Below are 72,089 nucleotides of genomic sequence, written 5' to 3'. Positions count from 1 at the left end.
ATCTTGAAAAAGTTCTACAGCTGCACCATCGAGAGTATCCTGACCGGTTGCATCACCATCTGGGGTAGCAACTGCTTGGCATCCGACCATAAGGTGCTACAGAGGGTAGTGCGTACAGACTAGTACATCACTGCGGCCAAGTGTCCGGTCACTCAGGACCTATATACTAGGCAATGTCAGAGGAAGTTCCAAAAAATTATCACAGACTCCAGTCACCCAAGTCATAGACTGTTTCTCTCTGCTACCGCACAACTTTTATTTTATTTAGCAAATATTTTCTTAACTCTATTTCTTGAACTGGATTGTTGGTTAAGGGCTTGTAAGTAAGCATTACACTGTATTATCTACACTTGTTGTATTCGGCGCATGTGACAAATACAATTGTATTTCTATTTGATTTGATTACCAGATTTTTCCCAGCAGACCTGGCATTCGTTCACGCAACCCTCCAGTGCTGGCCCAACTCTCTGACCTCAAGGATACCTGCTGCCCCGAATCTTTGTTGTCAATCAACAAGTTCAAAATGTTAGTGAGTTGTCACCGTGCCATTGTATTGGTTTAAAACCCTCATATTGTATGTGAGTTGTCGCCCTGCCATGTGTATGGATTTCAAAGTATTATGCTTTGCAGCTATCTCATTTGCATGTGGCACACTACACTGTATACGGCAGAGACAACTTACCCCGAGTGCAACCAGCTGTACCAGGCATATGGTTGCTTTCTCCTCCACAACATGCATTTGAATAACGGCACCATCTTCTGCTACATAAACTCATATCTGAATGATGTATATCCCCCGACGTGTAAATCACTTAAATCTCTCAGGAGATTTGTCAACATTACATTTACATTTTATGCATTTAGCATAACATAACGTAATCCAGGGAATCTTGTAGCTGCATGTAGCAAAGGCTTTGTTTTAAAATAGTTTTGTATCCATGGTTTCAACTGAGTATGACACAGAACTATTGGTGCTGATGAAACATCTAGTGATAGTCCCAAGACTCCAAATAGGATATGCATGTACTATGAATAAAAATGACCAAAATAAATCATAGGTTTTTAACTGAAACCCAGAACTCAATTACATTATTGTTACACTTGCTCCATTGACCACAGACTTAACCATCTAAACCATCATATATATACAATTAATTTAAAGTAGTAGGTGTGATAGGTAGAATTATTGTAAGACGGAACAGATCACTCCTTCAGATTGCAGTTGGGGTTGGTACATACAGTCATTAGTTAGATAATTGTTGTTTTTGTTGTGTTAAACAACATCCTTCAGACTGTCTCCGGACAATTTGCACAGTCAGATTGCTATTTCATTAGGCACTGTTGATTTTCTCTCCAGAAAATAACAATGTGAGCAACACATCTCCATTGGATCTGAGTGAATTCAACAGCATCTGGGAGTGTTCAACAGGCCTGGCTGGTGGTCTTGAGGAACATGGTTGCATCATTAGGCTGAAGTGGTTTGGAATCACACTGTTAAAAAAAACCTGATCTGAGATGTCTGGGTATAAAACTAATGAGGCCGTTAGGGCGAGGGCCCTGGAACGATCCTCTCACACCAGCTGGAGGATACAATTAATATGTAAAGAAACCTGTTCATGGCACAACATGATCTGCAGTCTGTCTGAGAAGCATAAACACGGGCCAACTCTAAGCTGCCAGCGCTGTCTCCCGAGTCACAGGATTGAATTGGGAATCAGATCAGGGGCCTAAAACTTTGTGAAAAGTGTTGTTTTTACTGCTTTGTGAGGTCAGCAAAATAGTTTTGTGTATGTATTTACATTTTTTGCATGTTTTATAATGATTTGTTTATGCGTATGCTTCTCAACAACAGGAATGGAAAATTAATCTGTTCCTTCCCTCAGCAATTGTTTATATACTGTAGCTGTTTCTGTTTCCAACAGAATTAATGGGTTTAGAATTAGTTGATAGCATTAAAATCCCCACCAAATAAGAATGATAATACATTTAGATACATTCAACGGCTGCCTGAAAGGAAATATTAACGATTGGCATCACATTTACTTTCATGCTAGACTAGCAACACATTTGTTTAGTTTGCTGGAGAATGCTTGGGCCAGTCGATGAGAAACTAAACTTGGCAATGGTTTTAGTAGAAACCTCACCCTGTATACGAACTGGAACTGATGAAATCTAAACTCTCGCAGCAAGGGATGCCATTGATTAGAAAGAAGATACTGGCAAAATAAGTGAAATCAACCTCTAATTCAAAAGTTGCTTTCCCTTGATCGGTTTGTGCTCCTGTTACTATGCTGAATTTTGTGTGATGGTCATTTGGTCATCTATGCCTCTAATATCATTTCTAATAATCACAAAGACATACTTTGATCACATAGAGAGCAAATGGAAAACATTTAATTTGTTCAGTTGTACTGTATGAATATCATACCAATTAATGTTTTCCTTTTTGGCTCCAAAACATAGCAATATCGTGACAACATTGCCACTTTGAAATCGACATTACTGAAGGGGGGAATCATAATTATCATAACAATTGACCTGAAGCATCAGGATTACTTAAAATACAGCACAAAAGACAACTAATAAACACAATCCATCCCAAACCCTAATTAAATTAACAAGAAAAGAGTCTTGCTCAGTTTACACCAGTTATCTGTCTTCGTGTGAGGGATGCCGGATAGCTATTATGTACGTAATTATCACTGCACCTGCTTTCTTATGTTCAGACAGGGTCTGAAATATCGATTAATCATTGCCAGAACCCAAACCTGATGAGAACATCAATACATTTGCTGGGATTTTGAACATAAATCCTAGAGAGCTTTGCCTGATCCATAAAGTATGGCAAGGGGGAACAGCTTTACAAGCATTTACATAGAGACAACATATTGATTACAGGGCTGTGGGGCTACAGAGGGCCCTGATAGGGCAGTGTTGGGAGGGAAAAAGTACTAAAAAGCCCACATCACCAAACCCACTAGCCAATAAATCTGCTTCATCTGAATTGGAGCCTGGTAAAAATAATTGTACAAACGGCTGTGCTGATCTTTTTTTCTTTCTCTTGATCGCCCATGTTCTCTCTCTCTCTCTCTCTGTTCTTTTCCATAATGGGCATGGAGACAATAAAAGTTTCATCAGACTCCGTCATAGTAAATTCAATTTCTGTTATGATGCTATTAAGTTTGAAAGAGTAGAAAATAGAGTTTAGGCCAGACGAGCCGGGTAGAATTCTGAGAGACTTGGCAATGTTGGGTCCTCCTGACTCATTGTAAGCCTCTCTGTTGTCAGTGCAAGGATTCCAAAGTCTGACACAGTGTGAAAAGTAATATGAATAATATCCACCAAAAACATTGGACTCCAAAGCCTATTGTATTTATCCAAAATGAAAGGCCACTTATTTGGTGACTTTAGTGGTTTGTTTAAGTGAACACTCAACTAGGCCTACTTGTGAGAAGAAACATCAGGAGTTAAATTCAGGCTAATTCCAGAGCTTATACCATCCAGGGCAGCTAGAGAAGAGATTGGTTCTGTAATGTCATCTTCTATTCAATTCAAAGAGGCTTTATTTGGCATGGGAAACGTGTTTACATTGCCAAAGAAAGTGAAGTTAACAATAAATAAAACAATAACAAAAACCAACAAAGCAAATTCAACAAAACAAGCACAATTAACAGCACACAGTACACACACTAAAAGTCTCAAGAGAATAACAACTTCTTAAATATTATATTACTAGTTGCAATTTTGCAATTTATTTTGATTTGACTATTGCACGGAAATTGTCTAAGAGGTTTCTACACTACCAAAGAATCCCTATCTTCCTTCCATCTATAGCATTTCTTAATAGCATGCAGTTTGTTGAGCTTTGATGCCGCATGGTTGAGTATTGCTCTGTTCAAGTAGGCTGTGATTTGTCTGTGGTCTGGTGTCAGTGGGCTGTCAGTGAACGTTCTGAGAGACTAGGTAGAGGTCTGTGATAAAGTAGTCTATAGTACTGCTGCCAAGGGATAAGCTGTAGGTGTACCTACCTTATGAGTCCCCTCGAAGTCTACCATTGACGATGTACAGAGCTGCAGGAGTTGTGACCCGTTTTCGTTGTTTATGTTGTCGTAGTTATGTCTAGGGGGCATATGGGGAGGGAATGCTGTCCAGGTAGGTGTTTGTGCTCCTGTGTTGCTGAGGGTTTCATGTTTTTGTTCAGTTCTGGCATGTAGGTCACCACAGATATGTCCCTGGCCCTGGAAATGGTTGAGCTCCTCCTTCTAGGATGGAGAAACTGTCTTCATGGCAGTATGGGACTTCTCTAGGGGGATATACAGTTGAAGTCGGACGATTACATACACCTTAGCCAACTACATTTAAACACAGTTTTTAACAATTCCTGACATTTAATCATAGTAAAATGTCCCTGTTTTAGGTCAGTTAGGATCACTACTTTATTTGAACAATGTGAAATGTCAGAATAAAAGTAGAGAATAACTTATTTCAGCTTTTATTTCTATCATCACACTCCCGGTGAGACAGAAGTTTACATACACTCAATTAGTATTTGGTAGCATTGCCTTTTAAATTGTTTAACTTGGGGCAAATGTTCTGGGAAGCCTTCCACAAGCTTCCCACAATAAGTTGGGTGAATTTTGGCCCATTCCTCCTGACAGAACTGGTGTAATTGAGTCAGGTTTGTAGGCCTCATTGCTTGCACATGCTTTTTAAGTTCTGCCCACGAATGTTCTATGGGATTGAGGTCAGGGCTTTGTGACAGACATTCCAATACCTTGACTTTGTTGTTCTTAAGCAATTTTGCCACAACTTTAGAAGTATGCTTGGGGTCATTGTTCATTTGGAAGACCCATTTGCGACCAAGCTTTAAGTTCCTGAATTATGTCTTGAGATGTTGCTTCAATATATCCACATCATTTTCCGACCTCATGAGGCCATCTATTTTGTGAAGTGCACCAGTCCCTCCTGCAGCAAAGTACCCCCACAACATGATGCTGCAACCCCCATGCATCACGGTTGGGATGGTGTTCTTCGGCTTGCAAGCCTCCCCCTTTTTCCTCCAAACATAACAATGGTCATTATGGCCAAACAGTTCTGTTTTTGTTTCATCAGACCAGAGGACATTTCTCCAAAAAGTATGATATTTGTCCCCATGTGCAGTTGCAAACCATAGTCTGGCTTTTTCATGGCGGTTTTGGAGCAGTGGCTTCTTCCTTGCTGAGCTGCCTTTCACGATATGTCGATATAGGACTCATTTAGCTGTGTTTCCTCCAGCATCTTCACAAGGTCGTTTGCAGTTGTTCTGGGATTGATATGCACTTTTCACACCAAAGTACATTAATCTCTAGAAGACAGAACGCATCTCCTTCGTGAGCGGTGTGACAGCTATGTGGTCCGATGATGTTTATACTTGCATAGTATTGTTTTTACAGATGAACGTGGTACCTTCAGGCGTTTGGAAATTGCTCCCAAGGATGAACCTGACTTGTGGAGGGCTACCATTTTTTTTTAGATCTTGGCTGATTTCTTTTGATTTTCCCATGATGTCAAGCAAAGAGGCACTGAGTTTGAAGGTAGGCCTTGAAATACATCCACAGGTATACCTTCAATAGGCTAATTGACATCACTTGAGTCAATCAGAAGCTTTTAAATCCATTACATCATTTTACTGAATTTTCAAAGCAGTTTAAAGGCACAGTCAAATAGTGTATGTTAACTTCTCATCCACTGGAATTGTGGTACAGTGAGTTGTAAGTTAAATAATCTGTCTATAAACAATAGTTGGAAAAATGACTTGTGTCATACGCAAAGTAGATGTCCTAACCGACTTGCCAAAACTATAGTTTGTTAACAAGAAATTTGTGGAAAAACAAGTTTTAAACCTAAGTGTACGTGAACTTCCGACTTCAACGTACCAAACAGGAGGACATTTTCCTCTGTTGAGATCATTTCCTTATTTATTTCTAACCTGATGTAAAATGCTCCTGATTTTGATCAATTTAATAGGTGGGTTAGGTCTAATATATAACAGATTAGAATGAGTCCCTTCCCTGTTGCACTGCTGGTAGTTTGGTGGATGGGACTACCAGCGCTCTCTTATTTTCCACCATAATTTGCAAATAAATTCATTAAAAATCCTACAAATGGATTTTCTGGATTTTTTAAAATTCTCATTTTGTCTGTCATAGTGAAGTGTACCTATGATGAAAATTACAGGCCTCTCTCATATTTTTATGTGGGAGAACATGCACAATTGGTGGCTGACTAAATAAGTTTTTGCCCCACTCTTCCTGTCATATATTTTTTTATATATTTTTTTATTTCACCTTTATTTAACCAGGTAGGCTAGTTGAGAACAAGTTCTCATTTACAACTGCGACCTGGCCAAGATAAAGCATAGCAGTGTGAACAGACAACAACACAAAGTTACACATGGAGTAAACGATAAACAAGTCAATAACACAGTAGAAAAAAGAAAGAGTCTATACATTGTGTGCAAAAGGCATGAGGAGGTAGGTGAATAATTACAATTTAGCAGATTAACACTGGAGTGATACATGATCAAATGGTCATGTGCAGGTAGAGATATTGGTGTGCAAAAGAGCAGAGCAGAGAAGTAAATAAATAAAAACAGTATGGGGATGAGGTAGGTAAAAATGGGTGGGCTATTTACCGATAGACTTTGTACAGCTGCAGCGATCAGTTAGCTGCTCAGATAGCAGATGTTTAAAGTTGGTGAGGGAGATAAGTCTCCAACTTCAGCAATTTTTGCAATTCTTTCCAGTTACAGGCAGCAGAGAACTGGAAGGAAAGGTGGCCAAATGGGGTGTTGGCTTTAGGGATGGTCGGTGAGATACACCTACTGGAGCGTGTGCTACGGGTGGGTGTTGCCATTGTGACCAGTGAACTGAGATAAGGCGGAGCTTTACCTAGCATGGACTTGTAGATGACCTGGAGCCAGTGGGTCTGGCGACAAATATGTAGCGAGGACCAGTCGACTAGAGCATACCGGTCAGTGGTGGGTGGTATAAGGAGGTTTAGTAACAAAATGGATGGCACTGTGATAAAATGCATCCAGTTTGCTGAGTAGAGTATTGGGGAAGCTATTTTGTAGATGATCGGTAGGATAGTCAGTTTTACTAGGGTAAGTTTGGCGGCGTGAGTGAAGGAGGCTTTGTTGTGGAATAGAAAGCCGACTCTAGGTTTGATTTTAGATTGGAAATGTTTGATAGGAGTCTGGAAGGAGAGTTTACAGTCTAGCCAGACACCTAGGTACTTAAAGATGTTCACATATGCTACGTCGGAACCATCCAGGGTGGTAATGCTAGTCGGGCGTGCGGGTGCAGGCAGCCACCGGTTGAAAAGCATGCATTTGGTTTTACTAGCGTTTAAGAGCAGTTGGAGGCCACGGAAGGAGTGTTGTATGGCATTGAAGCTTGTTTGGAGGATAGCTAGCACAGCATCCAAGGAAGGGCCAGAAGTATACAGAATGGTTTTGTCTGCGTAGAGGTGGATCAGGGAATCGCCCGCAGCAAGAGCAACATCATTGATATATACAGAGAAAAAAGTCGGCCCGAGAATTGAACCCTTTGGCACCCCCATAGAGACTGCCAGAGGACCGGGCAACATGCCCTCCGATTTGACACACTGAACTCTGTCTGCAAAGTAGTCGGCCGATAAGAATATGGTTATTGACAGAGTCGAAAGCCTTGGCCAGGTCGATGAAGACAGCTGCACAGTACTGTATTTTATCGATGGCGGTTATGATATCGCTTAGTACCTTGAGCGTGTCTGAGGTGCACCCGTGACCGGCTCGGAAACCAGATTGCACAGCGGAGAAGGTACGGTGGGATTCGAGATGGTCAGTTATCTGTTTGTTGACTAGGCTTTCGAAGACCTTAGATAGGCAGGGCAGGACGGATATAGGTCTGTAGCAGTTTGGGTCCAGGGTGTCTCCCCCATTGAAGAGGGGGATGACTGCGGCAGCTTTCCAATCCTTGGTGATCTCAGACGATATGAAAGAGAGGTTGAACAGGGGTTGCAACAATGGCGGCGGATAGTTTCAGAAATAGAATAGAATAGAATAAATACTGTTGACATCTAGTGGAAGCCTTGGGAAGTCAACCTGTTGCGACGAGCAATCCCGTATCCGGGATCCTATTTATAGCCTCAAGCTCATTACCATAACGCAACGTTAACTATTCATGAAAATCGCAAATGAAATAAATATATTTGCTCTCAAGCTTAGCCTTTTGTTAACAACACTGTCATCTCAGATTTTCAAAATATGCTTTTGAACCATAGCTAAACAAGCATTTGTGTAAGAGTATTGATAGCCTAGCATAGCATTAAGCCTAGCATTCAGCATGCAACATTTTCACAAAAACAAGAAAAGCATTCAAATAAAATAATTTACCTTTGAAGAACTTCAGATGTTTTCAATGAGGAGACTCTCAGTTAGATAGCAAATGTTCAGTTTTTCGCTCCGTTTTGTTCATCACGTTTGGGTAAGAAAAAACCCGAAAATTAAGTCATTACAACGCAAACTTTTTTTCCAATTTAACTCCATATTATCGACAGAAACATGGCAAACGTTGTTTAGAATCAATCCTCAAGGTGTTTTTCACATATCTATCGATGATAAATCATTCGTGGCAGTTTGGTTTCTCTTCTGAAGAAAATGGAACGCGCATGGACCTGGAGATTACGCAATAATTTCGACGGAGGACACCGGGCGGACACCTGGTAATGTAGTCTCTTATGGTCAATCTTCCAATTATATGCCTACAAATACGTCACAATGCTGCAGACACCTTGGGGAAACGACAGAAAGTGCAGGCTCATTCCTGGCGCATTCACAGCCATATAAGGAGACATTGGAACACATCGCCTTCAGAATCTGGGGCATTTCCTGAATGAAATTACATCTTGGTTTCGCCTGTAGCATTAGTTCTGGGGCACTCACAGATAATATCTTTGTAGTTTTGGAAACGTTAAAAAATATATTTTTTAAAACGGGAACGTTTTTATCAAAAAATTAAAAGAGCGCCCCCTATCTCGAAGAAGTTAAACATAACTAATATCACCCTGTATCGTCAATGGGGGCTGAGTTGAGAAACTACAAACTTCAGATTTCCGACTTCCTGGTTGGATTTTTCCCATGTTTCCGCCTGCCATATGTGTTCTGTTAAACTCACAGACATCATTCAAACATTCAAAGTTTTTGAAACTTCAGAGTGTTTCTATCCAATACTAATAATATGCATATATTAGCATCTGGGACAGAGTAGGAGGCAGTTAACTCTGGGAACGCTATTCATCCAAAATTGAAAATGCTGCCCCCTATTCCAAAAAGGTTGAATGACTTAGGCATGACATGCCAGCAAAAAATGCTGACATGACCCATCCAAGTATATCTGACCAAATTCTGTAAAGTAAGTGTAGAAGAGGTTTAAAAAATATATATGGTGGGACTCTCAATCATGGCCGGCTGTGATACAGCCTGGAATCGAACCAGGGTCTGTAGTGCCGCCGCTATCACTGAGATGCAGTGCCTTAGACCTCTGCACTACTCGGGATCCCTATATAGGGAAGGACATTCAACAAGTGCAGCACAAGTGCAACACAAATGACTGTTGATTGGCTGAGAGAAAGCGACGATAAAAAGACTTGGGGCGGGGGGGCTTTTTTGTTAGGCTTGAGTGCAGCTTTTGACATTATCGATCATAATCTGCTGCTGGAAAAATGTATGGCTTTACACCCCCTGTTATATTGTGAATAAAGATTTAACTGTCTAACAGAACACAGAGGGTGTTCTTTAATGGAAGCTTTTCCAACATAATCCAGGTAGAATCAGGAATTCCCCAGGGCAGCTGTCTAGGCCCCTTGGCAGCAGCTAATGGGGATCCATAATAAATACAAATACACATGTGGAGATCATCTGTTCACCTACTCTGTATCTAACAGGCTGCACCGCTCGCGTGAGCGTTGCAAAATAAATGTAGAAATCTATATTATTCAATTATTGCGCACACACTGCTCACGCGCACCAATGAGCTTCTGCGTTGCCAAGGGCTAAAGTAGAACTTTGGGTCTTCCTTTCCTTTGGCTGTCCTATACAAATGTTGAGGGCAATGTCCTTTAGAGTCCTGTCGAAGGTAGGCACTGCTGCCTTGTAGAGGTGGACCTGATCACAAAGGTTGTCCAATTCCAGGGTTGAGTAGTTGGCTAGGTAGATGTTGGGTTTTGAGGCAAAGTCAAGGAAAATGCTTGCGTTTACCCACTGTATGGTAGCAGGGTGGAAGTATTTTCATGGTTGCAGGGTGGAGAAAACCACTTGTAAGTTGAGGAAAGTGGAAGAAGCTTGAGTGTTATGGCCACCCTTTCCTGCTGGTCTCCTTGGGTCGGCAGAGTTTAGCCACTGTGTGTTTGGGAAAAATGTATTTTCTTCTAGTATTTCCTGTTTGAGTTCATAAGGAGTACAATCTGTGGCTTTTGTCTTCAGTTGGTGTGTATGAGGTTTTACAGTGGGGTGCTAGGAGGGGGCCTCCTGGGTTGGTGGTTATTCATTTATGTCCTGGGGTGAGCTGTTCTGCGATGCTGTCGAGGCTATGGTCAGGATCTGACGCGGGCTCTTCTGCTTGCTTCTCTGCGGGTGCCAATTGTCTCATGGATTGTTGTCGCACCTCAGCTTTCTTGCCTTCTCCTTCAGCAATCTCACCTCCTCCTCTAGTGCTTTCAACTTCCCCTGCCAGTGGGTCTCCTCCTTCCAATCCTCCTCTTTTTCCTGTTGAAGTTGTCTGACCACAGTAACAGAGTGCAGACATGTCTCTCTCCCCCTCCAGCTTTACAGATCTGATTGAGGACGTGTTGATGTGCTGGACTGTTGTCTGGGTCTGTGCTGACTGGAGTGTGTTGACCTGCTTTTTTAGCTCCACCTGCCTTACCTCCAGTTGGGTGAATGTATCTCTCATTTCAATGAGAAGGTCTTGCTTTGTGCTGGAGGGGGGGGGGGGTTAACTCTACTTGGGGTTGTTTGTCTGCGGGGTCTGTTCTGACTCACTTGGGGTTGGGGAATCGTCACCAACAGAACTTCTCCAGCTGTGAACCCTGATTCTCTGTCCTGCGGAAGCTGTTTGCGGTTTCCCTGTACTAATACTGTTCCAGACATGTACAGGTTGACATTGGCTGTCTCAGAGTCCTCACGAATTGCAAAAATCGCTGAAGTTGGAGACTTTTATCTCCCTCACCAACTTCAAACATCAGCTATCTGAGCAGCTAACCGATCGCTGCAGCTGTACACAATCTATTGGTAAATAGCCCACCCATTTTCACCTACCTCATCCCCACAGTTTTTATTTATTTACTTTTCTGCTCTTTTGCACACCAATATCTCTTTTGCACACCAATATCTCTACCTGTACATGATCATCTGATCATTTATCACTCCAGTGTTAATCTGCAATATTGTAATTATTTGCCTACCTCCTCATGCCTTTTGCACACATTGTATATAGACTCCCTTTTTTTCTCTACTGTGTTATTGACTTGTTAATTGTTTACTCCATGTGTAACTCTGTGTTGTCTGTTCACACTGCTATGCTTTATCTTGGCCATGTCGCAGTTGCAAATGAGAACCTGTTCTCAACTAGCCTACCTGGTTAAATAAAGGTGAAATAAAAAAATAAAAATAAAAATTGTCTAGTATCCTGAGTTTCCACCCATCGCTAATACCCCCTCTCTTGACAGAGGGGAAGTGTGTCAATATAGCACTGCACCATGATAGGGGTTGGTCTGTGTGGGAGATTAAGTTGCTTACGTTCCAATTGTTGAAGCAGTCAGCAACAAGTTTCTCTGAATTGTTCATGAGGAGCTTATTTTTGTACGCTTTCCGTGCCTTCTCATTTTTTACATCCAAGTGCTACTGTACTGTGATGACCTCTGCACAGAGGGAAGCCATGGAGCAGGGGCCAAAGTGGCCTATGCATTTGGGTGGGGGTGGCTGTGAAACTCTGCTGCCATTGTTGGGCCCCAAGGCTTTCACACCTTTTACTTCACATATCGGTACAAATTGAAGTTTCAGCCGGGTCTGTTCTGTCCTAACAAGCTTGGTAGCCAGAACTTAGCATTCTGTCTTCATAACTTATATCTAAAGATTATTACAATGTATTTTCCTTCTTGGATTTAGTAGCTTCAGACTGAACATTAATCACTCAGTTCCAAGTTGGAAAATATTTTCAGGTTTCTGTTGTGCTTCATATGTTGGGTGTTGATTTGCCAGAACATTTGCTGGATAGTCCTTACCAAGGACTGGATGGTCCTTGGTAGTTGGAATCTTTCTAAGTTATTTTGTCCAAAATCGGGTTGTAGGTTTGGAGTAAAGTTTGTTGTGTAGTATCCTATAAACAGTATGTCCCTGTAATTTTTTTTTTTATCCAACTATAAATCCATATTTTTGTAAAGAATTGCTGGAAAAATCAGGAGCTCATCTGCTCATGATCGCTGTCTCTCTAGCTTTGTCTCTGTATGTCTGTCTCTCTGTCTTGGTCTGAATTAAATTTTAAAGGGCTTTATTGTAAACATATGTTTACATTGCCAAAGCAAGTGAAATGGATAATAAACAAAAGTGAAATAAACAATCAAAAATTAACAGTAAACATTACTCACAAAAGTTTCAAAGGAATATAGACATTTCAAATGCCATTATGGCTAGGTACAGTGTTATAACAATGTGCAAATATTTAAAGTACAAGAGGGAAATGGTATTTGTTCTTCACTGGTTAACCTTTTCTTGTGGCAACAGGTCACACATCTTGCTGCTGTGATAGCACACTGTGGTATTTCACCCAAAACATATGGGAGTTTATATGGGATTTGTTTTCAAATTCTTTGTGGGTCTGTGTAATCCGAGGGAAATATGTGTCTCTAATATGGTTATACATTTGGCGGGATTCATACAGACTAATACTGTTGCTTCAACCTAATTATCTATATGAAATGTGTAAGAAATATAATTTACAGTAGTCCTACTTAAATTCTAGATGTTAACCAAATATTTAATTTTTCTAACAAAATTAAATTACAGAGCCCTCTGACATATTGCATCATCGGTTGAGCATGAATGATCCCCCATTTAACTGGGTATAGAGTGGCTGCAGATGAGATGGAATTCTGGAGCTCTTTCCTGCACACACAGATGGGTGTTGATTACAAAATATGCATCAATACAATCAGTTTAAGTGAAAAAAGGTCAGCTAATCTCATTCAAAAGGAAATACATTGTATGCCAAGACAAGGAGCGAGTATCACCATCTATATCAATTGGCCCTAGTTAATTCTGTAATGCTTCTAAATGATTGCCAGTATCGCCCATGGGCTGTGGACATTGAATTAAGCTTACAGTAACAGTTAACAAAGTGAATAACAAATTGTCCTGTATGACTGAAGCTGCCGGAGATCAAACAGGTCAATGCTGGATAGATCCTGCCAAGCCTTGGGATCTTTGAAATGGAGAAAAAGTGTCAACAAATATGGATAAGAAAGGAACATCAAAAACACTGTCACGGGATGCCAAGGCAATATGAATCAATACCTGACCCCAGAGCAGTGTTGTCATGTAGCTGAAATACTAAACAACATTCATCAACAGACACAGAGCTCTCTGAGACCCGTTTGGTCATTAGTTGACCAATCACAGCTTACAGCTTTACACCCCCACTTTTCAGTTATTGTTCTCTTGCTAGATGGTCAATTTTCAGAAGAACAAATTAGGTTTGCACTTCAATACCGAAACAGGATCGTCATCATCTAGTGTTTGTCCTGTTTCCTGTTGTGTTGTGGTGGCGGCTTAGAAGCGCTTTTAAATAAAGAGAACCACAGGACATCCTCAGCGTTCATCTGGAGGCTGTAGTGTAGATCTTGTGTATCCCTCTGTAAGTCATGTATCTCTGAGATGCGATGGGGGCCGACTATCATTGAAAAACAGTGATTATCTCCAGCTGGTTTTGAATCAGTGCCCAGTGTTTTCAACATATTGAGTTGAGACTTACAGGCCTAACCCTGTCAGCTCCTTCTCTCTGAGAACGGCTCAGTGTTGTATTGAGGATGTAAACAAAGGTAGCACGCCCACCGTTTCACGTCATTTAGCTGTATGATTACTGCCATCATTCCACCACACACTTACTGTACCGCACCGATAAGTCTCTGGCATCTGGAAATTTAAAATTGGGAACCATACATAGAAATTGAGAATAACCTATGAGTCTTTAAATGCTGATTATTGGCACAGGATACATTAGCTGGCGTTTGCTTTATTGGAACTTACTGGAAGATGTGTGTTGACGTTACAGGGAAAGAACCAACAGGAGAGCAGACATTGATGTGACTGAGATATACAGCATAGGTTGTCAAGAAAATCATATAGACCATCTCAGCTTTTCTCATTCATTGACCTTCAGTATGTGCAGACTCACAATGGACTTTTCAAAGACATGTATTGGAGAGAATATGAGAAGAATGGTCAATACAAGCACACAGAGAGACAAACACGTATGCAGCCACGCATGCATGCATGCACATACACATCAACCCAAACACACACAATCAGAAGAAAAACACATTGTGAAAATAAATCAGTACCTGGTTGGTGGGGTTCCAGCTCACCACTCTCAGAGCTGTCCATCAGACCTCCAGGGAGACAGAGAGTAGGGTAGAGAGGTATGATGAAGGTAGAACAGGTCCTGACCCCTGTCAACACTTGGTTGACTCACACAAAACACATTTTAACACAGAGACGAGCCCAAAGAGAGCGCATAGGGTGTAGTCAGTGGAGTGCTGTTTAACGATAAGGATACTTCTACTAAGAAATCTAAAGTGGCTCACTTCGACATTGCATTCACCTATCCAGCACCTGTCCACAGGAAAGGAGATGAGGAAAGGAAACAGTTTTAGGCTACTGAGATGCAGCCCAGACATTCACTATCCCCCAGAGACCTGCCAAGCATCATATCTCAGCAATCTGATTGAAATTAGAGGTGATGACACAGGACTATTGATTTGGAACTTAGAGTATCTGCATTTTCTAAAAGGACAGATCCAGTATTGATTAACTGTCTTTACCACAGGGATCATGTTAAGTGTTGTACAGCAGTCATCAGACTGGACACATCTAGCAAAATAAAATTGTGGCAATACATAGCTGGAAATTACTAATTTGGCAGTGTTCAAATCTGGCTGTTTAGCCACGGTTCTACTCAGACATTATTCCATTCTGTTTTACTAGTGTGAAGACACTGACAGTACAGCAAGAGAGATCTGTGTGTTTAGATCGGGGTCCACCTGTGCCCGAGCATCTGCTCTTTTGCCCTCATGAAAATTTACCCTTACAGCTCGTCTGCTGCATGCAGTGTAGCTACGGGTGCCGGGCAGAGAGTTTGAATACTGCTAGGTAGCCAGTTGGCAATTTTTGTTGTTGTATGTATCGGCCATGTTTCTCTTGAACCATTGACAGAGAAGGGGGCAATTTGACTGTTCGTAAGAGGCAGGTCTCCGTAGCAGAACAAACTAAAATCAAGTAAAAACATGTTTGTTTAGCTGATAGCCACTCTTTTCCCAAAGTCAATCATCTCTAGTCATTTCAAGTTAAAAGGCCAAGGAAAAACTTGCAATTGCTTGTTTACATCGTGTCATGAGTGAGTGTGTTACCTTTCAGTCAGTCAACTTCGGTAAAACATACTATGGGGTAGAGGCCTTTATGGGTCAAAAAAGTTGGACCTGTTCCAAAATGGACCTGGGCCTTTCAATTCCAGGCCCGATATGCATATTTCTTTTAATATAGAGACCCGTTCTGTATAGACCTGGTCCAAGTGAGGAAAGCAGCAAAAACTTTATTAACTGGAGCTGATAAAGCACAAAGAAGAGGTAGAAGGTGGTGATGCTTTAGCAGGGGCCGTGGTGTGTATGTAGGCTCTGTGAGTGTGTGACACGGGGTGCAAGGAGGAGGGCAAGACAGCAAGCTGACTCTCACAATATAGTAGACCAATAACTGCCATAGCTAGGTTATTTATCATCCAATATATTTAAGTTATACCTGTATTGACTGCATCGGACTGTGAGAAGCAAGTTGGCAAGGATAATTGAGGCTACATGCGCTTTCTCATCCTACACAGTTACAAACAACAAACTCAGTTCAGAGTATTAAGTAACAGCCTACCTGTTAGCTCTTGGTTGTTGTAGCCTATTCTACTCCTTTAACTTTGAATTCCATAAATTTAATTCCAAAGATAGTTTGGGTTGCTGGTCGCGTCTATGGTCTTCCAGCTCCTGTGCACTCTGTTGCAGGTTACGGGAGGGTACCCCCCCCACCACATGCGTCTGCCTTGGTTAAGCACCACTTGCCTCTCTTCCCAGGTCTGGGTCCCACCTCAGTGATCCATTCCTATGTAGACTTTTGAGACCCGGCTAGCTAACAAGCACTGCAGAACATGCTAGACAGGTTAGCCGAGGCGAGCTAGCTACTACCAGCTATTCCTGCCTCCCCACGATGGAGTTGCTTGGGTAACTCTTGTTTAGTATGCATAGAGTTAAGTTGCTTGGTTATTCTAAATAGTCTATGCTGCGGTCAAAGAGGCTAGCTAGCCTTGCTTAGACTAAAAAAAACTCCTGGCTAAAATCAGCTAGCATTCATAACTTCCGGTTCATGAAGCTTACTAGTGTTCCCCTGGCACTATGGCAACCCCATTTTTATCTTCAAATCCTTTAGTTGGAGAGAGTAGAGAAAGTGGGGCTTGTGTTCCTCCGATGAGGAGCACACAATACTGTTGTTTTGGCAAACAGGGTACTTGGAAGTTTACATACACTTAGGTTGGCGTCACTAAAACTTGTTTTTCAACCACTCCAATAATTTCTTGTTAGTTTTTGCAAGTTGATTAGGACATCTACCTTGTGCATGAAACAAGTAGTTTTTTAGACAGATTATTTCACTTATAATTCACTGTATCACATTTCCAGTGGGTCAGAAGTTTACATGCACTAAGTTTACTGTGCCTTTAAAATGCTTGGAAAATTCCAGAGAAGGATGTCATGGCTTTAGAAGCTTCTGATAGGCTAATTGACATCATTTAAGTCAATTGGAGGTGTAACTGTGGATGTATTTCAAGGCCTACCTTCAAACTCAGTGCCTCTTTGCTTGACATCATGGGAAAATCAAAAGAAATCAACCAAGACCCCAAAAAAAGAAATTGTAGACCTCCACAAGTCAGGTTCATCCTTGGGAGCAATTTCCAAATGCCTGACGGTACCACATACATCTGTACAAACAATAGTACGCAAGTACAAAACACCATGGGACCACACAGCCGTCATATTGCTCAAGGAGGTGATGTGTTCTGTCTCCTAGAGATGATTGTACTTTGGTGCGAAAAGTGCAAATCAACAAGAGCAAAGGACCTTGTGAAGATGCTGGAGGAAACGAGTATGTAAAAAAGAGTCCTATATCGACAACCTGAAAAGCTGCTCAGCTAGGAAGAAGCCAATGCTCCAAAACCTCTATAAAAAAAGCCAGACTACGCTTTGCAACTGCACATGGGGACAAAGATTGTACTTTTTGGTGAAATGTCCTCTGGTCTGATGAAAGAAAAATAGAACTGTTTGGCCATAATGACCATTGTCATGTTTAGAGGGAAAAGGAGGAGGCTTGCAAGCTGAAGAAAACCATCCCAACCGTGAAGCACGGGGGTGGCAGCATCATGTTGTGGGGTGCTTTGCTGCAGGAGGGATCATGAGGAGGGAAATTATGTGGATATATTCAAGCAATATCTCAAGACATCAGTCAGGATGTTAAAGCTTGGTCTCAAATGGGTCTTCCAAATGGACAATGACCCCAAGCATACTTCCAAAGTTGTGGCAAAATGGCTTAAGGACAACAAAGCCATTCTAAATTTTCAACTTCATATCTGTCATCTCCAGCACCACCACAACATTAACCTCTTCGAGATAGGGGGCGCTCTTTTAATTTTTGGATAAAAAACGTTCCCGTTTTAAACAAGATATTTTGTCACGAAAAGATGCTCGACTGTGCATGGAATTGACAGCCTTGGAAAGACAAAACTCTGACGTTTCCAAAACTGCAAAGGTATTATCTGTGAGTGCCCCAGAACTAATGCTACAGGCGAAACCAAGATGAAGTTTCATACAGGAAATGCCCCAGATCCTGAAGGCGCTGTGTTCCAATGTCTCCTTATATGGCTGTGAATGCGCCAGGAATGAGCCTGCGCTTTCTGTCGATTCCCACCATTGTCTGCAGCATTGTGACGTGCTTGTAGGCATATCATTGGAAGATTGACCATAAGAGACTACATTTACCTGTTGTCCTGTGTCGAAATTATTGCGTAATCTGTAGGTCGATGCGCGTTCCATTTCTTCAGAAGAGAAAGTAAACTGCCACGATGGATTTTTATCGTCGATAGATATGTGAAAAACACCTTGAGGATTGATTCGGTTTGCCATGTTTCTGTCGATATTATGGAGTTAATTTGGAATGTGATGAACAAAATGGAGCGATTAGTCGACACAAATAATATTTTTTGTACAAACGGAACATTTGCTATCTAACAGAGTCTCATTAAAAACATCTGAAGTTCTTCAAAGGTAAATGATTTTATTTGAATTATTTTCTGGTTTTTGTGGAAAATGTTGCATGCTGAAATAGAGGCATAATCCTATGCTAGGCTAATACTAATATTATTACACAAATGCTTGTTTAGCTATTTATTTTGAAAATCTGAGATGACAGTGTTGTTAACAAAAGGCTAAGCTTGAGAGAAAAAAGATTAATTTCATTTCATTTGTGATTTTCATGAATAGTTAACGTTGTGTTATGCTAATGAGCTTGCAGATAGATTTACACAATCCTGGATACGTTTAGCTACGAAAAAAAACCTGTATCCAGGATTGTGTAAATCTATCCGCAAGCTCATTAGCATAACACAACGTTAACTATTCATGAAAATCACAAATGAAATGAAATTAATATTTTTGCTCTCAAGCTTAGCCTTTTGTTAACAACACTGTCATCTCAGATTTTCAAAATATGCTTTTGAACCATAGCTAAACAAGCATTTGTGTAACAATATTAGTATTAGCCTAGCATAGGATTATGCCTCTATTTCAGCATGCAACATTTTCCACAAAAAAAACAGAAAAGCATTCAAATAAAATAATTTACCTTTGAAGAACTTCAGATGTTTTCAGTGAGGATACTCTCAGATAGCAAATGTTCAGTTTTTCCTGAAAGATTATTTGTTTAGGACAAATCGCTCCGTTTTCTGCGTCACGTTTAGCTACGAAAAAAAACCTGTGACTCACTTACACTACTGATTACACACACCATTGTATATTTTCCTTAGTTGCTTTAGTTAATAAATATATCTTTTGTTACGCCTTATCTCCACGTTGTCTCCGTTTTGTTATGGGCTTTGAGCCGGTTCGTGTAATGAGCTTTGCGATTTGCTCTCTGTCCACAAGGGGGCATCCCTCCCCATAGGTGGTGCATTACTGGGATTCATTGCTGAGTCCTGCCTGTAGCTCACTCACCCATATGAGGTGTCTAGTGATACAGGTTATGGTCACTGTAAATGATTGGTGGTTGGTAGCGGAGTCGAGGGAACAAGCACAGTTAGACATGACCATGCTATCATCCCACACACTCTGTGGTTCATTTGAACCCGGAAATGAGCTGTCATTTGATCTTTATTCCTGGGAATTAAATCCGATTACGAATCGCCCCTGTCTTTTACCACATAAAGGGTCTGTTTTTCAGAGCTATCTGTCCCATTCCCAGTTAGGTTACAATGTAGTCTACCTATGACTGGTCGGGCAGGGTAAACTCCATGATCATTTCCCCCCCCCCCAAGGTCTTTTTTAAAAATTGCCTTCCAATGGTGGGTGCCAGCCGGTTACCGGAATGCATATTACTCTCTAAACGGAGTGAGGCTCATTGTGACAACTGTACCCTTAGGTGGCTCTGCCAATTGGGGTACGTCACTGATCGTCGGAGCCCTTGCACACAGAGTGGGCCAGGCTTCAGACAAACCTTGGCACATAAACAACATTTCTTCAACCGTGTCTCCACAGTGTTCATAAGTTGTCAAAAGTGTTGTCTCCAGCATGAAAAGTTTGAAGTGTCCCTTCTCGAGCTTCAGACACACGGTTGTCTAGAATGGTGGAAACGGAGAGAAACAAAATGGTGTAGTTTGAGTCCATGTGGCAGAGAGTGATGCGGGCGCTGGAAATGGGGGTGTGAGTAGGTGCGCCTGGTCAGGTGTGATGTTGATGTTTGTGTGCATCTGTATGTTGTTGTTTGTATGTGTATGTTTTGTACTGTTAAAAAATAATGGTGTCCCACCCCTTCAGATTGCACTTCACGGGGGGGCTCGCTGTCTGCTCCGACCAACGGTGTGTTTGCCCAGTGTCACGCTGGATCATGTGAACAGTGACGTCAGGGTACAAGCTACAATTTGTTGTGCATCCCCCACGCTTCTGCAGCGTCATCACGTCGACTGTTCCGAAGGCCTCGGCACCCGTTTTGAGGGAGGAAATAGCCTCCATTCTCCAGAGAATAGGCAATCCATAGATTCCGTTTGAACTTGAAGGCAAAAAAGAGAAGCATGATGTAAAGACATAAACTTGGTATTCCAAATTATTATAGGCTACTAAAGCCAACAATTTACCGCTGCACCACAGTTTTGATGAAAACAGTGGAGAAAGATAAACTGGCTATCTGATAATCACACGCTGCTATTTATTGCTATTCATTATGACCAGCAGATGTCACTAATGAGCATTGTTAACAGATAATGAAGCTCCATGTAATTAACTATTTTTTGGCACAATTTGGTAAAAGCGCCTTCACGAACCTTGGTTTCCCATCAATTAATGGTTTTGCTTTTGGCAACGCATGTGCCTGGTATCCTCAACTCGGAAGCAGATATTTTATCCATCAGGACCCTCTCTCTCAGGAGTGGAGGGTACACCCATGGGTGATCTTCCAGGTATGTTTTTTTTTCCAGGACTGACGTAGATAATTTCGCATTGCGAGAAAACATCAGTTTTTCTTGATAAGGGACCTTGGTTCAGCAGCATCACTTGCCTCTATTCCCAGGTCTGTATCTGGGTCCCACCTCACTGATCCAGTTTTTAGAGACCAGGCTAGCTAACATTTAGCAGACGCTCTTATCCAGAGCGACTTACAAATTGGTGCATTCACCTTATGACATCCAGTGGAACAGTCACTTTACAATAGTGCATCTAAATCTTAAAGGGGGGGGTGAGAAGGATTACTTATCCTATCCTAGGTATTCCTTAAAGAGGTGGGGTTTCAGGTGTCTCCGGAAGGTGGTGATTGACTCCGCTGTCCTGGGGTCGTGAGGGAGTTTGTTCCGCCATTGGGAGGCCAGAGCGGCGAACAGTTTTGACTGGGCTGAGCGGGAACTGTACTTCCTCAGTGGTAGGGAGGCGAGCAGGCCAGAGGTGGATGAACGCAGTGCCCTTGTTTGGGTGTAGGGCCTGATCAGAGCCTGGAGGTACTGAGGTGTCATTCCCCTCACAGCTCCGTAGGCAAGCACCATGGTCTTGTAGCGGATGCGAGCTTCAACTGGAAGCCAGTGGAGAGAGCGGAGGAGCGGGGTGACGTGAGAGAACTTGGGAAGGTTGAACACCAGACGGGCTGCGGCGTTCTGGATGAGTTGTAGGGGTTTAATGGCACAGGCAGGGAGCCCAGCCAACAGCGAGTTGCAGTAATCCAGACGGGAGATTACAAGTGCCTGGATTAGGACCTGCGCCGCTTCCTGTGTGAGGCAGGGTCATACTCTGCGGATGTTGTAGAGCATGAACCTACAGGAACGGGCCACCGCCTTGATGTTAGTTGAGAACGACAGGGTGTTGTCCAGGATCACGCCAAGGTTCTTAGCGCTCTGGGGGGAGGACACAATGGAGTTGTCAACTGTGATGGCGAGATCATGGAACGGGCAGTCCTTCCCCGGGAGGAAGAGCAGCTCCGTCTTGCCGAGGTTCAGCTTGAGGTGGTGATCCGTCATCCACACTGATATGTCTGCCAGACATGCAGAGATGCGATTCGCCACCTGGTCATCAGAAGGGGGAAAGGAGAAGATTAATTGTGTGTCGTCTGCATAGCAATGATAGGAGAGACCATGTGAGGTTATGACAGAGCCAAGTGACTTGGTGTATAGCGAGAATAGGAGAGGGCCTAGAACAGAGCCCTGGGGGACACCAGTGGTGAGAGCGCGTGGTGAGGAGACAGATTCTCGCCACGCCACCTGGTAGGAGCGACCTGTCAGGTAGGACGCAATCCAAGCGTGGGCCGCGCCGGAGATGCCCAACTCGGAGAGGGTGGAGAGGAGGATCTGATGGTTCACAGTATCGAAGGCAGCCGATAGGTCTAGAAGGATGAGAGCAGAGGAGAGAGAGTTAGCTTTAGCAGTGCGGAGCGCCTCCGTGATACAGTGAAGAGCAGTCTCAGTTGAATGACTAGTCTTGAAACCTGACTGATTTGGATCAAGAAGGTCATTCAGAGAGAGATAGCGGGAGAGCTGGCCAAGGACGGCACGTTCAAGAGTTTTGGAGAGAAAAGAAAGAAGGGATACTGGTCTGTAGTTGTTGACATCGGAGGGATCGAGTGTAGGTTTTTTCAGAAGGGGTGCAACTCTCGCTCTCTTGAAGACGGAAGGGACGTAGCCAGTGGTCAGGGATGAGTTGATGAGCGAGGTGAGGTAAGGGAGAAGGTCTCCGGAAATGGTCTGGAGAAGAGAGGAGGGGATAGGGTCAAGCGGGCAGGTTGTTGGGCGGCCGGCCGTCACAAGACGCGAGATTTCATCTGGAGAGAGAGGGGAGAAAGAGGTCAGAGCACAGGGTAGGGCAGTGTGAGCAGAACCAGCGGTGTCGTTTGACTTAGCAAACGAGGATCGGATGTCGTCGACCTTCTTTTCAAAATGGTTGACGAAGTCATCTGCAGAGAGGGAGGGGGGAGGGGAGGAGGATTCAGGAGGGAGGAGAAGGTGGCAAAGAGCTTCCTAGGGTTAGAGGCAGATGCTTGGAATTTAGAGTGGTAGAAAGTGGCTTTAGCAGCAGAGACAGAGGAGGAAAATGTAGAGAGGAGGGAGTGAAAGGATGCCAGGTCCGCAGGGAGGCAAGTTTTCCTCCATTTCCGCTCGGCTGCCCGGAGCCCTGTTCTGTGAGCTCGCAATGAGTCGTCGAGCCACGGAGCGGGAGGGGAGGACCAAGCCGGCCTGGAGGATAGGGGACATAGAGAGTCAAAGGATGCAGAAATGAAAGAGAGGAGGGTTGAGGAGGCAGAATCAGGAGATAGGTTGGAGAAGGTTTGAGCAGAGGGAAGAGATGATAGGATGGAAGAGGAGAGAGTAGCGGGGGAGAGAGAGCGAAGGTTGGGACGGCGCGATACCATCCGAGTAGGGGCAGAGTGGGAAGTGTTGGATGAGAGCGAGAGGGAAAAGGATACAAGGTAGTGGTCGGAGACTTGGAGGGGAGTTGCAATGAGGTTAGTGGAAGAACAGCATCTAGTAAAGATGAGGTCGAGCGTATTGCCTGCCTTGTGAGTAGGGGGGGAAGGTGAGAGGGTGAGGTCAAAAGAGGAGAGGAGTGGAAAGAAGGAGGCAGAGAGGAATGAGTCAAAGGTAGACGTGGGGAGGTTAAAGTCGCCCAGAACTGTGAGAGGTGAGCCGTCCTCAGGAAAGGAGCTTATCAAGGCATCAAGCTCATTGATGAACTCTCCGAGGGAACCTGGAGGGCGATAAATGATAAGGATGTTAAGCTTGAAAGGGCTGGTAACTGTGACAGCATGGAATTCAAAGGAGGCGATAGACAGATGGGTAAGGGGAGAAAGAGAGAATGACCACTTGGGAGAGATGAGGATCCCGGTGCCACCACCCCGCTGACCAGAAGCTCTCGGGGTGTGCGAGAACACGTGGGCGGACGGAGAGCAGTAGGAGTAGCAGTGTTGTCTGTGGTGATCCATGTTTCCGTCAGTGCCAAGAAGTCGAGGGACTGGAGGGAGGCATAGGCTGAGATGAACTCTGCCTTGTTGGCCGCAGTTCGGCAGTTCCAGAGGCTACCGGAGACCTGGAACTCCACGTGGGTCGTGCGCGCTGGGACCACCAGATTAGGGTGGCCGCGGCCACGCGGTGTGGAGCGTTTGTATGGTCTGTGCAGAGAGGAGAGAACAGGGATAGACAGACACATAGTTGACAGGCTACAGAAGAGGCTACGCTAATGCAAAGGAGATTGGAATGACAAGTGGACTACACGTCTCGAATGTTCAGAAAGTTAAGCTTACGTAGCAAGAATCTTATTGACTAAAATGATTAAAATGATTCAGTACTGCTGAAGTAGGCTAGCTGGCAGTGGCTGCGTTGTTGACACTACACTAATCAAGTCGTTCCGTTGAGTGTAATAGTTTCTACAGTGCTGCTATTCGGGGGCTAGCTGGCTAGCTAGCAGTGTTGATTACGTTACGTTGCGTTAAAAGAACGACAATAGCTGGCTAGCTAACCTAGACAATCGCTCTAGACTACACAATTATCTTTGATACATAGACGGCTATGTAGCTAGCTATGTAGCTAGCTACGATCAAACAAATCAAACCGTTGTACTGTAATGAAATGAAATGAAAATGTGATACTACCTGTGAATGCGACCGGGTTGTTGAGTTCTATTCGGTGGACGTTGGCTAGCTGTTGGCTAGATAGCAGAGTCTCCTACGTTAAGGACGACAAATAGCTGGCTAGCTAACCTCGGTAAATTAAGATAATCACTCTAAGACTACACACTCTAAACTACACAATTATCTTGGATACGAAGACAGCAAAGACAGCTATGTAGCTAGCTAACACTACACTAATCAAGTCGTTCAGTTGAGTGTAATAGTTTCTAGAGTGCTGCTAATTGGTGGACGTTTGCTAGCTGGCTAGCTGCTGGGCAGAGCAGTGAAGACTACGTTAGGACGATGAAATACGATAATTACGCAATTATCTTTGATAGAAAGACGGCTATGTAGCTAGCTAAGAAGAAATTGCTAAGATTAGACAAATCAAACCGTTGTACTATAATGAAATGTAATGAAAAAGTTATACTACCTGCGGAGCGAAGTGCCGATGCGACCGCTCGCTCCAACCCGGAAGTTAGTACAGCAGGTGCTAATAAGTGCTGCAGACCATGCTAGCCAGGGACCTGGGCTTACCATTTATTCTTGTGGCTCCCCAATGGTCCAGGCAGCCTTGGTTCCCGGAGATCATTCCCCTTTTAGGCAGGGACCCTAGACTGGTGCCGACAGACACCGTCTCTCCTCTAGCTCCAATAAAACATTGCATGTTTCTTACTTCTACTTTTTTCTAGTGTTTTTCAAAAATGCTCTTTAATCAGTTTGTGCATTACTACACATACCCGGGTAGAACTTTTGGTATACGAATCACTGGGTACTCACCGTCCACTGACCTCCTTCGGTGAGGAGGCGATCTGCTTGGGAGTCCTCCCGGAAGGTAGGAAGCGAAGACGCCAATGGAGAAGCAGACGTAGCAGGGTCTTAATGAGATTAAGACGCCAGGTGACCCATCGTCCATTATTAAGCATACTACTTGCCAATGTTCAATCATTAATGAACAAACCTGATGAACTCAGAGCGAGGATCTCCTTCCAGAGGGACCTCATACATATGTTTTTCTGAGACTTGGCTTTCCTCCGACATCCAGACTGATTATATACAACCAGCGGGTTTTACAGTTTACAGTTTTTCGAGCGGATAGGAAGCGGGCTTTCTCTGGCAAGAGCAAGGGTGGTGGACTCTGCTTTAGGACCAACAACACATGGTGCAAAGGGGGAAACGTACAGGAACTTGCGAATTTCTTCTCTGCCGACTTGGAATACTTGGTCATAAAATGTAATATTGTTTACCTTCCGAGAGAGTTCACCGCAATTATCGCCATGGCTGTGTACATTCCACCCCAAGCCGAAACCAAAAAGACTCTCAAAGATCTTCATATGACCCCGAACAACCGAGAGAATGCATTCCCTGAGGCAATGTTCATTGTTGCAGGGGAATTTAACAAAAGTCATTTGAGAACCGTGCTTCCAAATTCTTACCAACACATCAACTGTCTAACTCACGGAAATTCTACTCTTGACTACTGCTTCACACCTTTTCGACATGGGCATAAGGCCCTCTCCTGTCTTCCTTTCTGAAAATCTGACCATGTCTCTATACTTCTCCCTGCCTACAAACAGACTTGAGGGAAGTTCCAGGGATCAGATCTGTACAGCATTGGTCCAACTAATCAGCATTAACGCTCCATGACTGTTTTGATCACATGGACTGGAATATGTTCAAGTTTGCCTCCTGGAGATGATGTCAATGAATATTGAGACTCAGTCACCGGATTCATAAAAAAATGGATAGATGACAGGATTCCAAAAGTATCTTTCAAAACGTACCCCAATCAAAAACTGTATATGGATAGCAGCCTTGTAGGAAAACTGAAAGAGAGAGCTACTGCTTATCAACAGGGCAAGGTGACCGGGACAATAGTTTGGTTAAACAGTTCAAATATGACGTACGCAGATCAATGAAGATGGCGCTACACAAGTACAGAGACAAAGTGGAGGAAAGTGGAGGGGCTCCTTTCTATCACAGATGACAAAAAAGAAAGCCAGCCATATCACGGTCACCAATGCCACCCTACCAGACAAGTTAAACACCCTTTTCTCAAGATTCGAGCACAATGACCCTGAGCTGCCGAGGAGAGCCCCCGATGACATGTGGGCTACACACTCAGTATCCATTAAGGACGTATATAAGTCATTCAAACATGTTTACCCTTGCAAGGCTGCCGGCCCAGATGGCAGCTCTTGCAGTTCCCTCAGAGCATGTGCAGACCAGCTGGCTGTTGTGTTCTCTGACATTTTCAATCTTACCCTCTATACCCTCCTGCTTCAAGATGTCCACTATCATCCCTGTGCCCAAGAAAGGGCAAGTAACTGAAATGAATGACAACCGACCAGTAGCACTCACTTTCTTCATCATGAAGTGCTTCAAAAGGCTAAGACCATATCACCTCCTCTCTCCCCGACACACTCGACCCTCATTCAATTGGCCTACCGCCCTGATAGAATCCAAGGACGACACAAATACCAATGCACTGCACATTGCTCTTAACCACCTGTACAAAAGGAATGCATATGCGAGGATGCTGTTCTTCGGCTACAGCTTAGCCTTCAATGCCATAGTGCCCTATAAGCTCATTACAAAGCTCTTAGCCCTGGGTCTGAACTCCTCCCTCTGCAACTGGGTCCTGGACTTCCTGACGGGCTGCCCCAGGTGGTGAAGGTAGGCAACGTTACCTCCTCTGCACTGATCTTCATCATGGGGGCCCCACAAGATTGTGTCCTCAGTCCCTTCCTGTATACCCACGTTCGCTGATGACACGATAGTAGTAGGCCTGATCTCCAACAACGACGAGACCGCCTACAGGGAGGAGGTAGGCATTCTGACTATGTGGTGGTACCAGGTAAACAACCTCTCCCTCAACATTAGCAAAACAAAGGATCTAATTGTGGACTTCAGGAGGAACCAGACTGGACACGCCCCCATCCTCCTCAACAGTGCTGCAGTGGATACTGTCAATAACTTTAAATTCCTCTATGTACACATCTCAGGGAAGCTGAAATGGTCTAACCACATGTACACCATAGTGAAGAAGGCATGACAGCGACTCTTCAACCTCCAGGATAATGAAGAAATTCGACCTGTCCCCAAGGGCCCTACAGGAGCACCAACAAGAGCATACTGTCGGGCTGCATCATAGTCTGGTATGGCAACTCCACCGCTTGCGGACCGCAAGACACTTCAGCGGGTGATACGTGCAGCCAAACGCACCATTTGGTGCATACTGCCTCCCCTACAGGACACCTACAATACCAGGTGTCGCTGGAAGGCCAATAAGATAATCTGGGACCCCATCCACCCAAGCCATGCCCTGTTCTCCCCTCTCCAATCACTTAGATGCAGGCAGTACAGGAGCATCATGGCAAACACTGAAATACTGACCAATAGTTTCTACCCTCAGACCATCAGGCTGCTGAATAGCCACCACTTGTCAGCTACCTACTCCCCCTCCCCCTATGGATATTCCCCCCACTACTCTACCCTCCATGAGAAGGCTGTATGCATATGTGGCAAGCATTTGAGCTGTGGTGCAAAGTTAAAGACTTGTTCCTTTTCAGTGCTCTGTAAGAGACATCCTTCTGTTCCTACAGGAGATTTTTGATCAGAGGTGGGCATTCTCCATGTTAAAAGTGTACATGACCGCTATCTCAGCGTGTCATGTAGGAATTGACATAGCCTCAGCAGGGCCCACCCCCTGGTTGTGGAATTCCTGAAAGGAGTACATCGTGTCAGACCGGTCTCTAATCCTATTGTGGCACTGGTTTTTGAGGCACTGTTTTTGAGGCACCCCCCTTTGAGCATTGGAGTTGTTGGACCTGAAGATCCTCTCCTATGAAACCATGCATTATCTGTACACCTTTCCTGTACTCCGTTCACCCCAGGCAACTTTCATGTGACAATGTCTTACAGGTCCTTAACATTTGAGCTATTTCCTGTTCTGCGTCCTCTTGCTTCTGAAGAGCAACATTTACATTTTAGCAGACACTCTTAACTTATGGCTGCAGGGGCAGTATTGAGTAGCTTGGATGAAAAGGTGCCCATTGTAAACGGCCAGCTCCCCAGTCTCCATTGCTAATATATGCATATTATTATTAGTATTGGATAGAAAACACTAAAGTTTCCAAAACTGTCAAAATATTGTAACATGCAAATCTGACATGCAAGGTGGATTAACATCAAGCGAAGCTGTGTTTTGCTATATTGCACTTGTGATTTCATGAAAATTAAGTATTTTTAGTAATTTAATTTGAATTTGGCGCTCTGCAATTCAGCGGATGTTGACAAATGATCCAGCTAACGGGATGGGTGCATCAAGAAGTTATACTCACAGACATCATTCAAACAGTTTTAGAAACTTCAGAGTGTTTTCTATCCAATACTAATAATAATATGCATATATTAGCATCTGGGACAGAGTAGGAGGCAGTTCACTCTGGGCACGCATTCATCCAAAAGTGAAAATGCTGCCCCCTATCCCAAAAAGGTTAAGAAAAAAACACATTAGACCAAACTGCAGCTGCACGTTTAAAGTGGTTTGAACTTTGAATCTCAACACGAGATGGAGACGATAAACTCACCTCCCGGGCAATCACTGGTATGGCTGATTAACTTTACTTAGGAAAGCTAAGTAAAGTATCTTCAAAAGTGAATTTAAGTAGGACCATCTGGTACTCTGCTCAAACCATCGTATTACGCTACTCTCATCACCCCACTGGGAAACCATCGATACGGCTGGCTAGGCTACCTTCAAAGAAGCATCTTTTAGAGCGAATGGAGGGAAAGTCAACTCTGTAGTTCTGTTCAGAACTACACAAGTCCCTGGTTACCAGACAACTACATAGAAGGACAAAAATATACTTTTTGGAACCATTTTCAACAACCAGAGCCTTAAAAGAGCACCACGAAAAGGCCAACCACCTTTCCAAGGCAGGCCTGTTCACCAAGAGATCCCCGGCGAACCCAGGCATTTCAAGTAAATACATTCATGATTTCTTAATCAAAGCGAGCGGCGGTTCGTGTGCAAAGTATATGGTTACTGTAGGTGAGAGTGGTACATTCAGAAACTAATGTCGTCTCTGTCCCTCTCCCGATCCATCTCTTCATTAACAAACATCAACTCATAAGTAAGGCTCGGGTTTTTGCAAATGCAAGGAGATTACGACTGTTCAGCATGATGATATGATACGAGGTTATGATTAATAAGTTCACTATTTATAGATGTGATAAGTAAAGACCATTTAGAGTTTAAATCGGAAGATGGTAACTCTTTAAAGATCCGCTCTCGTGGTGCCCCAGATCCTAATGAGTTAATTGTTACATGATTAATTTAATAGTTAGTTAATTAGAGAATTAAATATTCAGATTAATGTTCAATCACAACACAAGGCACACCTGTTATTTCAAATTCATTCCAGGTGACTACCTCATGAAGCTGGTTGAGAGAATGCCAAGAGTGTGCAAAGGCAAAAGTTGGCTACTTTGAAGAATCTCAAATACAAATATATTTTGATATGTTTAACACTTTTCTGGTTACTACATGATTCCATATGTTATTTCATAGTTTTGATGTCTTCACTATTATTTTACAACGTAGAAAATAGTGAAAATATATACAAATCCTGGAATGAGTAAGTGTGTCCAAACTTTTGACTGTATAATTAATTTGTAGCATGTCAGAGGAAGATATGCATACTGTAGCTCACATTGGCTGGCTACCTTGGATGTCTTCCGGCGCCGACTGAGATGGCCGCCTCGCTTCGCGTTCCTAGGAAACTATGCAGTTTTTTGTTTTTTTACGTGTTATTTCTTACATTAGTACCCCAGGTCATCTTAGGTTTCATTACATACAGTCAGAAGAACTACTGAATATAAGATCAGCGTCAACTCACCATCAGTACGACCAAGAATATGTTTTCCGCGACGCGGATCCTGTGTTCTGCCTTACAAACAGGACAACGGAATGGATCGCATGCAGCGACCCAAGGAAACGACTCCGAAAAAGAGGGAAACGCGGCGGTGTTCTGGTCAGACTCCGAAAAAGGGCACATCGCGCACCACTTCCCAGTATTCTTCTTGCCAATGTCCAGTCTCTCGACAACAAGGTTGATGAAATCGGAGCAAGGGTGGCATTCCAGAGGGACATCAGAGACTGCAACGTTCTCTGCTTTACGGAGACATGGCTTACTGGGAAAACGCTATCCAGGGCGGTACAGCCAACGGGTTTCTCCACGCATCGCGCCGACAGAAACAAACATCTATCTGGTAAGAAGAGTGGAGGGGGCGTATGCCTCATGACTAACGGGACATGGTGTGATGAAGGAAACATACAGGAACTCAAATCCTTCTGTTCACCTGATTTAGAATTCCTCACAATCAAATGTAGACCGCATTATCTTCCAAGAGAATTCTCTTCGATTATAATCACAGCCGTATATATCCCCCCAAGCAGACACATCGATGGCTCTGAACGAACTTTATTTAACTCTTTGCAAACTGGAAAACATTTATCCGGAGGCTGCATTCATTGTAGCTGGGGATTTTAACAAAGCCAATCTGAAAACAAGACTCCCTAAATTTTATCAGCATATCGATTGCGCAACCAGGGGTGGTAAAACCTTGGATCATTGTTACTCTAACTTCCGCGACGCATATAAGGCCCTGCCCCGCCCCCTTTCGGAAAAGCTGACCACGACTCCATTTTGCTGATCCCTGCCTACAGACAGAAATTAAAACAAGAGGCTCCCACGCTGAGGTCTGTCCAACGCTGGTCAGACCAAGCTGACTCTACACTCCAAGACTGCTTCCATCACGTGGACTGGGACATGTTTCGTATTGCGTCAGATGGGAATATTGACGAATACGCTGATTCGGTGTGCGAGTTCATTAGAACGTGCGTCGAAGATGTCGTTCCCATAGCAACGATAAAAACATTCCCTAACCAGAAACCGTGGATTGATGGCAGCATTCGCGTGAAACTGAAAGCGCGAACCACTGCTTTTAATCAGGGCAAGGTGTCTGGCAACATGACTGAATACAAACAGTGCAGCTATTCCCTCCGTAAGGCTATTAAACAAGCTAAGCGTCAGTACAGAGACAAAGTGGAATCTCAATTCAATGGCTCAGACACAAGAGGCATGTGGCAGGGTCTACAGTCAATCACGGACTACAAGATGAAATCCAGCCCAGTCACGGACCAGGATGTCTTGCTCCCAGGCAGACTAAATAACTTTTTTGCCCGCTTTGAGGACAATACAGTGCCACTGACACGGCCTGCAACGGAAACATGCAGTCTCTCCTTCACTGAAGCCGAGGTGAGTAAGACATTTAAAGGTGTTAACCCTCGCAAGGCTGCAGGCCCAGACGGCATCCCCAGCCGCGCCCTCCGAGCATGCGCAGACCAGCTGGCCGGTGTGTTTACGGACATATTCAATCAATCCCTATACCAGTCTGCTGTTCCCACATGCTTCAAGAGGGCCACCATTGTTCCTGTTCCCAAGAAAGCTAAGGTAACTGAGCTAAACGACTACCGCCCCGTAGCACTCACTTCCGTCATCATGAAGTGCTTTGAGAGACTAGTCAAGGACCATATCACCTCCACCCTACCTGACACCCTAGACCCACTCCAATTTGCTTACCGCCCAAATAGGTCCACAGACGATGCAATCTCAACCACACTGCACACTGCCCTAACCCACCTGGACAAGAGGAATACCTATGTGAGAATGCTGTTCATCGACTACAGCTCGGCATTCAACACCATAGTACCCTCCAAGCTCGTCATCAAGCTCGAGACCCTGGGTCTCGACCCCGCCCTGTGCAACTGGGTACTGGACTTCCTGACGGGCCGCCCCCAGGTGGTGAGGGTAGGCAACAACATCTCCTCCCCGCTGATCCTCAACACGGGGGCCCCACAAGGGTGCGTTCTGAGCCCTCTCCTGTACTCCCTGTTCACCCACGACTGCGTGGCCACGCACGCCTCCAACTCAATCATCAAGTTTGCGGACGACACAACAGTGGTAGGCTTGATTACCAACAACGACGAGACGGCCTACAGGGAGGAGGTGAGGGCCCTTGGAGTGTGGTGTCAGGAAAATAACCTCACACTCAACGTCAACAAAACTAAGGAGATGATTGTGGACTTCAGGAAACAGCAGAGGGAACACCCCCTATCCACATCGATGGAACAGTAGTGGAGAGGGTAGCTAGTTTTAAGTTCCTCGGCATACACATCACAGACAAACTGAATTGGTCCACTCACACTGACAGCGTCGTGAAGAAGGCGCAGCAGCGCCTATTCAACCTCAGGAGGCTGAAGAAATTCGGCTTGTCACCAAAAGCACTCACAAACTTCTACAGATGCACAATCGAGAGCATCCTGGCGGGCTGTATCACCGCCTGGTACGGCAACTGCTCCGCCCTCAACCGTAAGGCTCTCCAGAGGGTAGTGAGGACTGCACAACGCATCACCGGGGGCAAACTACCTGCCCTCCAGGACACCTACACCACCCGTTGTTACAGGAAGGCCATAAAGATCATCAAGGACATCAACCACCCGAACCACTGCCTGTTCACCCCGCTATCATCCAGAAGGCGAGGTCAGTACAGGTGCATCAAAGCTGGGACCGAGAGACTGAAAAACAGCTTCTATCTCAAGGCCATCAGACTGTTAAATAGCCACCACTAACATTGAGTGGCTGCTGCCAACACACTGTCATTGACACTGACCCAACTCCAGCCATTTTAATAATGGGAATTGATGGGAAATGATGTAAATATATCACTAGCCACTTTAAACAATGCTACCTTATATAATGTTACTTACCCTACATTATTCATCTCATATGCATATGTATATACTGTACTCTACAACATCGACTGCATCCTTATGTAACACATGTATCACTAGCCACTTTAACTATGCCACTTTGTTTACTTTGTCTACACACTCATCTCATATGTATATACTGTACTCGATACCATCTACTGTATGCTGCTCTGTACCATCACTCATTCATATATCCTTATGTACATGTTCCTTATCCCCTTACACTGTGTATAAGACAGTAGTTTTGGAATTGTTAGTTAGATTACTTGTTGGTTATCACTGCATTGTCGGAACTAGAAGCACAAGCATTTCGCTACACTCGCATTAACATCTGCTAACCATGTGTATGTGACAAATAAAATTTGATTTGATTTGATTTACCTAAGAATTGAGTACAAGACCATAAATGTTATGAACTGCGTAACGTTACCTCGCATGTCCGTGGTTATAAGGAATATACACAAAAATATTATGCTACAGTAGAAACGACAACACGACATGCAAAAACTATTATTTTGTCCGGGTCAGAAATGTAAAAAAAAATATAATAATAATAATTGATCAGCAAAAGTAAAAATGACTACTTTTTTGTGAATGAATGAGGCGGAACACACTTCAATTCAAACTGTTATTAGAAAATAAAAAACTTGTTAGAAAATAATTTGAAATTGACAAATTGCCTATAAATAAAAACAGGCTGGGCAGTGCGGATTAAATGTACTGTTGCGTAACAATCACATTCTGGAATACACAGAACATTATAACATCACGTGCATAAAAAGACTCACGCTGGGGCGACCATTAGAGATATTTGGAACTCGTGAATGAAAAGGTTAAACAAATGAAAATACATTTGAAATTCTTCAAAGTAGCCACCCTTTGCCTTGATGACAGCTTTGAATACTCTTGGCATTCTCTCAACCAACTTCACCTGCAATGCTTTTCCAACAGTCTTGAAGGAGTTCCCACATGCTGAGCACTTGTTGGCTGCTTTTCAATGTTGTATAGCCAAAAGTAGCTAGTACTAGCTATCAACTTAGCTAACGTACTCACCATGGCGGAAATCCATTCCTGGCCATCTGGCAATATTGTTGAAATGCATTGGACGTTTGCAACAACTTTATGGAAGCATATTTTCACTCCTATTTGCCCAGCTAAATATGCATGCACCCTTATGCAGTTTTGACAACATTTTCCACTAACTCCACATGGCATCTGGCGGCGGAACACAACGCGTTGTTTCTGGGCAATTGGGCATCATTGACAAAAATGTGCATGTAAGTAATACATACACAAACCTCAAGTAAGTTGTGATGTACTCACTTCCAAATCTCTTTTAGGGTAAGGTCTAAAATCAGATTTTTTGGGACTTCAGTTGCTCACTCATTACATTTTTTTAAACCAAAATTGAAAACTGATTATTTTTTCAAAAACCAAACCCAAAAAGCACTAATCGCTCAGCACTATTAAGAGGTGAGAGCAGAGCACAGCACCCAGTACACACAGTTTTAATCTCTGCTTAATGAGCCTACTGATGAAGACAGGTAGGAGAGAATGTTATCTCTTCCTGTATGCCTCCTTTGTCCTGGTGAATGATTTAGCTGGAGAATAAGAGAGACACGCAGCAAACTATTCAACATATTTTCACTTCATTAATAAACCTTAGGTGGCTTCAATAATTCAGCAGGTCTGCATTATTCACATTAAATATCTGTCCTAATTACCTCCCCCCTGGCTGATTTATGAATGTGTTTTGCCTCGCCGGGGGTAGAGGGGTAGTAAAGAGAGCAAGAGGGAGGAGGAGGAGGAGGACCCAGCAGATCAGGAACATTTCCAGAACACTAGCTAAAATTCCCATTAAGATCTAGATAGAAATAACCCTAACATTCAACTAGTTTTTTATGACATATCCGTGGTATGTTCCTACATTCACAAATGTTGTGTACATCTGAAACAGCTTCCACAGAAGTTCTCATTAGGTTTCAAGGTAATGTAATAACACAATGTACAAATAATGTTTTCCCAGCAAACCAAATTTGGTTCTGTGCAAGTTCCCAGAACATTTGTTAGGTTGTGGCAAATGTTCTCATAACACAAACAACTGACCAGTTGGGCTTTGATGATTATCCTCTACAGGATCGGTGTGTCCCCCGCGGGACAGTTGAGGTAACGTGCGCTAATGTGATTAGCATGACGTTGTAAGTATCAAGAACATTTCCCAGGACATAGACATATATGATATGGGGAGAAAGATTAACAATAATTTAATCTAACTGCACTGTCCAATTTACAGTAGCTATTACGGTGAAAGAACACTGTGCTATTGTTCGAGGAGAATGCACAGTAATGAACTTGAAAATATATCAATAAACCAATTAGTCACTTTTGGACTTGATACAACATTTTGAACAGAAAAACAATGCTTCATTGGATCAGTCTTAAACGTTGCACATACACTGTTGCTACCTAGTTTCCAAAATCTAAATGGCTCCTAAACTGGAATAATAGATTGTGTCCTTCCTCTTGCATTTCAAAGATGATAAATGTCAGGACTACCTGACATAATGACTCCTTGCTGTCTCCAGTACACCTGGCTGTGCTGCTGCTCCAGTTTCAACAGTTCTGCCTTATTATTATTATTGGACCATGCTGGTCATTTATGAACATTTGAACATCTTGGCCATGTTCTGTTATAATCTCCACCCGGCACAGCCAGAAGAGAACTGGCCACCCCACATAGCCTGGTTCCTCTCTAGGTTTCTTCCTAGGTTTTGGCCTTTCTAGGGAGTTTTTCCTAGCCACCGTGCTTGCTTGCTGTTTGGAGTTTTAGGCTGGGTTTCTGTACAGCACTTTGAGATATCAGCTGATGTACGAAGGGCTATATAAAATAAATTTGATTTGATAAATAAAAAAAATGCATATATATATATATATATATATATATATATATATATATTTTTTTTAAGAGGCAACCCTGGGATGCTGGCCTTCTAGGCAGAGTTGCAAAGAAAAAGACATCTCAGACTGGCCAATAAAAAAAGAAAATATTAATATGGACAAAAGAACAGACACTGAACAGAGGAACTCTGCCTAGAAGGCCAGCATCCCGGAGTCACCTCTTCACTGTTGACATTGAGACTGTTTTTTATTTAATGAAGCTGCCAGTTGAGGACTTGTGAGGCATCTGTTTCTCAAGCTAGACTCTCTAATGTACTTGTCCACTTGCTCAGTTGTACACTGGTGCCTCCCACTCCTCTTTCTATTCTGGTTAGTGCCAGTTTGCGCTGTTCTGTGAACTGAGTAGTACACAGCGTTGTATGAGATCCTCAGTGTCTTGGCAATTTCTCGCATGAAATAGCCTTCATTTCTCAGAACATGAATAGACTGACAAGTTTCAGAAGAAAGTGCTTTGATTCTGGCCATTTTGAGCCTGTAATCGAACCCACAAATGCTGATGCGCCTGATACTCAACTAAAGATGGCCAGTTGTATTGCTTCTTTAATCAGGACAACAGTTATCAGCTGTGCTAACATAATTGCAGATTGCAGAAGGCCTTCATCAAAAAATTCAAAATCAAATAGAACAATTATCCTTGGTATGACCCTTTTTAAAATACTTCCATATATCAAGTAGATGTTTTTGGGATTTTATATGCAAAAAATTAAGAAATATATATTTTTCTTCTATTTTTATTCAAAAACGAGTAAACAAAGCCATTTTACGTTTCTGATTGCTCCATTTTAACTCAGAAAATGAACGAGCAAAAAGTACACAGACCTTAATCTTGCCACAGGAATCTTGACATAATGTTGTCCACAACAGGCAAATTATTTTGACCGCTGTAACAACATATAAACCAAAATGTTCAGTCAATTCTCCAGATCAACATTAACTCCCACATGGGCTGTGTTCAATGATGTACAGTACCACACTAGCTCTTTATCACTTGACTGTCATTCATAAAATCATTTCCTGAATCAGCTAATGTTGAGCAATAATTTCCAAACATAACTAAACAGCTAGACCTCAAATGCGTATCAAACAACTATTATGTATAATTATTTAAGGACACTTTCAATGACAGTATAGATGTAACGGCGTTCGTCTGTTGAAAGAAGAGTCGGACCGAAATGCAGCGTGTTGGTTACTCATGACTTTAATGAACTGAATCGCGATACATGAAATAACTGAAAACTAAATACAAAAACAACAAAACGGAACGTGAAACTTATTACAGCCTATCTGGTGTATACACAAAGACAGGAACAAACACCCACGAAATACAAAGCGAAACTCAGGCTGCCTAAATACGGTTCCCAATCAGAGACAACGATAAGCACCTGACTCTAATTGAGAATCGCCTCAGGCAGCCAAGCCTATACAACACCCCTAATTAGCCGCGATCCCAAATACTACAAACCCCAATATGAAAACAACATATAAACCCATGTCACACCCTGGCTTACCCAAACATATAACAAAAACACAAAATACAATGACCAAGGCGTGACAATAGATATATTGTTTGATTCATCTTGTTAAAGTTACTCTTTCATTTGAGTTTGCAAATCGTGTTATTTTGGTTATGTGTGCTCAACTGTTTTCACACCTTAATATAGGGAGATACGAAATGTTATGAGATTACAGTGCAATTCTGAGATCTCTGTACAATAGTCGAACAGCAATATCCAGGAATTTTACCGGATCAAGTTCAATGTGTAATTCAGTCCTTAAGTATATTAGATAACGACAAACGACAGTATCAGAAAATATAATGGAAGAAAGGTATATGTTTTATGTCCAGATTTTTGCCTAACCTTTGAAGACTCCAAGCATGAGAAAGGGTTTAAAACATTGAACTCATGAATTATATTGAATGTATCTATGTTCCCCCTTCTTATCTTAATGTAATCTTCAATTCAAGCCTACTAGAAAGTGTGTGCCCTCAGGCCTGGAGGGAAGCAAAAGTCATTCCATTATCTATGAATAGTAAAGCCCCTTTTACTGACTCAAATAGCTGAACAATGTGGTAGCAGGATTACAAGATTGTTATATTTATGCACCAAATGGTTGATTTTTTTAAATAGAGTAAGGTTCTTAGGAATCTCTTTCTCCCTTTCTGAGTTAACAGAGAGGAGTCACTTGAAGATTGGGCTGGCAACTGTTAAATAGATGGTTTCCACTCTAGAATCCTGCACTTAGTCTGGACGTATGGTTTGGCATGGGTCCCCAGATCCTCAAAAGGTCTACAGCTGCACCATTGAGAGCATCCTGACCGGTTGCATCGCCGCCTGGTATAGCAACTGATCGGCATCTGACCATAAGGTGCTACAGAGGGTAGTAAGTACGGCCATCCAGGACATATATTATAATTGACGGTGTCAGAGGAAAACCCATAAAATTGTCAGAGACCCCAATCACCCAAGTCATAGACATTTTTTTCCCTGCTACCGCATGGATGGGTTTTGCTAGAGATGGCTTGAGCTGACAATGGCTTGGTAATAAAAACCTAAAATTGGCATTTAATAGACAAGATGTGGTGTGTGTGACCTGAGAAAGACATAGCCTGGAAGAATTTAGTACAATGCCTCATTGTCTCATCTTCCCAACAGTCAAACCCGCTCTCCACGGAAGAAACCCGCTCTCCACGGAAGAAGAAGCCAGGGGCCTGCCTAAGATCTGAAGGAGGGTGTCAGGATGGTGGTTACGGTGTTCCAAACAGAGACAGATAAATAGGGTGAGACTAACATTTCTTGGAAATAATTATTATACTATTTTGAAAATTGAGTTCCGAGGGATCTGCCATTTGACGTTAACCTCCTAATCTGTTTGTATTGGATGACAACTAGGATCAGTATGAACTAGCTAAGATCAATTAACGTTTGCATCCAGAATCTGTGTGAACTAGTTAAGACTTCGAAGCTTTGGAAACTTTGTGTGGGTTAGAAAACCTTGAGTGGGTTAGAGACCTGTGTGGACTCAAAAAAGCGCTATAGAAATATTAGAGAATGCATTATAATTATATAGTATAAGATAGTAAGATTCATCTGTAATTGTTTCAGACCATACCCCATTTTAAGCACTAAGTTCCTGAAGTTACTGCCATTTTTTTAAGGTTATGAGATCCTGTACCATGAGTTGGTATTGTAAGATGTAAATGTATGAGTTATTTATCTCAGGACCTAACCCAGAGATAGAAATGTGAAAATATTCCTGCAGGTTATAAAAAATATTGTAGAAAACAACTAATTGATTAAGTATGTTTTAGGAACCGTACTGTATGAATGCGAATGGGAGTTGTGTGAGTGTAGAAATAAGTGTATTTTTTTAAAAAATATTATAATAAGATTTAGACGTGTATAATAAGCTGATTTTCAATTTGGATAATACGTTTTGATATGGAGCGTTATCTTGGGGTTCCGTTCAACACTGCCCATCATAGAATGTAACAGGGTGGTATTAATAAGAGCTAGATGTTATTTTAGAAAATAGCGGCAAGTCTATAATTTCTGGAAGTGGAGGGAACTGTTTAGGATACGTGTCGAGCATTATTCCCATAGGGCAGTATCCGGGAAACTAACGCTTTTAGGTTCTGCTGGGAATGTATGGATGAAGAGTCATTGGAAACAAAGTGATTAATCAATGAATTAATGTGAGTACCTAAGATTTCCTACTTTATATATTGATTCTGTGAAGACATAAAAAAAGGAATGAGAAATTGTATGGGTGTATAATCGATTACTAGAGATTTGATAAAGTAATACTGGGAATATAATGAGATGCAACTTAAACAACCCATACGTGCACGTACGTAGGTTCAGAGTGGTATCTTTATGGATCATGTGTATGGTAGCAAAATTGCAAGATTATGTTATAATACATTTACATTACATTACATTACATTTAAGTCATTTAGCAGACGCTCTTATCCAGAGCGACTTACAAATTGGTGCATTCACCTTATGACATCCAGTGGAACAACCACTTTACAATAGTGCATCTAAATATTTTAAGGGGGGGGGTGAGAAGGATTACTTTATCCTATCCTAGGTATTCCTTAAAGAGGTGGGGTTTCAGGTGTCTCCGGAAGGTGGTGATTGACTCCGCTGTCCTGGCGTCGTGAGGGAGTTTGTTCCACCATTGGGGAGCCAGAGCAGCGAACAGTTTTGACTGAGCTGAGCGGAACTGTACTTCCTCAGTGGTAGGGAGGCGAGCAGGCCAGAGGTGGATGAACGCAGTGCCCTTATTTGGGTGTAGGGCCTGATCAGAGCCTGGAGGTACTGAGGTGCCGTTCCCTCACAGCTCCGTAGGCAAGCACCATGGTCTTGTAGCGGATGCGAGCTTCAACTGGAAGCCAGTGGAGAGAGCGGAGGAGCGGGGTGACGTGAGAGAACTTGGGAAGGTTGAACACTAGACGGGCTGCGGCATTCTGGATGAGTTGTAGGGGTTTAATGGCACAGGCAGGGAGCCCAGCCAACAGCGAGTTGCAGTAATCCAGACGGGAGATGACAAGTGCCTGGATTAGGACCTGCGCCGCTTCCTGTGTGAGGCAGGGTCGTACTCTGCGGATGTTGTAGAGCATGAACCTACAGGAACGGGCCACCGCCTTGATGTTAGTTGAGAACGACAGTTTGTTGTCCAGGATCACGCCAAGGTTCTTAGCGCTCTGGGAGGAGGACACAATGGAGTTGTCAACCGTGATGGCGAGATCATGGAACGGGCAGTCCTTCCCCGGGAGGAAGAGCAGCTCCGTCTTGCCGAAGTTCAGCTTGAGGTGGTGATCCGCTCATCCACACTGATATGTCTGCCAGACATGCAGAGATGCGATTCGCCACCTGGTCATCAGAAGGGGGAAAGGAGAAGATTAATTGTGTGTTCTGCATAGCAATGATAGGAGAGACCATGTGAGGTTATGACAGAGCCAAGTGACTTGGTGTATAGCGAGAATAGGAGAGGGCCTAGAACAGAGCCCTGGGGGACACCAGTGGTGAGAGCGCGTGGTGAGGAGACAGATTCTCGCCGCGCCACCTGGTAGGAGCGACCTGTCAGGTAGGACGCAATCCATCGTGGGCCGCGCCGGATTGCCCAACTCGGAGAGGGTGGAGAGGAGGATCTGATGGTTCACAGTATCGAAGGCAGCCGATAGGTCTAGAAGGATGAGAGCAGAGGAGAGAGAGTTAGCTTTAGCGGTGCGGAGCGCCTCCGTGATACAGAGAAGAGCAGTCTCAGTTGAATGACTAGTCTTGAAACCTGACTGATTTGGATCAAGAAGGTCATTCTGAGAGAGATAGCGGGAGAGCTGACCAAGGACGGCACGTTCAAGAGTTTTGGAGAGAAAAGAAAGAAGGGATACTGGTCTGTAGTTGTTGACATCGGAGGGATCGAGTGTAGGTTTTTTCAGAAGGGTGCAACTCTCGCTCTCTTGAAGACGGAAGGGACGTAGCCAGCGGTCAGGGATAAGTTGATGAGCGAGGTGAGGTAAGGAGAAGGTCTCCGGAAATGGTCTGGAGAAGAGAGGAGGGGATAGGGTCGATTGTTGGGCGGCCGGCCGTCACAAGACGCAGATTTCATCTGGAGAGAGAGGGGAGAAAGAGGTCAGAGCACAGGGTAGGGCAGTGTGAGCAGAACCAGCGGTGTTGTTTGACTTAGCAAACGAGGATCGGATGTCAAAATGGTTGACGAAGTCATCTGCAGAGAGGGAGGAGGGGGGAGGGGGAGGAGGATTCAGGAGGGAGGAGAATGTGGCAAAGAGCTTCCTAGGGTTAGAGGCAGATGCTTGGAATTTAGAGTGGTAGAAAGTGGCTTTAGCAGCAGAGACAGAGGAGGAAAATGTAGAGAGGGGGGAGTGAAAGGATGCCAGGTCCGCAGGGAGGCGAGTTTTCCTCCATTTCCGCTCGGCCTTCCGGAGCCCTGTTCTGTGAGCTCGCATTGAGTCGTCAAGCCACGGAGCGGGAGGGGAGGACCGAGCCGGCCTGGAAGATAGGGGACATAGAGAGTCAAAGGATGCAGAAAGGGAGGAGAGGAGGGTTGAGGAGGCAGAATCAGGAGATAGGTTGGAGAAGGTTTGAGCAGAGGGAAGAGATGATAGGATGGAAGAGGAGAGAGAGCGGGGGAGAGAGAGCGAAGGTTGGGACGGCGCGATACCATCCGAGTAGGGGCAGTGTGGGAAGTGTTGGATGAGAGCGAGAGGGAAAAGGATACAAGGTAGTGGTCGGAGACTTGGAGGGGAGTTGCAATGAGGTTAGTGGAAGAACAGCATCTGTAAAGATGAGGTCGAGCGTATTGCCTGCCTTGTGAGTAGGGGGGAAGGTGAGAGGGTGAGGTCAAAAGAGGAGAGGAGTGGAAAGAAGGAGGCAGAGAGGAATGAGTCAAAGGTAGACGTGGGGAGGTTAAAGTCGCCCAGAACTGTGAGAGGTGAGCCGTCCTCAGGAAAGGAGCTTATCAAGGCATCAAGCTCATTGATGAACTCTCCGAGGGGACCTGGAGGGCGATAAATGATAAGGATGTTAAGCTTGAAAGGGCTGGTAACTGTGACAGCATGAAATTCAAAGGAGGCGATAGACAGATGGGTAAGGGGAGAAAGAGAGAATGACCACATGGGAGAGATAAGGATCCCTATGCCACCACCCCGCTGACCAGAAGCTCTCGGGGTGTGCGAGAACACGTGGGCGGACGAAGAGAGAGCAGTAGGAGTAGCAGTGTTATCTGTGGTGATCCATGTTTCTGTCAGTGCCAAGAAGTCGAGGGACTGGAGGGAGGCATAGGCTGAGATGAACTCTGCCTTGTTGGCTGCAGATCGGCAGTTCCAGAGGCTACCGGAGACCTGGAACTCCACGTGGGTCGTGCGCGCTGGGACCACCAGATTAGGGTGGCAGCGGCCACGTGGTGTGGAGCGTTTGTATGGTCTGTGCAGAGAGGAGAGAACAGGGATAGACAGACACATAGTTGACAGGCTACAGAAGAGGCTACGCTAATGCAAGGAGATTGGAATGACAAGTGGACTACACGTCTCGAATGTTCAGAAAGTTAAGCTTTTCGTAGCAAGAATCTTATTGACTAAAATTATTAAAAAATGATACAGTACTGCTGAAGTAGGCTAGCTGGCAGTGGCTGCGTTGTTGACTTTGTAGGCTAGCTGACAGTGGCTGCGTTGTTGACACTACACTAATCAAGTCGTTCCGTTGAGTGTAGTAGTTTCTACAGTGCTGCTATTCGGGGGCTAGCTGGCTAGCTAGCAGTGTTGATTACGTTACGTTGCGTTAAAAGAACGACAATAGCTGGCTAGCTAACCTAGAAAATCGCTCTAGACTACACAATTATCTTTGATACACAGACAGCTATGTAGCTAGCTATGTAGCTAGCTACGATCAAACAAATCAAACCGTTGTGCTGTAATGAAATGAAATGAAAAATGTGATACTACCTGTGGAGCGAAGCGGAATGCGACCGGGTTGTTGAGTGCGGAAGTTCTATTCAGTAGACGTTGGCTAGCTGTTGGCTAGCTAGCAGTGTCTCCTACGTTAAGGACGACAAATAGCTGGCTAGCTAACCTCTGTAAATTAAGATAATCACTCTAAGACTACACGCTCTAAACTACACAATTATCTTGGATACGAAGACAGCAAAGACAACTATGTAGCTAGCTAACACTACACTAATCAAGTCGTTCAGTTGAGTGTAATAGTTTCTACAGTGCTGCTATTCGGTAGACGGTGGACGTTTGCTAGCTGGCTAGCTGCTGGGCAGATAGCAGTGTAGACTACGTTAGGACGACGAAATACAAAGTTGCAATAGAAGTGCTGACTGTTTCACTTTGTTGTCCTCTTTCTTTTCCTTTTTCTTCTGTCCTTCTTTTGTCCTTATTTTGTCTTCCTTTCTTCTGTTAACTAGATATTTTTTGTTGTTATTCTTTGTAAGCTAGCTAGCTTCTATAATACTTTTATTGCATCAAATGGTTGTTTTATTCAACATAATAGAGCATTCTTAACTATTGTGTGTGTTCTACTGAGGATGCGCCTCTGGGAGATAACACTGACAGAAGATTTATGATGTCTTTTGGGTGATAAAACCAAAAGAGCATTCCAGAGCATGAGTTAATGTGTCTGTTCTATACCGTACCAGGGAGAGATTGGTTCCAGTTTGGAGTCGGAGGGCCAGACACTGGTCTATACAATGAAAACTGTTGACACAGCAGATACTGTCTGCTATAAATTATAGGTATCTTTCATACAAATCTTAACCATTCTATATATCTGTTATTCATCATGTAAGTTGAAATGGGTATATCTTGGCTATGAAAAGACCTTTGTACTTTTGTCTCGGGGCTCTCAAAGAAATCATCAGATTCGTCGACCAGCCATCACTATTGCAAAGCTCTCACTAATAAAGATTCAGTTTAAGTATAACTCTGACTCGTGTGATACGTTTGTCTCTCCTCATTTGATAATACAGAAATTAATCACCACATTTGTTAGAGATAAGGTTAAAGCATTATATGACTGTCTACAGGATCTGGGAAATAGTCTCAGAAAAAGATTGGCATATATTAAAACCGCGACGAGCGAGAGGAGTGGAAATAAATTCATGGAAGAGGTAAACTATAGCAAATACGCTAATAAAAGCGCACAAGCCTTCTACCAATTCGTCTCGAATATGGGAATGAAATCTTAACATGGATAAAATAGGGAATGCAGGGATGCAATTGTGACTTGGCACAATAACATAAGAGAAGAATCATTAGCTCAATACACCAGCGTATTGATGTTAGCGTTCTATCAGCGTAATTGCACTGACCATACTATTTGTGAAGTTATTTGAGTATGTAGTATGCTTATTGGTTTTAAAATTGGCAGTATATATGGGCGAGAGCACAAATGATGTTATAAATAGTCAAACTTTGCATCAAGCCGCATTTAAACAATCGCTAAATAGTGTAGATTTGGGTGTTCGGTGTTGATACAACATGTAGTGAATTTGTTATTGGCGTGAAAAGATGAGGAAACTCATATGCCAAACATCACCACATTAGTCAACTATGCGGTAGAGCAGGGTCACAAGGCATCATATGGGAAACTACAACCAGCGAAACAAGAGGGAACATATTTGGGGGTTTTGAGTACAATAAGACTCAGGAAATCCTTAGAGATTTTAATCTCATGAGACTCTTATTTTTTAAATTCTAAAATACAGTTATTGAATTGACGAAAGGGGGAAGAGAACAGAGTAATTAAAGTGGCCTCCCTGTGAACGGAAGTTGTTTTGTTTTGACTATAATTGTCAAAATTAAATAAAAGTCACCTGGTAACGTAACGTTAGACAGAAAGACGGAGGTAGAAACATTCTTTGAAAGTTGCCGATTATTGTTACTTGGTTTTGTAGTTTAGGTAACACCAGTAAAATGAAGCAGGAAGGCAATGCCATTTAAAATTATCATCTGTTTCCATTACGTGGAGCAGTGTCCAGTAAAATTGTTTGAAATAAGTATTGAATATTAACATGATAAGACAGCACCAACTTTTTGAAGATTCTACATTTGATAAACAACAGGTTTATATTTTGACTAAATTAATGCAACAGGTTGCAATGATTAGATTACCGGAAAGGGGTTATGGGTTTGTTTATTTTAGACTGTGTCAATTCCACTTAATGAAACACTGTATTCAGGCTCCCGAGTGGCGCAGCTGTCTAAAGCACTGCATTTCAGTGCAAGAGGCCTCACTACAGTCCCTGGTCCAAATCCAGGCTGAATCGCATCTGGCTGTGATTGGGAGTTCCATAGGGCGGTGCACAATTGGCCCAGCGATGTCTGGGTTTGGACGGGGTAGGCCATTATTTTAAATACACATGTGTTCTTAACTGATTTGCCTATTTAAATAAAGGTTTTGCTAGAGATAGCTTAAGCTGACAATGGCTTACTGATAAAAACCTAAAGTTGGCATTTCATAGACAAGATGTGGTGTGTGTGACCCAAGATAGAGAGAGCCTGGAAGTGTTTAGAACAATGCCTCATTGTCTCATCTTCCTGGCATCTGGGAAACTAAGCTGGGTTGGGGGTAAAACACCATCCTGTGTAGATAACCAAGGTGACTTATAGGAGTTGGAACCAGTCTAAAGCATTTTTAGGTCCCATATAACATCTCTTTTTTTCATTATCAGTTAGGCTCTCGGTTTCAATATTGCAATAATGAATCGATATTGAATAAAGATGATTGTTTAAAGAAATGACAGTCTCTCTCACTTGAATAGAATATTCCATCACAACAATCAGCCTGTTACCAACCTTTTAAACTTTTGGAAAATATTGTGCTTGACCAGATACAATGCTATTTTACAGTAAACAAATTGACAACAGACTTTCAGCGTGCTTATAGGGAAGGACATTCAACAAGCACAGCACTTACACAAATAGTTGATGGTTGGCTGAGAGAAAGTGATGATAAAAAGATTGTGGGGGCTATTTTGTTAGACTTCAGTGCGGCTATTGAAATGATTGATCATAGTCTGCTGCTGGAAAAACGTATGCGTTATGGCTTTACATTCCCTTCTATATTGTGGATAAAGAGTTAACAACTTTCTAACAGAACACAGAGGGTGTTCAATTTCTATACTGACTTGTAATGTTAAAAGGGGAAGAAAATAAATTCGCTAGGCTACTCACTATGCCAATGATAGGCTACAGATTTGACTCACCATAATTTAAAATTGTTTTACCAATGTATCCTTCTATTAAATTACATGTTGTTCTTACTATGTATTCAATGTTTGAGGAGATGATATGCTGTTATAAATGTTTGCAACTCATTAATACATGGCGAGAATGTTTCCACTTTCTTTTAAGGGATATGTTTTTAGAAGTTATAAATAGTGGTACCTCTAACTCATTAATAAATGGTCTCTTTAAAGGTGTCTTTTCAGCAGTTATACATGTTGCTAACTCATTTGTTTATGATCAGTCAATTGCCACTTTAAAATAAGGTATAATTTGTTGCGGTTATAAATGTTTGTCACTTTAAAACAAGGTATACAGGTATAAATAAGGTATAAAGTCTGTCACTTTAATATAAGGTATTTTAGCAGTTGTAAATGTGGGTAAATCATTTATAGATTATTTGAGAGTTCACTCAGAGTTTAGACATACTTATAGACAGTATTGGGTACTCATCACTACATACCTGAGAAGATTCAACAGTGTGTTAAATGTACAGTCAATGATTGGTGGGTATGATGACTAAAACATTCATTATTGTGAGAGGATACCTGTTCCACTGTTTCACCCACCAAAGGTATTATGGTTACCATTTCACACCAGAGCGTTCATCATACTTGGACTATCACAGAAAAACGGTATGTGTTTTGATATAATCTGATAAAGGGTAATATGTTAGGAATAATGACTGAATATTTTCCTGAATGTAAATTTGTCCAGGGCATCAGGGTTTCAAAGGTGGGCCAATACACATAATGAAAATCAACCTCTTGTGTATTTAATAAATTTTAGAATAAGGCCTGGAGGCTGCCGTCCTATCGACTCTTAACCCTTGTCTGGTCTTAACATTCTGTATACTCCCCTTGTCCTAAGCGTAAAAATGACCAGCCTTCACGAAACCCCTAAAATAAAGCAGCTTAATTGAATTTTAAACCCCAAATCTATAATAACCTGTCATTAATCACAAACTTTGAATATCTGGGTTTTCTCTCTTCACATTGCAGAAAGACAGCATTTAATCGGTGGACACCACACATTTTTATTACAACACACCTGTCATAATTGTTTTCTTTACTAAAGTAGAGGTTTATTATTATTATTATTATTATTATTATTATTGCTAAAGGTACTGCATAGGTGTGTCAGATCTCCCAAAGGAGATGTGGAGTCGGGTGCAGGAGAAACAAGTTCCGAAGGAAAAGGACGTTTTATTAAACAAGCTCAAAATATCAGGACACCGGACTACAACAGTAGCCACAAAACCCCACTCAGACACAGTCCAGGGAAAACCCACCTGTTAAAAATGAACTAAAGAAAACGCCACCTAAAACTAACTGACAGTCAAATTAAAACAATCCTGCACAAAAACTCAAAGGAAATACCCCCCCCAAATTAACCAAAATGAAACCAGGTGAAATACAAACCAGACAAAAGGATCTGTGGCAGCAAGTAGACCCGCGACGACGACCACCAAGTGCCGCCCGAACAGGGAGAGGAGTCACCTTCGGCGGAATTTGTGACAAGGTGTAAACATACATTTTTTTGCGATAGCACTTGTACAGCCTAAGAAAGTAGCAGAAAGTTTTTTTTTTTCAACATTTTTTTTAAAGCGGTGGATCAGCTTAATATCGTGCAAAGATGGTTGCTCCATCAATGTTTATTGTCTGCATCATTTCCAATCTCCCATATATTTTTGTTGGTAAATAGATATATCCATATACAGTGGGGCAAAAAAGTATTTAGTCAGCCACCAATTGTGCAAGTTCTCCTACTTAAAAAGATGAGAGAGGCCTGTAATTTTCATCATAGGTACACTTCAACTATGACAGACAAAATGAGAAAAGAAAATCCAGAAAATCACGTGTGAATTTATTTGCAAGTTATGGTGGAAAATAAGTATTTGGTCACCTACAAACAAGCAAGATTTCTGGCTCTCACGGACCTGTAACTTCTTCTTTGAGGCTCCTCTGTCCTCCACTCGCTACCTGTATTAATGGCACCTGTTTGAACTTGTTATCAGTATAAAAGACACCTGTCCACAACCTCAAACAGTCACACTCCAAACTCCACTATGGCCAAGACCAAAGAGCTGTCAAAGGACACCAGAAACAAAATTGTAGACCTGCACCAGGCTGGGAAGACTGAATCTGCAATAGGTAAGCAGCTTGGTTTGAAGAAATCAACTGCAGGAGCAATTATTAGGAAATGGAAGACATACAAGACCACTGATAATCTCCCTCGATCTGGGGCTCCACGTAAGATCTCACCCCGTGGGGTCAAGATGATCACAAGAACGGTGAGCAAAAATCCCAGAACCACTCGGGAGGACCTACGGAGTGACCTGCAGAGAGCTGGGAGCAAAGTAACAAAGCCTACCATCAGTAACACACTACGCCGCCAGGGACTCAAATCCTGCAGTGCCAGACGTATCCCCCTGCTTAAGCCAATACATGTCCAGGCCCGTCTAATGTTTGCTAGAGAGCATTTGCATGATCCAGAAGAAGATTGGGAGAATGTCATATGGTCAGATGAAACCAAAATATAACTTTTTTGGTAAAAACTCAACTCGTCGTGTTTGGAGGACAAAGAATGCTGAGTTGCATCCAAAGAACACCACACCTACTGTTAGGCATGGGGGTGGAAACATCATGCTTTGGGGCTGGTTTTCTGCAAAGGGACCAGGACGACTGATCCGTGTAAAGGAAAGAATGAATGGGGCCATGTATCGTGAGATTTTTGAGTGAAAACCTCTTTCCATCAGCAAGGGCATTGAAGATGAAACGTGGCTGGGTCTTTCAGCATGACAATGATCCCAAACACACCGCCCGGGCAACGAAGGAGTGGCTTCATAAGAAGCATTTCAAGGTCCTGGAGTGGCCTAGCCAGTCTCCAGATCTCAACCCCATAAATCTTTGGAGGGAGTTGAAAGTCCGTGTTGCCCAGCAACAGCCCCAAAACATCACTTCTCTAGAGGAGATCTGCATGGAGGAATGGGCCATAATACCAGCAACAGTGTGGAAAACCTTGTGAAGACTTACAGATAACGTTTGACCTCTGTCATTCCCAAACAAAGGGTATATAACAAAGTATTGAGATAAACTTTTGTTATTTACCAAATACTTATTTTCCACCATAATTTGCAAATAAATAAAAAATCCTACGTGATTTTCTGATTTTGTCTGTCATTGTTGAAGTGTACCTATGATGAAAATTACAGACCTCATATTTTTAAGTGGGAGAACTTGCACAATTGGTGGCTGACTAAATACTTTTTGCCCAATGTATGTGATGATCCAAGCGCATTCTGTCCCCAATCAACACCTTTTTAACTTTTCGTGCCAGAGATAAAGGCATAAGAATGTAGTCAAGACGACTAGCTTGATTAAGCCTCCGCCATGTATATCTCACTAGGTCAGGGTATTTAAGTCTCCTTATAGCCACTAATTCTAATGACATTCATGATTTCCTTAATTGCCTGAGGGTGATAGTTTGTAGTGTGATTTCCTTTCCGGTCTATAGAGATTTTTAAGTCTGTGTTAAAATCTCCCACCATAATAATAGTCTAGTGTTGCTTCTAGAGTTGATAAATTCTTATATATATTTTCAGAAAAGCTTGGATCATCATTATTTGGACTGTTAGGTTAATAAGCTGTTCATTGTCCAATAACATATTTAAAATAATCCATCTACCTTGATGATCTGTTTTGACAATTTTCACATTTGGATCAAAATGACTGTTAATTAAAATCATCACCCCTCTTGAATTTCTTTGCCCATGAGAGAAATACATTTTTTCCCCCAGTCCTTTTTCCACAAAACATCATCTTGTTGAATGAGTTTCCTGTAAACAATAGATATTAATATTCCTTATCTTTTTGCCAGGTAAATACTGATTGTCTTTTCTTATTATCTGCTAGGCCATTACAATTGTAACTGGCTATACTAATTTCACCACTTACCATAATGAGAGACAACTATCAATTCTATTTATCAAAATATATGTTTGTAAACGTTCCATTAAAAGGAATATGATGATTGAGTTTTTATATAGCTGTACCATGATATTTGCATTGCTACTAAGTAAACCTCCAATTGGTCCCCACTATTCCACCCGCTAAAAGCTCTCCTCATCCCGAGTTGGGTTGTCATCCCAATGCCCGGCAGACCACCCCCTACCCCCTGTTTCCCATAGCCCTGAAAAGACTGGGATCCATCCTTCGAAAAGCGCACACAGTGCCATTTACAGAACAGAAGTAGATCAATTGCATTTCCATCGCCCTCACCTAGATTTGTATTATATATAGCCATAAGAAAACATACCCAAAAATAAACATAACCAATATAATTATAGAGAGAAACTCAAAATACCAACATGTGAGAAATCGTGTACTTTATTAATGTTTCAATGGAACCAACCAAAATTCAAATGATTATATATAACATAAATTTAACCAAAATCATAATTATTGGCACTCCTCATTTAGTAATTAGTGCAACCACCTCTGGTAAGGATAATAGCATGGAGTCTTTTCCTGTAATGTTTGACATGGTTAACTTCTTGGAGCTACTAGTGGCATCATTTTCGTCAGCAACCGCTGAATAGCATAGCGCAACAGTCAAATAATATTACTAAAAATATTCATTCATGAAATCACAAGTGCAATATTGCAAAACACAGTATAGCCTTTTGTTAATCCACCTGTCGTCTCAGATTTTGAAACGATGCTTTACAGCGAAAGCAATCCAAGCATTTGTGTAAATTCATCGATAGCATAGCATAACATCATGTACACTTAGCATCAGGAAGCTTGGTCACGAAAATCAGAAAAGTTATCAAATTAATCGTTTACCTTTGATCTTCGGATGTTTTCACTCACGAGACTCCCAGTTACACAACAAATGTTCTTTTTGTTCCATAAAGATTATTTTTATAGTACAAATACCGATGTTTGTTTGGCGCGTTATTTAGAAATCCACAGGAAAGAGCAGTCACGACAACGCAGATGTATATTACAAATAATATCCATAATGTCCACAGAAACATGTCAAACATGTTTTTATAATCAATCCTCATGTTGTTTTGATAATATATCAACCGAGTGTGTAGATTTTTTAATAACAGCGGGAAGAACAATGACCGCTTTACTCAGTTGTGCAAGAACTCAATGAGAGCCCCCACCTATCCACTTACACAATGTGATCCTTCACTCTCATTTTTCAAAATAAAAGCCTGATACTATGTCTAAAGACTGTTGACACCTTAGGGAAGCCAAAGAAAAAGGAATCTGGTTGATATCCCTTTAAATGGAGGATTGCATAGGAACAGAAAGTTTTCAAAATAAGAGGCACTTCCTAATTGGATTTTCCTCAGGCTTTTCGCCTGCAATATCAGTTTTGTTATACTCAAGACAATATTTTTACAGTTTTGGAAACTTTAGTGTTTTCTATCCTAATCTGACAATTATATGCATATAATTGAGAAATAGGCAGTTTCAAATGGGTATGTTTTTTTAGACAAAAACCTGCCCCCTTCATGCAAAAGGTTAAGGAACACATTTGGAGGGATTTTGGACCATTCCTCTATGCAGATCCTTTCAAGATCCTTCACTTTTTTGGGTTTGTGCTTATCACCTGCGATCTTACACTCAGCCCACATGTTTTCGATTGGATTGAGGTCCAGCAACTGAGATGGCCATGGCAGAACATTGATTTTGTTGTCACAGAACCATTTCTGTGTCGATCTTGAGGTATCTTTCAGGTCATTGTCTTGTTGGAAAGTCCACCGACCAAGTCCCAGCCTTCTGGCAGAGGCAACCAGATTGTCAGACAAAATTGCCTGATACTTGGTGGAATTCATTATGTCATCAATCTTAACCAGTGCCCCTGGACCTCTTGAATTAAAACAGCCCCAAAACATCAGTGACCCCCCTAATATATTTCACCGTAGGTATGAAGTTCCTCTCCTTGTATGCATCTCTGTTTCGATGTCAAACATGCCGATGCTGTATCTGACCAAAACGTTCAATTTTGGTGTCATCTGACCAGAGCACCTTCTTCCAGTCATAATTTAAATGACATTTGGCAAACTCCAAGCGCTTGCGTCTGTGTCTTGGGGTCAGAAAGAGCTTTCTTCTGGAAACCCTTCCAAATAGCCTGTGGTTGTGGGGGTGGCGTCTGATGGTGCTTTTTGAAACCTGGTGACCCTAAGCCACCCAAGGCCTGCAATTCTTTCACAGTGATTCTTGGGGATTTTGTTGATCCTCCTCCCTATCCTGTGGGGAAAACTGCATATGCATCCTCTACCCGTGAGGTTTTCAACTGTTCCATATCTTTTGAATTCTTTTTATAATTGCCCTGACAGTGCTCAGTGGTATATTCAATCGTTTGTGGATCATCTTGTAGCCATTACCAGATTTATGAAGGTCTACTACCATCTGTTTTTTTTGAACTGCCAGTTATTTTGTTTTCTTCATGGTTTTGGATGACGGCGGGATACTGCATGTGTGTTACCTCATTTTTATACCTTAGTGAAACGGACAGTGATGTAATGGCTCAATATAGTTCCTTAAGATTTAGATAAACTTAAATAAGTGGAATTTAATTTGTGGTTTCATTTTGATAGATGTTATATACAATAATCTTTAAGGGTGCCATTTAATTGTGAAACCTTGATTTGGAGGACATTGATTTTTAATTAAATCAATAAATAATTTTTTTGTTTCCATTGAAACATTAATAAAGTACATTATTTCTCACATATTTTTTATATTTGCTTAAGCATTGTTTGTGCGTTGCCAGTAATTTTGGAGCCCACTGTATATAAAAATCCTGTTTCTTATTTTCCATAATTAGCTATTTATATTTGTAGTAATGTAGGCAATTTATGCAAAGGAGTTTACCTCTCACCAGTCTCGCCATTACCAAAATTACATTATTACAAGTAATTAATATATTAGCAAACAATTGTTGTGAATAATCCTCTATTGTCCTTAACATCTTTTACTCCTTCGCAACAGTTGTGGGATACGCATATACTCATACACACTCAACCCTTTCCCCCCCATACAACCATGGGCTCACATTCTCAACAGTTGCACCATCCCAGAGCCCAACTCAAGAAAGGTCTTGATTTACAAATGCATGTACAGTTGCAGCTGTATGAGAAGGCCTCCAAGACTGTGCAAAAAATGGGCAGAAATTGAGAGATTTTATAAACCATTGTCACGTCCTAGATGATGGAGGTCAAATGTACACCTTTCCCTGAAACACCCACAACACGGTCCCCCGTATTGACCATATTTCCAAGCATCTCCATGCAGTCAGAGTTTTGATTTTGTGCCACCAGGGCCACAATAATATACCCCCTCTGAATGTCCGAGTGTGACCTCCTCCCTCCCCATGGGTTACTGCAGCTAGTGTTGCCAGCACTGCCACTGCCTGGGTGGTGGCACCCCACCAGAATCCCCACTGGCTAGGTACTAGGTCGTCAAGGTTCTCATTAGCAGCTTTGAGAATTTCCTTGTATATTATGCTCTCCCTTTAGGGGGCTTTGGCTTTGCAGGACCAACCCTGCCAAGCAGGCTCAGAATCTTGAGGGGGCAGTGCTGCTCTAGGTCTCTGACCGCATTTTGGCTGCATACAGACCGCTTACACCAGGCCCATAAAACAGTTAGGGACTTCTCCTTAGTATCTGGGTCATTCAGGTGGGTGTATAGGGTTGTGGACTGTTCCATCAATATAGGGTCATAAATAAATAAATTAGATATATAATTTATTAAAAGAAAATTGTTCCTCATGGTAGGACAATAAATAAATTAAATGTATTATTTATTTTAAAACAGTTCCACCATGATAGGGTAATAAATAAATAAGACGTAGAATTCCTTATAAAAAGTATATCCAACATCTGAACAACATTGAAAGCTCTCTCACACCCTTGCTCACAGCAATACATTGGTTCTGGGATATGCAACCATTTAATTTCTCACTCAACGCCACACACCCAAACATAACAAAAACAATTTAATAAATAAATAAAAACGCACCACACCATTCACACATACTGTGCCTTCTGTTTACTGAGTTTTTATCTTCACCATGTTGAATTTAGTGCTTGTGTGTTCCAAGTAGTTATATTTGAAGCTATATAGAAAAGCCATAGTTTATTGTATTGTTACAATCCATAACCAGGCTAGAATTGTGTTTCATTATGTTCCTTGTCTATAATAACTTTGTAAGTTTTAAAATAACCATGGAGTATTCTTTGTGTCTCTGAACAACTGGTTATCAATATATAGTTTATCGACGAAGAGAGCTACTCGTTTCCCTTTTAACCTATTTTCCTTGAAAATTGGACACAGAACTTTACGCCGTTCTGCAATTTCCTTCGGGAACTGGTTATTCAAGCCAATTTTCGTCCCAAGTCTTACCCAGGATTTTAACCATTATTTTAACATTAAATGAAGCAAAACTGGATCCTGGACTTCATGATGGGCCGCCCCCAGGTGGTAAGGGTAGGTAACAACATCCGCACGCTGATCCTCAACACAGGGGCCCCTCAGGGGTGACTGCTCAGCCCCCTCCTGTACTCCTTGTTCACTCATGACTGCACGGCCAGGCACGACTCCAACACCGTCATTAAGTTTGTTGATGACACAACAGTAGGAGAAGAGGCCTTATAATGCTTCCGGTTGGAGCGAGTGGTCGCATCTGCACTTCGCTCCCGCGGGTAGTATAACTTTTTCATTATATTTCATTATAGCACAACGGTTTGATTTGTCTAATCTTAGCAATTTCTTCTCAGCTAGCTACATAGCCGTCTTTGTATCAAAGATAATTGCGTAATTATCGTATTTCGCCGTCCTAACGTTAGTCTTCACTAGCCAGCTAGCTAACGTCCACTGATTAGCTGCACTGGAGAAACTATTACACTCAACTGAACTACTTGATTAGTGTAGTGTTAGCTAGCTACATAGCTGTCTTTGCTGTCTTCGTATCATCGTATCCAAGATAATTGTGTTGTTTAGGTTTAGAGTGTGTAGTCTTTTTTTTTTTTTTTTTTTTTGATCGTAGCTAGCTACATAGCTAGCTACATAGCCGTCTTTGTATCAAAGATAATTGTGTAGTCTAGAGCGATTTTCTAGGTTCGCTAGCCAGCTATTGTCGTTCTTTTAATGCAACGTAATGTAAACAACACTGCTAGCTAGCCAGCTAGCCCCAGAATAGCAACACTGCAGAAACTATTACACTCAACGGAACGACTTGATTAGTGTAGTGTCAACAACGCACCCACTGCCAGCTGGCCCACTTCAGCAGTACTGTATCTTTTTAATCATTTTAGTCAATAAGATTCTTGCTACGTAGCTTAACTTTCTGAACATTCGAGACGTGTAGTCCACTTGTCATTCCAATCTCCTTTGCATTAGCGTAACCTCTTCTGTAGCCTGTCAACTATGTGTCTGTTTATCCCTGTTCTCTCCTCTCTGCACAGACCATACAAACGCTCCACACCGCGTGGCCGCGGCCACCCTACTCTGGTGGTCCCAGCGCGCACGACCCACGTGGAGTTCCAGGTCTCCGGTAGCCTCTGGAACTGCCAATCTGCGGTCAACAAGGCAGAGTTCATCTCAGCCTATGCCTCCCTCCAGTCCCTCGACTTCTTGGCACTGACGGAAACATGGATCACCACAGACAACACTGCTACTCCTACTGCTCTCCGTCCGCCCACGTGATCTCGCACACCCCGAGAGCTTCTGGTCAGCGGGGTGGTGGCACCGGGATCCTCATCTCTCCCAAGTGGTCATTCTCTCTTTCTCCCCTTACCCATCTGTCTATCGCCTCCTTTGAATTCCATGCTGTCACAGTTACTAGCCCTTTCAAGCTTAACATCCTTATCATTTATCGCCCTCCAGGTTCCCTCGGAGAGTTCATCAATGAGCTTGATGCCTTGATAAGCTCCTTTCCTGAGGATGGCTCACCTCTCACAGTTCTGGGCGACTTTAACCTCCCCACGTCTACCTTTGACTCTTTCCTCTCTGCCTCCTTCTTTCCACTCCTCTCCTCTTTTGACCTCACCCTCTCACCTTCCCCCCCTACTCACAAGGAAGGCAATAGGCTCGACCTCATCTTTACTAGATGCTGTTCTTCCACTAACCTCATTGCAACTCCCCTCCAAGTCTCCGACCACTACCTTGTATCCTTTTCCCTCTCGCTCTCATCCAACACCTCCCACACTGCCCCTACTCGGATGGTATCGCGCCGTCCCAACCTTCGCTCTCTCTCCCCCGCTACTCTCTCCTCTTCCATCCTATCATCTCTTCCCTCCGCTCAAACCTTCTCCCACCTATCTCCTGATTCTGCCTCCTCAACCCTCCTCTCCTCCCTCTCTGCATCCCTTGACTCTCTATGTCCCCTATCCTCCAGGCCGGCTCGGTCCTCCCCTCCCGCTCCGTGGCTCGATGACTCATTGCGAGCTCACAGAACAGGGCTCCGGGCAGCCGAGCGGAAATGGAGGAAAACTCGCCTCCCTGCGGACCTGGCATCCTTTCACTCCCTCCTCTCTACATTTTCCTCCTCTGTCTCTGCTGCTAAAGCCACTTTCTACCACGCTAAATTCCAAGCATCTGCCTCTAACCCTAGGAAGCTCTTTGCCACCTTCTCCTCCCTCCTGAATCCTCCTCCCCCTCCCCCCTCCTCCCTCTCTGCAGATGACTTCGTCAACCATTTTGAAAAGAAGGTCGACGACATCCGATCCTCGTTTGCTAAGTCAAATGACACCGCTGGTTCTGCTCACACTGCCCTACCCTGTGCTCTGACCTCTTTCTCCCCTCTCTCACCAGATGAAATCTCGCGTCTTGTGACGGCCGGCCGCCCAACAACCTGCCCGCTTGACCCTATCCCCTCCTCTCTTCTCCAGACAATTTCCGGAGACCTTCTCCCTTACCTCACCTCGCTCATCAACTCATCCCTGACCGCTGGCTACGTCCCTTCCGTCTTCAAGAGAGCGAGAGTTGCACCCCTTCTGAAAAAACCTACACTCGATCCCTCCGATGTCAACAATTACAGACCAGTATCCCTTCTTTCTTTTCTCTCCAAAACTCTTGAACGTGCCGTCCTTGGCCAGCTCTCCCGCTGTCTCTCTCTCTGAACGACCTTCTTGATCCAAATCAGTCAGGTTTCAAGACTAGTCATTCAACTGAGACTGCTCTCCTCTGTATCACGGAGGCGCTCCGCACTGCTAAAGCTAACTCTCTCTCCTCTGCTCTCATCCTTCTAGATCTATCGGCTGCCTTCGATACTGTGAACCATCAGATCCTCCTCTCCACCCTCTCCGAGTTGGGCACCTCCGGCGCGGCCCACGCTTGGATTGCGTCCTACCTGACAGGTCGCTCCTACCAGGTGGCGTGGCGAGAATCTGTCTCCTCACCACGCGCTCTCACCACTGGTGTCCCCCAGGGCTCTGTTCTTGGCCCTCTCCTATTCTCGCTATACACCAAGTCACTTGGCTCTGTCATAACCTCACATGGTCTCTCTTATCATTGCTATGCAGACGACACACAATTAATCTTCTCCTTTCCCCCTTCTGATGACCAGGTGGCGAATCGCATCTCTGCATGTCTGGCAGACTTATCAGTGTGGATGACGGATCACCACCTCAAGCTGAACCTCGGCAAGACGGAGCTGCTCTTCCTCCCGGGGAAGGACTGCCCGTTCCATGATCTCGCCATCACGGTTGACAACTCCATTGTGTCCTCCTCCCAGAGCGCCAAGAACCTTGGCGTGATCCTGGACAACACCCTGTCGTTCTCAACCAACATCAAGGCGGTGGCCCGTTCCTGTAGGTTCATGCTCTACAACATCCGCAGAGTACGACCCTGCCTCACACAGGAAGCGGCGCAGGTCCTAATCCAGGCACTTGTCATCTCCCGTCTGGATTACTGCAACTCGCTGTTGGCTGGGCTCCCTGCCTGTGCCATTAAACCCCTTCAACTCATCCAGAACGCCGCAGCCCGTCTGGTGTTCAACCTTCCCAAGTTCTCTCACGTCACCCCGCTCCTCCGTTCTCTCCACTGGCTTCCAGTTGAAGCTCGCATCCGCTACAAGACCATGGTGCTTGCCTACGGAGCTGTGAGGGGAACGGCACCTCAGTACCTCCAGGCTCTGATCAGGCCCTACACCCAAACAAGGGCACTGCGTTCATCCACCTCTGGCCTGCTCGCCTCCCTACCACTGAGGAAGTACAGCTCCCGCTCAGCCCAGTCAAAACTGTTCGCTGCCCTGGCCCCCCAATGGTGGAACAAACTCCCTCACGACGCCAGGACAGCGGAGTCAATCACCACCTTCCGGAGACACCTGAAACCCCACCTCTTTAAGGAATACCTAGGATAGAATAAGTAATCCCTCTCACCCCCCCCCTTAAGATTTAGATGCACTATTGTAAAGTGACTGTTCCACTGGATGTCATAAGGTGAATGCACCAATTTGTAAGTCGCTCTGGATAAGAGCGTCTGCTAAATGACTTAAATGTAATGTAAATGATCACAGACAACAATGAGACAGCCTATATGGAGAAGGTCAGAGACCTGGCCGTGTGGTGCCAGGACAACAACCTCTCCCTCAATGTGATCAAGACAAAGGAGATAATTGTGGACAACAGGAAGAGGAGGACCTGTCACGCCCTGACTATAGAGAACCTTTTTTATTCTCTATTTTGCTTTGGTTGGGGTGTGACTAGGGGAGGTGTTCTAATCTAGGTTGTTTATGTCTATGTTTGCCTGGTATGGTTCCCAATCAGAGTTTGTCATTGTCTCTGATTGGGGATCATATTTAGGCAGCCATTTCCCCACTGTGCTTTGTGGGATCTTGTTTTTGTGTTGTTGCCTGTGAGCACTCCAGAACGTCACATTTTGGTTATTCTTTATTGTTTTTGTGCATTTCATTAACTTCTATATTTCCAAAATGTCCTTTTACTTGCAGCGTTTGATCCAGAAAAACACCGGTTCCAACTTGCGACCACAAAATATCTCAAAAGTTTCCTGTAAACTTTGCCAAAACATTTCAAACTACTTTTGTAATACAACTGTAGGTATTTTTTTATGTAAATAATCAATACAATTGAAGAAAGGATGATCTGTGTTAAATACAGGAGGAAAACAAACTGTAGCTAGCTTTCTGGTCACGTGCCTCTATCTAACAGTATACTACAAGTGACCCTCGTTCTGAACAGGGCTACTTCTTCATTACACAAAGGAAAAACCTCAACCAATTTATTAAGACTGGTGACATCCAGTGGAAGCGGTAAGAACTGCAAGAAGGTCCCTTAGAAATCTGGATTCCCAATGAAATGACCTAAAAATAGATATAAATTCAAAGCTTTGTCAGATTTTCATTTTTGCCACCTTATTACTTCTTCAAGGGGGAAAATCCCATTTTTCTACAGTGTTAGGACCATCTGTTATTGTGGGAATAATTTCAAAGTTGCCTATGTAATATCACACTAGAGTCAACTGAGTTAAGTCCACAGTGTACAGCAGGTCTAAGTCATCGAACAACAGCCCACTCCTATAAGACCTATTCCAACAGTGAAGTTCTATGCCCTCTCACATAAGGGTATGGATTAAATTCAGTCACAATGCCAAGCTTGTTTGGTCCTCAGACCCAAACTGTGTTTAACATGTTTGAAATGTAGTTTCTCTCTGTAGCTTTCTTACTGTGAGTTTTTTGTCCACAAATCATTTCCTGGTTATTTCCCCTAACTGGACTATAGCCTCCCTGAATCAGTCAAATAGTCTTCTTTCAAAGTCTACTGACTTAATAGATATTTAAATCTTTATTCATCAGCGCTTAATGTTCCTTGGAGAACTCTTGCCTGATAAATCATGTTTTAATTAACTAGCGAGTTCTTTAAATGGCATATATGGTTCTTCAGAATTTTAAAAAGTTCTCAATGTATGGAAGCCTGCAGATGTGTCCCTTTCATAGCACACAGCAAATCGTCCATTATTACCTAGTGTGGATTTTTCAGTGAAGCATTTCTAGTGTCGAACCAGGAGTGAAATTAACACTGTAACATGCAAAATTAAGACTATGGGATGTAAAATAACCCTTGTGTTGGCTTTATGCTATGTTCATAACCAAGTGGGAAGGTGGTAATTTCTAGTTGTGAAGTAGTAAATATGAGTTTAGTGCATTCATGTGCTTTGTACTAATTGAGAAATGCAGATTGTCTAATGGGAAACAAGCTGTGTCAATCATAAACAAAAAGTACAGATATCATGCTCACCAAAAAATGATAGTGTTGAAAAGTAATTTTAATAGATAGCTTTTCATAAATAATGTAAACAATGCTTTTATCCAGGTCATTCCGTAGTAGGTGATGTCAGAGGTCAGCATTTGGGAGAAGTCGGAGCTCAAGGATGATAGACGAGGTTCCCACTGGTCATTACCAGTTGGAGGGGCATTCAAGTGGATGTTCTCCAGTCATATGTGGTAAATGCCGCCTTTACACTTTTCTAACCAAAACCACATCCATCATTATCATTTTTCTCAGCATGCTCTGTTGCAGGTAAATTTTTTGAAATGGTTTGTTTCAATATCTATGTTTTTGCATTGATTAATCAATATTATGCTATTCAAATATAAATAATATACATTTTGCCAAACTATTCCAATCTGTAACATGGATTTTTTATTGCACTTGTTACCGAAATGGTTGTTTCAGTTTAGATGCTGTAAATATTCTCATAATGAGTCTTCCCAACTCTGGCAGCCATACTGATCTTTACAGGAAAATCAAGTGAAAACACGTGTTTTTGGAACACTTCACATGTTTTCACATGTGTAGTTTCATATTATCACTAACTTCACAAAAGATCACATGAAAATTCGTTTTTGGAACAATTCACATGTGATCACGTGAAATTCATGTGGTTTTTCCCTGAGGAACGCAGATTGCAGGTGCATTAAAATTCAAAATGTTGCATATCCCCACTCTGTCTGAATTCCAATAGGAATTACACATAATTTTGCAAGCCAGCATAATGTGATTTGCACGCCTGATGTGGCCTGTAAACCATGAGATTCAGGCCTCTTTATTAGGGTAAAACTAGGCCCTACAAATAAAGCCTTGTGAAATGTATAATGTATTGTATTAAATAATTCAATTATAAGGATGACATAACCACTCAGCATCTTACTTTGTGAACTCCACATGACAGACAATGAACGAATGCAACAACTATGTGTTTGTCACTAGCAAACACAGTCATGGGTGGTACTAGTAACTCTAAAATTCACCCTTGGTAATATGCAAATATAAGGCTCAACACCCTATAGCAGGGCTATTCAATTCCGGTCTTGGAGGGTCTAAATATTTCTGGTTTAGAATTTCTGTACGGTTCTTCTGGTTATCCAGGGAACCTACAGTGGATCCTATGGCATCACTCTGAAGAACCTTATTTGGTTCCAACTTGAACCTATATTCTTAAGTGTACAATTACAATTTTATCACAAACCACTTTTAGAATCACCATTTTACTGTAATCCACTTGTAAAATAGCCATTGTATGATGTATCCTTCTCAGTTCTCTGGATGCTACAGTAGCTGCAGACTAATCATAGTGGAGTACATTATCTGCTGTGTCTGCAAACTGTGGGCATTTCCCTCTGGAACTTTTCCTAATCAGGCCTCCACGGGGTAAGTCCTCTGTGGCTGGAATGGAAGAGGGCTGAGCCTGACGTCTGCATGGTGGCGGCACAGTGTAGGTTTAGCCAACGTCCTTGAGTTTGACTGGAGGGCTGTGAGGGCCCTTCTGTACGGTGGGAGGCTGGAGCTTATGCCCTCCATGCTCAAATCAAATGTTGTTTGTCACATGCGCCAAATACAACAGGTTTAGACCTTACCTTGAAATGCTTATTTACAAGCCCTTAACCAACATGCAGTTCACAAATATAGTTCAGAAAATATTAACTATATAAACTATAGAGAATAATTATTTTTATTCTAAAAGTAACACAAGAAAATGACAACGATGCTATATACAGCCGGTACCGAGTTAATGTGCGGGGGTACAGGTTAGTCGAGGTAATTTGTGAAGTGCCGCGAGTAGCAGGAATTTTTAATTGTAAAGGGGGGGAGGGGTGGGGGTCAATGTAAATAGTCTGGGTGGCCATTTGATTAGTTGTTCAGCAGTGGGGGCTTGGGGGTAGAAGTTGTTAAGGAGCCTTTTGGTCCTAAACACTCTGGTATCGCTTACCGTGCGGTAGCAGAGAGATCAGTATATGACTTGGGTGACTGGAGTCTTTGACAATTTGTTGTTCCTTCCTCTGACACGCCTAGTATATATGTCCCGGATGGCAGGAAGCTTGGCCCCAGTGATTCTACCCTCTGTAGCACATTACGGTCAGATGCCGAGCAGTTGCGGCCCGTAAGGAAGTTCAGGATACAGTTGAAGAGGGAGGTGTTTAGTCCCAAGGTCCTTAGCTTAGTGTGGGTACTATGGTGATGAACACTGAGCTATAGTCAATGAACAGCATTCTCACATAGGTGTTCCTTTTGTCCAGGTGGGAAAGGGCAGTGTGGAGTGCGATTGAGATTGCGTGATATGTGGATCTGTTGGGGCGGTATGCAAATTTGAGTGGGTCTAGGGTTTCTGGCATGATGGTGTTGATGTGTGCCGTGTTGATGTGAGCTGGGGCCCAAATTGAACTGGCCAGATGGGCACCCAGCCCCTGGCTTCCACCGGTGATCTGTCTGAACTGCGTGGGACGTGTGTGTGTGTGTGTGTGTGTGTGTGTGTGTGTGTGTGTGTGTGTGTGTGTGTGTGTGTGTGTGTGTGTGTGTGTGTGTGTGATAGAGAGGGTGAGACCAAGAGCAGTGGGCAAGGGTAATGGGCACAATTTGCCTCCCTTTACATCCCTGCAAATTCTGCCAGTCTGGCAAACTACCTTAGTGTGGCCCTCACAGCCTGCCATCCAGAGCTGTGGCTGCATTGCTAGGGGTAATGTAACAAACCACACTTGGCAACAGGTATGGCAGCTCTCAGCCGGGGAGTTTTGGAAAGCCGTGTGTGCCTGTGTGAGTGCATGTGTGTGGCAGCTCTCCACAGCCTGCCTGCCTGCCTGCTTGCCTGTCTGTGTTGATGCGTAATCAAATGGAAGTTAATAGGAGGTCTCTCAACACTAAAACAAAACAGGGCTTTATGTGTTCACCCTGCAGGTTTATGGACAGCGATTCATGGGCCATATGACAGTCTCTCAGTACTTTCCCTTTAGTAAAATCAAACCCTGCGCTCACGTCACAACAACTGGACTTGTTGGTATGGCACGCTCTTTCACTCTCTCTAGCAAAATTAGTGGTTCCAGTAGTTCCAGTAGGCCCATTTAGTGGTTCCAGTAGTTTCTGGCCTCCTTTGGATGTGTATGGGGTTGACAAGGAACCAGGTCTGGGACTAGGTCTAGGAACAACTTACTCTTCAGGAGACAAAATGTTTCCCCCTCTGGAGCATGGCCAGTGGCTGGCTGCTGCCAGAGTGTTTTTGGATGCTTGCGGGTGTGATAACAATATGTTCCTTCTCCGTGGAGGTGAAAATTGTCTCAAAAACAATCTTGGATGTCATACCAGGGTCATGTTCAGTAGACACAAAACATGGGAAATAGGGAGGTAGAACCACATTAACTTATTATTGTCAAATAAATGCTCTTTTACCCTCCTGCTGTGTTTGTTTCACGTTAATTATTATTTTGGATTATTTTGACTATAACAAATACTCAGATGAAACATATTGTGCTATTTAAGTTTAACAAGGATATTTGTTTTGAAACCACTTCACATTTTTAAATAGTGGCACAAAATAACATATTTTCTTTGACTGGAATGTAACAACCTCAGCAGGGCCCTCTTCCTCATCACTGGATTGTTCCACATCGGTTGTCTCTTGGTCTGGATCATATTCTGTGTTGTCTTCAACTTCAGACACTTCCTCCTCTAACGCATCTTCACAGTCCGTTTCCTGGCCTCTCACCTCCTCACCAGTGTCATGATCAAAGATATGATCAAGAACCTCACGTACACTATATCATTTGGTCAGTGTGTGCTACCACAGAATGAATTGTGAGCAAGGCCTCAAAAAGCTTTATATACCAGAGCTGCGATAAAGTTCTAATAATTATTGAAACAATGTTGCAATTGTTTGTGAGAATACCAACAGGTGTGGTTCTCATAGGGGAAGATTCTGTTGGGGAAAGGTTCCCGTGTAGGTTGCCATGGAAGCCAAGAAGAGGAGTGAAGTGTGTGTGTGTGTGCTCAAACACACTTGCATGTGGGGGTCTGGGAGAGGTAGTGTGTACATCTGATGAATGGGCATGTGTCATGCCCTGATCTGTTTCACCTGTCTTTGTGATTGTCTCCACCCGCCTCCAGGTGTCACCCATTTTCCCCATTAGTCCCTGGGTTATTATTCCGGTGTTCCCTGTCTGTCTGTTGCCAGTTCGTCTTGTCAAGTCAACCAGCGTGTTTTTCCGTGCTCCTGCTTTTGCTTATCTCTCTTTTGCTAGTCCTCCCGGTTTTGACCCTTGCCTGCCTTGACTCTGAACCCACCTGCCTGACCATACTGCCTGCCCTGACCTCAAGTCTAACTGCCACTCTGTACCTCATGGACTCTGACCTTGTTTATGATCTTTTGCACAGGTGTACAAAAGTTAAATAAAGCACCCAAAATGTAATGAAAATCAGGAAAATGTATTTTGTGTGTTCAGATGCCCTGTGTGGACAAAGCCATATAACCATATAACAATCTGATCAAGTGAACAACATTTTTCAGAGTGAACTTGTAAATCGGTCCAAATTGACCTCAAAATAACAGGAGGATTAAAATGTGTTTTTTTTTGTGAGCCACACATATATTGATGTTTTATGTGAATAGAGCAACTATACTGTACCCTATTTTAGAGTCAGGGGAAAAAACAGCTGACACGCTAACTGCGTAACAAGTTCACTGAAGCTTTACCTCTGCAGCAAAAGACAAATATTGAGCTAGTTGCTACCAGGGCCTTCTGCTCCCCTCACATGGGTTTGAACATGCGGCACACTTCAGCTAATCTGCTGGGGTTTCATTAACTCTGCTCCGTAAATAGAGGATCAAATTAATTTGGTCCGACCTAGCTGTTCATTAAAACTAGTGTTAGAGACCAATTAATCAAAGCATTCTTTTAATCCGTCTAATTCTGAGAAATGAAGGTGTGCTTGTTCCACAGATAAACAGTCATTAGCCGTTAAATTGAACCTTTATTTAACTGGGCAAGTCAGTTAAGAACAAATTCTTATTTTACAATGACAGCCTACCGGGGAACAGTGGGCCTTATTCAGGGGCAGAATGATAGATTTGTACCTTGTCAGCTCGGGGATTCGATCCAGCAACCTTTCAGTTACTGGCCCAACACTCTAACCTACTGCTCCTGTTACATTATAATTTTTCACCTGATGCCCATGGAAGTGACTTTCCAACTTCTTTTTGTTTCATCTCCAAGCTAGTCTCTGTAATTTCACCCCGGTCAGCGAACTCAATACATTATTACACTTTATATACATCACAAGACTGAAATATATAAAAAAAACGTTTGACATAGAAACACCACATTTTTTTTATTTGAAAACATATTCCATCCATGAGGCCACTAGGTCATTTGACCCTTAACCCTTAACCTAATTTTGAAATTCAATATTTGTTTACAGTTTTCCGGTCAGTAGTGTTTGTATAGTTTTTTGGATTTGGTTGTATTCTCAATTTCTACTCTATTGTTTACAGACACACCTTTACCCAAGCTTCTCTTAACCCACATACAGTCTGATGCCCAGGATGGCCTAGGATAGTCACTTTTACCCCTACCAACATGTACATATTACCTCAACTACATTGTACCCCTGCACATGACCCAGTACTTCTTGTATATAGCGTTGTTCTTATTTGTGTTACTGTTTTCTATTTTCATTTGCACATTTTTCTTACTTTGCATTGTTGGGAAAGGGCTAGTAAAGTAAGCATTTCACAGTCAAGTCTACACCTTTTGTATTCGGCGCTTGTGACATACAATTTGATTTGGAGTTGAACCCTCTATCCTCACCTCCTTTCCTGTATCTGGCAGGTACAACAGACTCAGAGTGTGAGAATGTGCCCTTTCACCTCTATGCAAACAAAGGCTTTTTGGAGAGTGGTGAGGCTCAACAACTCTTACCTTCATACAGGGCTTTTATACACACAGTTTAACAGGATGCATTACATTTACCCCTAGGCTAATGGAGACAGTGACATGAATTTACCCCCTCTATCGAATTTGGCCCAAGCTTACAAGACCCCAATATATTGCTGAGTTATGTTGTAAGTATTTTATAATGACTTTATGGGCAATTGGTAAAATAGATGTTAACTATACATCACCATTTATTAAAAGTAGAGAAAATTAGCAATTCAGAAAATTAGCAATATCATTCATATCACGAAGGGAGGGATGAATTTCACAAAGATTTGCTAGAGAGACATAATGGCATTGGTCTGAAGAAAACTTTCAGAAACTTGAGACGCCTTGGTTCAGTCGCTATGTGATAGAAATGTATTTCCGTGGCAAAGCAATTTGCCACGTTTGAAAGAAAGGGAAAAAAGGTGGCACGACAGGTAAGACAGAGGTGACATCCTTGTTTACTTTTAATGAAATGTTCTGCTCTCCAAATGCTATGTGTTCGTCACACCACAGCCAACAAGGTTAGTCTCACTATTGCCTCTCAGGTCAACCATCAGTCGGGAGCTACTATATTGTTTTCTTCAGCCAAAATATCTTTCCTGAGAGAAACTTCCTCCCAAAATGGTATACTGTGCTAATATCATTTTGAATGAATAACATTACACTCAACGGTCAATGAATTTGACAGTTAAAATGTAATGAATAGCAGGATCCAAATGTCTTTATTTCTCTCTGTGTCAGTTGAAAGCTTTTGGATGCAACAAATTTTTTCCATCCCACATGAAACATTTCATTCCATTGCATCCTTGTTTTTCTTTGCCACTAAAACTGATATCAGTATATTGCATCAGCTCAATATTTTGCGTTGGGATAAACAGTTGTCACAGCCGATGGCTGTGTCATTACCCTTTAAATCTCTATACGCTCTCTTTTCACAGACTGAAAGAAAGCCTTGAAAATAATACATGTTTTTTTGGTGTTTTGTAAGCCTGTAAATAAATGAAGCACTGGAAATGACATGCAAAGTGAAACTTCAGAAGAGGATTGGTATTCTGAAATCCTCCTCCTCTCCCCTGACCTTGTCTCACACACATTGCTCTCCTCTCTGTGCCACCTCTGGGCTCAGCTTGGCTTGCTATAGCAGAAATGCCTTCTGCACAAAATACAACGGATACGGTATATTGTACTCTTCACATCAGAACAGCGCATGAAAGACACATTTGAACCATTACATGTTTGAAGATTTTTACGCAGCAGTTCGTGTACTTCTGTATAATCGTGTACCTGTTAGTATTCGACCTAATGTAAAATAGTTACACCTGCAGCGCGCAGAATGATGGCAACTCTCACATCCTCAAAAATGATAGATCAACCCATTTAATTTGTCCCTTCGATTAATTTATAACAACCATTCTTGCGAGTGAGTAATTTCATTGCCTCTCCTTTCTCTAAAGAAGCAATTACCTGATGTCGCTGTATCTGTCATGTCGCAGACAGTAACAGATTAAACTAATTTCTAAACTGACCTTGATTGTAGACGCTGAGATTTTAAGTGCTGATATACCGTCTGTCCCTCCTTATAATGCACAGAAAAAATAACTTAATGAGTTACAAGCTAATTATGCAAATTAGCTGTTGCTGTTGGAGATTCATCTGAACGTTGCTTGTAATTTAACAAGTGTGTGATTCTGTGGAAACCAGCTCCAACTCATCAGATAGCAGACAAAAACTTAAATAAAATCAGAGGACAAAATAAAACATTCATAATATTATCAGTTTCCATTGCACAAGCATTGTAATTAGAGCACTTTCAAAAAGCTGTCACACAGAATCACAGTAAAGATGCTGTTCCCTATTCAACATAATCCTAATCAACAATAAAGTAGGTAAAGCACCTACCTTTCCATTTTAGGTATAGTGGAAAATGCTTTAAACACTGAAGAAAGAGCAGTACAGCATTAATAAGAATAACAACAACTCCTGAACTGCTGCAAATTGTAGCATTACTAGTGCAGATGCAAACAGAGGTCCACATGATGCTCCTCACTCTATAGACTGGTGAAATATCCTTAGATCTGTAATGAAATGACCCCAGAAGCAGCCCATTCAATTTGAATGTGTTTCTCATTAGAGTGTTGTGGCCTACACGGACTGCCTACAGACTCCCCCACTCTTTCAACTGTATTAATACAATTCGCCAGGGCAACTTCAATTAAAATAGCCTGGAAAGTTTTGAGATTTGTTATCGTATTACTTCATAAACATGTGTGCAGTCTGCTAGAAGTTCTGCTACAGTCTAGTCAATAATGAATGTCAAGAAGGGAGGGGGTAAATCTGACCCTTATAGCCCCAGTCATTTTTCTAAAGTAACCCCCACATCTCACATTCTGTGGGTATGCTTGTCTCTCTACGCTGCCTGAGAATACAAGTGGAGTTCATCAGTCTGGAATTGAGTGCACTCCATGAAAGATCAGACAACAGATCGATGCGCTACATCCTTAAGGATGAGTCGGCTAACTCAAACAGAAAGAACATGAGCACTTTGATATACAGGGGAGGTATGGAGAACGAGTCAAATTAAATATAAAATCAAATTTCCAATGCTTCGTAAACAACTGGTGTAGACTAAGGGCTCTATTTTAACAAACCTAACACAATACTAAATCTAAGCGCAGGGGTGTGTCCGAAATATTTTAGCCATTTTCACTATCACAATTATCGGCGCACTTGCTTGCGTTGGGGGCAAAAGGGCTGGGGTTTGATGAATAATCAAGTTGTGGGTGTGTCGAGGCTTGGCCCTTCACTGGCCAATCAGAACGTGCGCCTTGGTGAAATATGTGGTTGCTTCAAGATGTGTATTTACAGTCTTATGTATTTCCTTGGAATTTCATTGGAATCAACTCCAATTCCAATGTTAGTCCATTATAGTTTCCATAACTGTCAATATATTGTTTGTGAATATATCATAACTGATGTTGCAGGCGAAACCCTGAGAAAAATCAAACCAGTAAGTGGCTTCTATTTTGAAAACTGCATGTTCCATAGCCTCCCATTGTTCCATTTAAAAGGATATCAACCAGAGTCCTTTTCCTATCGCTTCCTCAAGGTGTCAACAGTCTTCAGACATAGTTTCAGGCTTTTATTTTGAAAAATGAGCCAGAAATGTAACATCGCATCAGGTGGTGACATGAGTTTTGCTCGTGCAACAGAGTTCGGACAGCCATTTCCTTTCCCTCTCCTACTGAACAAGACCGTTGCGGTTGATATATTATTGATTCTATATTTTAAAATCAACCTGAGGGTTGATTATTTAAAAAAATGTTTGAGAAGTTTCTGTGGACATTACGGATATTATTTGGAATTTTCATCTGCGTTATCATGACCGCTCTTTCCTGTGGATAACGCGCCAAACAAACGGAGGTATTTTGGATATAAAAATAATCTTTATGGAACAAAAGGAACATTTAATGTGTAACTGGGAGTCCCGTGAGTGAAAACATCCGAAGATCATCAAAGGTAAAGCTACCTGATGCTAAGTGTACTTAATGTTTTGTCACGCAATCGATAAACTAACACAAACGCTTGGATTGCTTTCGCTGTAAGGCATTGTTTCAAAATCTGAGATGACAGGTGGATTAACCTCTTAGGCCGACCCACACCGCATTCGGTCGCGTAATCATAGCCTCAAGCTCATTACCATAACGCAACGTTAGCGATTTCTAAAAATCGCAAATGAAATGAAATAAATATGCCTGTTCTCAAGCTTATCCTTTTCTTAACAATCCTGTCGTCTCAGATTTTCAAAATATGCTTTAGAACCAGAGAAAATCAATAATTTGTGTAAGAGTGGTGATAGCTAGCTTAGCATTTAGCGTTAGCATTTAGCACGCAACATATTCACAAAAACCAGCAAAGGGATCAAATAAAATAATTTACCTTTGAAGAACTTCAGATGTTTCAATGAGGAGACTCTCAGTTACATAGCAGATGTCCAGTTTTTCCTGAAAGATGCTTGTGTAGGACACAACGTTCCGTTTTGTTACTATGCATTTGGCTACCGAAACTAACCGAAAATTCAGTCACCTACATGTCAAACTTTTTCCGAATTAACTCCATAATATCGACTGAAACATGGAAAACGTTGTTTGAATCAATCCTCAAGGTGTTTTGTCATATATCTCTTCATTGAAAAGCCATTCCTGGAAGCCTGCATTGTTCTCAGATTCGGATGGAAAAATACTGGTAGGTGACTTTTGCGCACCAATTTCCACACAGACACCGTGCGGGACCCCTGGTAAATGTAGTCTCTTATGGTCAATCTTCCAATGATATGCCTACAAATACGTCACAATGCTGCAGACACCTTGGGGAAACGATAGAAAGTGTCCGTTCATTCCTGTCGCATTCACAGCCATATAAGGCGATCATGGAAAACGTGCCATCAGAAATCCTGTTGATTTCCTGGTCGCTCAAACATCTTGGTTTTGCCTGTAGATTTTGTTCTAAGGCACTCACAGTGAAAATCTTTGCAGTTCTGGAAACGTCAGAGTGTCTTCTTTCCAAAACTATCAATTCCAAGCATA

Source organism: Oncorhynchus gorbuscha, linkage group LG06 (assembly GCF_021184085.1).
Source record: "Oncorhynchus gorbuscha isolate QuinsamMale2020 ecotype Even-year linkage group LG06, OgorEven_v1.0, whole genome shotgun sequence".
NCBI classification, from domain to species: Eukaryota; Metazoa; Chordata; class Actinopteri; order Salmoniformes; family Salmonidae; genus Oncorhynchus; species Oncorhynchus gorbuscha.
This window is presented reverse-complemented; position numbering follows the sequence as displayed.